This window comes from Lynx canadensis, chromosome E2 (genome assembly GCF_007474595.2).
Source record: "Lynx canadensis isolate LIC74 chromosome E2, mLynCan4.pri.v2, whole genome shotgun sequence".
Taxonomy (NCBI): domain Eukaryota; kingdom Metazoa; phylum Chordata; class Mammalia; order Carnivora; family Felidae; genus Lynx; species Lynx canadensis.
In genome coordinates this window covers 58590540-58653070 of record NC_044317.1, presented here as the reverse complement: position 1 = coordinate 58653070, position 62531 = coordinate 58590540, and the positions used below count along the sequence as shown (strand labels likewise).

At 55.0% G+C, this 62531-nt stretch overlaps 5 protein-coding genes and 1 long non-coding RNA gene across 6 annotated transcripts; 3 read left to right on the top strand and 3 right to left on the bottom strand.

Moving 5' to 3' along the window:
* Positions 1–9957: 9957 nt before the first annotated feature.
* ZNF784 (zinc finger protein 784) lies at positions 9958–12961 on the top strand. The gene is made up of 2 exons (XM_030297657.1): positions 9958–10048; positions 11277–12961. Exons 1-2 carry the CDS (start codon positions 9971–9973, stop codon positions 12165–12167), a joined length of 969 nt encoding a protein of 322 aa, XP_030153517.1. The 5' UTR covers positions 9958–9970; the 3' UTR covers positions 12168–12961.
* Positions 12962–15256: 2295 nt separating this feature from the next.
* On the bottom strand, positions 15257–25129 carry ZNF865 (zinc finger protein 865). The gene is given in 7 exon segments (XM_030297653.1): positions 15257–16221; positions 16223–16258; positions 16261–17007; positions 17009–18158; positions 18160–18301; positions 18304–18970; positions 24999–25129. Coding segments are annotated over 6 exon segments (3204 nt in total). The 5' UTR covers positions 18944–18970; positions 24999–25129; the 3' UTR covers positions 15257–15732.
* A 1266-nt stretch (positions 25130–26395) lies between these two features.
* ZNF524 (zinc finger protein 524) lies at positions 26396–29131 on the bottom strand. Its single transcript, XM_030297658.1, is given in 3 exon segments — positions 26396–27250; positions 27252–27458; positions 29046–29131. Coding segments are annotated over 2 exon segments (792 nt in total). The 5' UTR covers positions 27420–27458; positions 29046–29131; the 3' UTR covers positions 26396–26626.
* A 1339-nt stretch (positions 29132–30470) lies between these two features.
* On the top strand, positions 30471–35126 carry FIZ1 (FLT3 interacting zinc finger 1). Its single transcript, XM_030297656.1, is given in 8 exon segments — positions 30471–30895; positions 31517–31871; positions 32839–32979; positions 32982–33033; positions 33036–33145; positions 33147–33248; positions 33251–33430; positions 33432–35126. Coding segments are annotated over 8 exon segments (1689 nt in total). The 5' UTR covers positions 30471–30743; the 3' UTR covers positions 34029–35126.
* A 6977-nt stretch (positions 35127–42103) lies between these two features.
* On the top strand, positions 42104–45345 carry ZNF579 (zinc finger protein 579). The gene is made up of 2 exons (XM_030297654.1): positions 42104–42187; positions 43220–45345. The coding sequence occupies exon 2, from the start codon at positions 43222–43224 to the stop codon at positions 44914–44916; it is 1695 nt and encodes a 564-aa protein (XP_030153514.1). The 5' UTR covers positions 42104–42187; positions 43220–43221; the 3' UTR covers positions 44917–45345.
* A 420-nt stretch (positions 45346–45765) lies between these two features.
* LOC115502375 lies at positions 45766–56537 on the bottom strand. Its single transcript, XR_003965073.1, has 4 exons — positions 56391–56537; positions 54245–54382; positions 47771–47808; positions 45766–46600 (listed from the first exon to the last, which is right to left on the bottom strand). It is a non-coding gene; the product is annotated as an uncharacterized LOC115502375 (long non-coding RNA).
* Between the last annotated feature and the right edge of the window lie 5994 nt (positions 56538–62531).

Genomic DNA, 62531 nt, shown 5'->3' with positions numbered 1-62531 from the left:
CAGCATGGAGCCCGATGCGGGGCTCGAACTCACAAACCATGAGATCATGACCTGAGCTGAAGTCGGAAGGATGCCCAACCGACTGAGCCACCCAGGTGACCCTCTTCTTTTTTCTCTTTAACTGTCAATGGACATTTGTTTTGGCCTATCATGAATAAAGCTCCTAAGAATACACCCACTCCTGCACGTGTCGTTTGGTGGATATAAGGACTTGTTTCTTCTGGTGTGTATCTGGGATCAGAAGTGTTGGGACCTGGAGTAAATGTACGCTTAGCATCAGTAGGTATTAATAGTCTTCTAAGTGGCCGCAGCAACTTACATTCCTGTCGGCAGCGTACGTGGGTTCCAGCTGCCTCACACCCTCCCCAACACTTGATACCGAAAGTCCTTTTAACCTCAGCCTAAGGGGTGGGAAGAGTGTCACATTTCATACTTTCCTGATGCCAAATGATGCTGAGCACTTCTGCCTGTGTTTACTGGTCACTTTCATAGCTTCTTCTCTGAAATGTCTTTTGAAATATTTGGCCCATTTTAAGTTGAGGGATCTCTCTCGATGGCCAGGAAGGAGGCCCAGAGGGTTGAAGAAATCAAGGTCTGGAAAAGCTGAACAATTTGTTCGTGTGACACAACATTCCTAGTCCATCAGGCTGCCATCACAGAATACCAGACACCTGGTGGGAGAAATGTACTCACAGTCCTGGAGGTCAAGAACTGTGACCAAGATGCCACCAGATTCAGTGTCCGCGGAGGGGCTCCCTCCAGATTCACAGACAGCACCTTCACACATGGAAGGGGTGGGGAAGCACTCTGGAGTCTCTTTTATAAGATCACTAAACCCATTCATGAAGCCTCCACCCTCATGACCCAGTCAATTTCCAAAGGCCCCCTCTCCTAACACCATCGCATTGGGGATTAGGTTTCAATATGTTAAATGCGGACAGGGAGACACAAACATTCAGTCTATGGAAACAGTAAAGCAGGCACTTACACGCTAGGTCCTGAGTCTCTGATGGTCTCTGAATATGGCCAGATACTACCCCATCTAAGTGCTCCCCAACTGAATGCACTTACCAAGAATCTGGGAAGCAGATGTGCTCCAAAGGGCAAGAATGAAAAAGAAGCAGGACAGATGACAGTGGGTGCTTCCAGAGCACTTGGACTTGCGTAGTTCAAGTCCAAGTGGGAGGTGCTGCAGGACTTGAAGGAAAAGTGTTTGGTAAACCCAAAGACACTAGAGCTTGATGAGGATGTGGGGAAACTGGAACCCTCAGATGCTGCTCATGGGAATAAGAAGTGGTGTGTTTCCTCCAAAAGTTAAAGATGAAAGTTACCATATGACCCAGCAATTCCATTTGCAGATAAATCCTCAACAAAACTGAAAACACAGGGGGGCACCTGGCTGGCTCTGTCGGTAGAGCATACAACTCTTGATCTCGGGGTTGTTGCATTCGAGCCCGACTCTGAGTGTGGAGAGATTACTTAAAAATGAAATCTTTTTTTAAACATTTATTGATTTTGAGGGAGAGTATAAAAAAATCCTTAAAAACAAACAAAAAAAACTGAAAACACGTTCACACAAAAACTTAGGCATAAATGTTCAGAGCAACATTCTTCATAATAGCCAAAATGTGGGCAATATAAACAAATGTCCATCAACATCTGAGAAGTAGTTCAATCCTATGTAAGTATATCCTTTCCAAGGGATATTTATTATTCAGCCAGGGCTGAATAAGCCTAGAGAACTACCCATCTTCCAGAGTGACTAAGCATAATGTAGTAAGCCAGGTACAATGCTGGCTGGAGACATGAACAGTTACTAGCTTGAGGAACTTAGACGATGTGCTGCAACCATCACAGGAGGGTTTTGAGTGAGGCACTAGCATTGTGAGGGCTTTAGGATTTCTCTGAAACTAGTGTCCTGAGGTCAGCAAGAAAGAAGCTGGAATGAAGGTGGTGCTATCACTTGGCCTGGGAGCCGGAGGTAGGCAGGAGTCAGAGGATGCTTTCCGGAGGAAGTAAGTTGTGAGGGAAAAAAACCCACCGGGCTCCATCAGAAGGATTACCCCGAGTGGCAGTCACACATGGAGACCTAACACCTTGAGGAATGAAAGTGTGAGATTTCAATGGGGGGGGGGGGAGGGGTATGAAATGCTGTGTTTGACCAGGGCACAAAGTAGTAACAGGTGGGGCTAGAAGGCTTGGTGGGCACTACACTTCATAGAAGGGCTTTAAACGTGAAGCCAAGGAGCTGGGATTTTTGTCTTGACTCAGGAGAGCCATGCAAGGGGCTTGAGCTGAATGAGATCAGATCTGAGTTTCAGAAAGCTCTGCCAGACTGTGTTGGTGGGCTAGTGGAAACTGAGAGGCCAGAGAGGGGCCGATGCTGAAATCCAAACATGAGAAAGCATGAGGTCCGAGCTAGAGAAGGGGTGGTAGACATAGAGAGATTTCAAGAGCGATTACACGAGGAGCCCTAAATTCTCATTTTTCCGATTCCATTGGCTGATTTTAGAGACTCTTTTCTTAAGTTCACTTATTAATTGAGAGAGAGAGAGAGAATACGGATGAATCCCAGCCAGGCTCCGCGCTGTCAGGGCAGAGCCAATCTCATGAACCACGAGGTCATGACCTGAGCCAAAACCAAGAGTCGGACTGAGCCACCCAGGCTGATGTCAATGTCCTCAAGAACTTCAGAGCTGCAGAGAGGAACTCGTCACGCGAGAACAATAACGGCATTAGCCCCTGCGTGGCCCACCATGTCCGTGCAAAGGCATTACTTGGCGCTTTCATACCTGGTTCTACTTGATTACCCTGCGAGGTAACGCATGACCATTCCCGCTTTACAGGACAGGAAACTGAGGCTGAGAGAGGGAGTTCACTGCTCAAGCGCACACTGGTAGTGACCTTCCCCCCTCCGCTCCCCCCCCCCCCAATCCCTTAAGCCAAGGGTGTCCGTGGTTATAGCTTTGGTTCCGGCCTTCGGAGGCCGATCGCCTTCCCTCCACCACCGTGGCCCTTCCAGCCTCCGCCCGCCTCTCTATGGTGTTCCCCAGCCCTTCTGCACACACGTTTCCCTCCCACCCTGGCTGCTCTCTACCCGTCGCCACTCTCTCTGTGGTTCGCCCTCCCCGCAACGCTCCCCGTACCCACTTTCTCTAAATAACTCAATCCCGGCCGTCGGCTTCTAGCGCCCGTGGAAGACGAGCTGGGGCAGCCTCTCTGGTCCGGCCGGCGGGAAGCGGCGGCCACTGGGAGAGCGCCTGCAAGAAGGGCCCGGGGAAGGAGGGACCGTGACTTCCAGGGAGACAACCTGGGAAGCCTGCGCGCCGTTCAGGCCCTTTGCGAAAATGCTCCGGCTGGAAACACGAAGCACAGAGGAAGGATCCGCTTTCCGCTTGCCCAGCCCTGAGGAACTGGGTATCCCAAGAAAGATCCCTGTCTCCAGATGAACTTCCCGCCTCTTGTTTCATTTTTGTTCTGACGGCGCTGGAGACACGCAGGGAAATCGGGAAAATGCCCACCTCGTGACACAGACCAGGGAAAATGCGGCCAAGAATGGGGAAGGAAGTCGCTCAGACGTGGTCAGCCAGGACTCAAGTGGATCTCAAGCCCTTGCCCCTGAGTTTCCGGAATCTCTGTGGGTTTTCTCCCTTGAAATAGCTGAGGTAGAAAGTGACAGGAGGACTCCTAAAAGGGGCAGTGCAGGGCCCTCACGGTCAGGGTCCTGTCGGGTTCCCAGCCTCATCTACCAGGATTCTCCTTCACACATGGCAGAGCTGATTTCTTTTTCTCTTTCCTTTAAAAGTGGGTAAAAATCCGCCAAGTGGATTTACCGCAAAGCTAATGAAGCTGAGACTTGAAAGAAACTTGCTTATGATTTTCCCAAATTTGTCAACACAGCTAAAATAGTGATGAGTCTGCAATGAAGGTTTCTTAAGTTACCAATAATAAAATTTTGATCAACCACATCAAAGGAGAGATCAGAGGAGTGCCTGGGTGGCTCAGTTAAGCTCCTGACTCTTGACTTGGGCTCAGGTCATGATCTCCTGATTGGTGGGATAGAGCCCCACCTTGGGCTCTGCGCTGACAACACGGAGCCTGCTTGGGATTCTCTCTCTCCCTTTCTCTCTGCCTATCCCCCCTCTCGAAATAAATAAACATTTTAAAAAATGGATACAATATTTTTATGAATTTACTGTCTGACTCAGCTCTATAATCCTTTCCCCCTATATTCTTTGACTGGCTCTTTATATGACAACAACAGTTTTGTAATATTTTCTATCAACAGAACAGAAAGATAATCTGATCTCTCCTTTTTTGTTGTTGTTTATTTATTTATTTATTTATTTAGAGAGATCACAAGCAGGTGAGGGGCAGAGAGAAGAGACAAGTGCCCCATACCCACTTTTAAATTGGGGGGTTGTCTGTGGTCATTGTCACCTTTTAAGTTTGTAATTCGTTGGAACTTATTTTCTCATGCTAAAGAAATATTCACATGCATACCTTATTTCATATTTAAATTTTTGTATCCTCAGTTTGTGAGTCTCACACCCCACAAAACCTGGATCTGTCCCTGCTCTCACACTCGGTGAGCTCTCAATAAATACTAGTTATTATTGTCATGATTATTTTAATCTGGAGACCCAATAGGAAGGTGCAAGGATGATCTATTCTTGGGTGATTACAATTAGATTTAGACTTCAGATAGCCAGAATCACCAGCGACTTATTCATTCACATACTTATGTAATGACTCATTAATAAATGTTTTTTGAATACCTGTAACATCCCAGACACTAGTGTGGGTGCTGGAGATGCAGTGGGAAATGATACAGCCACGGTCTCTACCTTCAGAAAGCTTACAGTCTGATACATTGATGTGAAGTTTTCAAAAGTCAGAATTTACAAATCATCTACAGGGTGCATTGCTGGCTCACTGGGAAAATCATGCAACTCTTTTTTTTAATGTTTTCTTTTTTTATGTTTACTTATTTTAGAGAGAGAGAGAAAGAAAGGGGGAGAGGAGCAGAGAGAGAAGGGAACAGAGGATTCCAAGCGGGCTCTGTGCTGACAACAGTGAACCCGGTGTGGGGCTTGAATTTGTGAACCTCATGACCTCCGCTAAATTCAGACGCTTAACTGACTGAGCCACCCAGGTGCCCCAGGCATGCAACTCTTGATCTCGGGGTCATGAGTTCAAGCCCCACATTGGATGTAGCGATTAATTAACTAACAAATAAATGAAAATCATCTACAGGTTCCCCCAACCACACATTTTCTTGTGGAAATTTACAACCATAGAGAAAAGTTGGAAGAATTGCACATCCATATACCTACCATACAGGCTTATAAGTTTTAAATATCATCTACAGTTTGATCCTAAAATATCATGGTCAGCTAATTCTTTTTTTTAACAGCTCCATTGGGCCATAACTCACATACCATACAGTTTACCCATTTAATTGATGATTCGATGGTTTGGGGTATATTTACAGATAAGTGCAGCCATCAGCACAATTTTAGAGCATTTTCATCACCTCAGAATAAACTCTGTGCCCCCTAGCTATTGATCTTATATTCCCTCAACTCTACTCCAGCAATCCCCTGGCCCTAAGGAACCACACATCTAGTTTCTGTCTCTGTAAATTTTCCTGTTCCGGATAGTTTGTATGAATGGAACAATAGAATATGCGGGGTTTTGTGTCTGGTTTCTCTCACTAAGCATAATGTTTTCAAGGTTCATTAATGTTGTAGCATGTATCAGTACTTCATTCCTTTTTATGGGATAAAAATTAATATTCTATTGTGTTATATATATGTGGATATATATATATATCCATTCATGAATTGATAGACATTTGAGTTGTTTCCACTTTTGGCTATTATGAATAATGGTTCTGCAAAGCATGTACTTACAAGTTTTTATGTAGGCAAATATTTTCATTTCTTTTGGGTACATCCCTAGGAGTGGAATTGCTGGGTCATAGGGTAACCCTAACAGCCAATTCACTTAAAAAGCAAGGAGATTTTTTAAAAATTAAAAAAAAAGTGGGGGGGGGAGGGATGAGTGGCTCAGTCGGTTAAGCATCTGACTTTGGCTCGGGTCATGATCTCACAGTTCATGGGTTCGAGCCCCATGTTGAACTCTGTGCTGACAGCTCAGAGCCTAGAACCTGCTTCGGATTCTGTGTGTGTCTCTCTCTCTGCCCCCTCCCCTGCTCAGACTCTGTCTCTGTCTCTCTCAAAGATAAATAAATTGTTAAAAAAATTTTAAATTTTTAATAAGAAGCAAGGAGAAGTGATGTGCTCACAGTAGGGATAGGAAGAAGCGAGGCTAGACCCCACATCTTCTATTTCCAAGTTCAGGACTCTTTCTTCCATTCTATAGCCTTCTAGCATCAGACCATGCAATAGACTGTTGATGTAGTTCCAGGCTCTGATGGATTCAGAGGCACATAGGGGAAAAGGCAAGGAACCCACGTGTATTGAGCACCAGTTCATTCCAGGAATTACGCTAGACCCGTAGCATTCTCCACCTATGGTGTTCTCAATACAGTCCTGCCAAGTAGCAATATGCTGCCCACTTTGTAGATGACAGCTGGACCCTGAGAAGGGACATCATTTGCCCAAAGTTGCATAGCAAATGGATGCATGATATGAACCCAGGTTTGTCCAACTTGAGAGTTTATGTTCATCTCACTGAACTACTGTCTCCTCTCCAAACATTTAATTCTCTCAAGCTCTGATACATAAATTCTTCTATCTCCATTAATTTAGCTACTCATTCATTCATCTATTTGTTCATTCATTCACCAAACATTCACTGAGGCATGTATATGTCTTCTCTCTGAGGGTGCAGAGATGAAATGGACCCCACCCATGAGAAAGGACAACAGGGATGAGCTCTGTGTTAGACGCTGTATCAGTGAATTATCTCATTTAATAAAAGGAATTTCAATGAGAAACCATGTTACACCCATCAGATTGGCAAAAATTTAAGTTTGACTATCAAATAGTAGTAAAGATTTCAAGCAACATGAGCTCCCATTCATAGCTGGTGGAAGTGGAAGTCAGTAGTAATTATAGATAATACATAGTGCCTACTTTGTGTTGCAAGACACTTTACATATAATGACTCATTTGATCAGCAGAGCACCCAGCACTTAGCTGTTAAATAAGTACTACTATGTTATGTTTGCTTTACAAGCGAGAAAACAGAATGGACTGCCTTTCTCATTAGACACAGCAGGTACACACAGTGTCTAGGGCCCATGACACCTTTGGGTGCCCATGAAAAATATGTTAATGTTGAAATCAGAAATGCAATCCAGCCTGGCTTATGTTCATCTTTACACCAACCCAGTCACAAAATATCATTTTAAATATAGTTTTTGAAATGAAGGGGCCCACGGAGGCAGAAATGCCAGGGTTTGTGAAACCACACTGGAGAAAGCACTGGTTAAATGATCTAAAGAGCTCCCAGGTAGTTAGTGGTGGGGTGTTACAAAAGCAAGTGATTGATAGCAACCAAAGTGAGGAGAGTGGCCGAACGTGGTAACAGTTTTTGATCCAGAAATTCAACTCCCAGTTGCATAATATAGAGAAAGCTCTCTTTTGGGGGTCAAGGACACGTAAGCAAGAATGCACATGGTAGTACTGTTTATAATAATAAAAATTTGGAACCAGCCCAATGTCCACCAATAGGAGAACAAATAAATGTAACATGACATTGTCCTCAGTGGGATATCATACCAGCACTGATACCAGCAATAACTAGACTGCATGTATCAATGTATACAAATATAAAAAGGGGAGAAGGAAAAAAAAGAGGTTAGACTGAAAGTACAGAAATTAGAATCAATTAGAAAATTTTTATTTTTATTTTTTTTACTTAAAAAAATTTTGTTTGAGGTTTATTTATTTTGAGAGACAGAGAAATGGAGCGGGGGGAGGGACAGCGGTGGGGGGAGAGAGAGAATCCTTAGCAGTCTCTGCTCTGCCAGCACAGAGCCTGGGCGGAGCTCAATCCCACGAATGTCATGACCTGAGCCAAAATCAGGAGTCAGACGCGTACCCGACTGAGCCACCCAGGTACCCTTTGTTCCGAACACCTTTTATATAGAAATAGTTTATAATAAAATAAATGTAAAGAAAAGATCCCCTCGGGGCGCCTGGGTGGCGCAGTCGGTTAAGCATCCGACTTCAGCCAGGTCACGATCTCGTGGTCCGTGAGTTCGAGCCCCGCGTCGGGCTCTGGGCTGATGGCTCAGAGCCTGGAGCCTGTTTCCGATTCTGTGTCTCCCTCTCTCTCTGCCCCTCCCCCGTTCATGCTCTGTCTCTCTCTGTCCCAAAAATAAATAAACGTTGAAAAAAAATTAAAAAAAAAAAAGAAAAGATCCCCTCTGTGTAGGGAGACTAGGTTATGCTGTAGTAACAAGGGCAATGGCCCAGGTGCCTCACAAAATAAAACGTTTATTTTAAATGCTACATCTCCTGGGCGCCTGGGTGGCTCAGTCAATTAAGTGGCTCTTCTGCTCAGGTCATGCTCAGGTCTGCTAACGTTTGGTGGGTTCGAGCCCTACGTTGGGCTTTTTACTGACAGTGTGGAGCCTGCGTGGGGTTCTCTTTCTCCGCCCCCCTCTCTCTCTGTCCCTGCCCTGCTTGTTCTCCATCTCTCTCTCTCTCTCTCAAAATAAATAAAAATAAGCTTAAAAAAATAAAACTAGGGGCGCCTGAGTGGCTTAGTCGGCTAAGCGTCCGACTTTGGCTCAGGTCATGATCTCCTAGTTCACGAGTTCGAGCCCCGTGTGGGGCTCTGAGCTGACAGCTCGGAACGTAGAGCCTGCTTCGGATTCTGTGTCTCCCTCTCTCTGCCCCTCCCTCGCGCATGCTCCGTCTCTCTCTCAAAAATATATAAAACATTAAACATTAAAAAAAAAAAATAAAAATAACTGCTACATCCCCAAGGAAGCTCAGCGCCAGGTTCTGCTCATTGTCGACACTCTGGAACTCGGGCTAATGGAAACCATTTCAACCAGCCGATCCCTGGCCTGAAACGGCAGGATGGAAACTGGCCAAGGGCTCGATGGCTCTCCCGACCAACTGAGGTTGAAGCACATCGCTGTCCCTGACAGGCCATTGGCCAAAGAGAACCATAGGGCTACGTCTACCTTCAAAGGAAAGTGCAATCTTATCATGTACCCAGAAGGAGGAAAAACAGCAAATCCAGGAATTAATATGATGTTTAAGCATCACCTACTCTGCCCTCCCAAGGAAACTGCCTAAGGGGTGTTCAAAGGTGTTCCATATCTCTTTTTCTCTTTTCCTTTTTCCTCATCTCTTTTCCTCTTTTCCACAACACCTGCACAGTTTTATACATGACAAAATGTGCACATGGCCCAGAGAAGTGCAGTGACTTCTCCGCGGTCACACAGCCAGGCCAGGGAAGGAATCAAGACCCCAGTCCTGTCCTCGGTGCTGCCCAAACCCACCGTCGGTGGGCCCTTTCCTCCCGATATGCCTTTCCCAGGCGTCTCCACCGGTGTCGCTGTTTGCCGAACACCCTCTGTAAACCGACTTGGAAAAACCCTGACATTCGTAAACGTTGCCATGCTCTGTGACGAGGAGCCACGCGGAGGTGGCGACAAAAACATGCTGTAGGAAAACAATAGAAAACAACAAAGGTGACGTTCAGGCCAGAGTCGGCTGACTGCCAGAGCCTCCTAATGCTGGTTAGAAGGAGAAATTCCGCTTGGCCGGTCGCCACCCAGAGCCCCACCCGCGCGGGCCTCCCCGGCTGACAGGTGATTAGAAGGGACCCAGCGCTCCCTCCGGGTGGGCGGGGCTCGGCCTCCGTAGAGCTCCGCCCCCCCCCCGCCCGCTAGTGCGCCTGCGCAGCAGCTCTGACGCCGGCCCGAGCCCCGCCCCCTCCCGCCGCTACCACGGGCTTGGGGGCGGGGCCTGGGCACAAGATGGCTGCCGCGCGCCCGGAGCCCCCGAGTCCGAGCTCAGCGGCCCCGGAGCCGCGATCCCCGGAGACGCCGGACCTGGTGCGGGCGGGGAAGGGGCCTCGGCGGGGGACTCGAGGCGGGAAGAGGGCTCAGGGCAGGGGGCGGGGTCTGGGCGGGGCCTATGAGGGCTGGGCGGGGGACGTATTTAGGGCTCCGGGTCTGGGGGGGTGGGGCCTCTCGGGGTGGGCGAGGGGCGTGGCCGAACGCGGAGCCTATGAGGGTGCGGGGCGTGGCCTGTGTGGGTGTGGCCTAAGGAGGGGGTTGGGTGGAACATCTGGGCAGGAGATAGGTAAGGGGAGAGAAATCTCAGAGATTGAGTTTGTGTTGTTAAGGGGGCGGGGCCTCAGATATATTCTGGGGCTAGAGAACTTGGATGGATGATTGGGAAGGTGACCCTGAAAGACAAGGGTGGGTGGTTATGGTCGGGGCACCCGCGCTGGGGTGGAGTAGTGATTCTGCAAGGGTCCGAGTGATGTGTCTCCAATGCCTAAGGGGGGGCTTGGGGGGCAGGGGTAGAAATGACTGCTCCAGGTGACTTTGGAACTTTCCCCACTAGGGGCTGGAGAGTAACAGACACTCATTCATTCAACAAACATTTACTGAGCTCTTCCTGGGGCTCAGTGGGTAGAGAGGTGAACAAGACGGATAAGGACTGTATTCTCTTGGAGCTCCCAGCCCAGCGGGGGAGAGAGACAATAGAGGATATTTATTGTGATACACGCTATGAAGGAAATAAAGAGTGAGCTGTTAGAGTGGGGGGGAAGGGGAGCTACATGTAAATGAGAGAAGTCAGCTGCGTGCCGGCTTATATTTACACTGGGGTCAGAGACAAGCGGGAGGCGGATCACGATGGGTATTATGATGGCGGTTTGGGATGTTACGTGCAGTTGAAGCCATGGAAGAGTTTTGAGTGGGAAAATGACGACCTGATTTCCGTTTTCAAAAGGTCATTCAGGCTGCTTTGGGGAGTCAGCAGACATAAGAACAGAGGTTCTCTTCAGGAGGCTTTTTCGTTGTCAAGCCAAGAAATAATTGGCTTTTAACTGGGGTGGGGGAGAGAAATGGCTGGATCCGTGATGTATTTGGGACCGGAGGGGAAGTCTTGATAGGGATACTGCAGAATCCTAGAAGATGGAGAGCAGGATCTGGAAACTGAGGGGCCCAGCACGCTACATAGGAGATGGGCGTTTTAATAAGTGGGGGGCTTGTGGGTGAGGCCCTGAGGCAGGGTCCACAGGCTCCTGGTTTTTTCTCCCCCTCACCCCAGGTCCTGGTGCCAGATGATGGCCGGCCCGCCACACCCCCGAGTGACCTCATCGAGATCCAGGTGGTGAAGGTGACGGACACCACGCTGGTACCTGAGCCCCCGGAGCCAGGTTCCCTCCACTGTGCCTTGTGCCCAGCTGCCTTCCGGCTGGTGTCTGAGCTGCTGTTCCACGAACATGGCCACCTGGCGGGGGCTGAGGGCGGCGGGCAGGGTGGGGACCCCAGCCGGTGTCATGTGTGTGGCCACAGCTGTCCGGGCCCCGCCAGCCTCCGCGCGCACTACAGCCTGCACACGGGGGAGCGGCCCTACCGCTGCGCCCTCTGCCCCCGGGCCTTCAAGGCCCTGGCGCCTCTGCTGCGGCACCAGCACCGACACGGGGTGGAGCCGGGGACCTCTCGGAGGCCCCCGGAGGCGGCGGCGGCTCGGGAACAGAGGCCCGGGGTGCCCCAGGAGAGGTCGGAGGTGGTGATGGCGGCGGCGGCAGCGGGCGCGGCGGTGGGGAAGCCTTTCGCCTGCAGGTTCTGCGCCAAGCCGTTCCGCCGCTCGTCAGACATGCGCGACCACGAGCGGGTGCACACGGGCGAGCGGCCCTACCACTGCGGCATCTGCGGCAAGGGCTTCACCCAGTCCTCGGTGCTCAGCGGCCACGCGCGCATCCACACCGGGGAGCGCCCCTTCCGCTGCGCCCTGTGCGATCGCACTTTCAACAACTCCTCTAACTTCCGCAAACACCAGCGCACCCACTTCCACGGGCCAGGGCCAGGGGTGGGGGACTCTGGCAGCCAGCTGGCCTCCGGGGCCGAGGAGCCAGGGAGTGGCTGTGGGGCAGGAGACGGTCTGGAAGAAGGCCAAGGGGAGACGGCAAAGGTGAAGGTGGAGGTCGCCCAGTAGGCTGGGAGAGCAGGGACATGGGGGCATCAACGTGGGAAGTAGGAGGCACATTGCAAGGGAGGGGGTGGGTGGGAAAAGGAGGCAGGAGAGAGGAGATGGGGGTAGAGGTGAAAAGAGCTAACAGTGATGGCCATGAGCAGCTAGTACAGGAGAACAGGTTTCGGGACACCCACAAACCCATACAGCACCTCCATGAGACTCAGAAAGGCACAGACACAGACGTGTGGATGCCCAGGTATGTGTGAGGAACACAGGCTGGTTTTCACTGCCCAAGCTGCCTGCTCGTTCGGTTGTCCTCATGCAAGACACAGTTTGTCCCCACAGAGCCTGGGCACCATAGAGGGTGAGCCAGGGTCGAATGGAAGGGGCAGAACTGGGGTCAGTCCTTCATCTACAGAACCCTGGACTATCTTGGGGGCCTAGGGTGGACCAGGATGGAACCTTTTGCCTACCTCACTGGATTGCACTGAACCTGGGATGCCTACCCACCCTCAGGCAGAAGACACCTGCCAGGTCCTCCATGAAGAGACTCTGGGATCCCATCACCTCGAAGCCAGAGGGTCCCCAAGTCCTAGCTGAGAGCACTTGAGCCTCAAGGATGTAAGCATGACCCTAAGGATCTTGACTCTAAGAGTTGCTCCCTGCTCCCATGGTGGGCCCTCCTTAACCCACTGACTCTGAGGCAACAACATTACAACAGACAGCAAACAGCCACCTAATACCCCCATCATAGGCCTTTAGGTTCAGAGCCCATGGCCCCCAGGGCTACAGAGTAGCCTCGGTTTTCTCTGATCTCCTCCACTCCCTGTTTGAAGCAAACAGCTTACTGCCTGACCCAATGCTATCCCACGGAAGTGTTGGGGAAGGCAGCATGGTGGGCTGGCCTGTGTACGGCAGGTGTGGAATGAACTGAGTCACCGTGGCGGGGGCAAAAGGAGGACCTGGGAGCTGGAGGTGGGGAGCCTCCAGTTCTCCTATTAAAGGACTTTCTGAAGGGTCTATGTCAGCCTTGTGTTTCGGGGGTGGGAGTAGAGGGTCCACACTGTGGTCTTGCCGGGAGCAGTGAATTGCAGATCTCTCTCCAAATCTCTGTTTCCTCATCTTTACAATGGGGGTGGACAGTGTCTGGCTCTTCAGAGATGTTGTGTGCTTCACCTGTGGGAATGGGTATCAGGGGAAGTTTGACAAAATGAAGGGACTCCAGTGATCAGTATATTTATCAACGAGGGAGAGCCCCGGATTTGCCCACCTTCCTCTTTGCCCAGCATCTCCCCCAAGATAGCCCTTCGAGAGGTCAGAGCACCAACAGAACTCATTCTGTTTTCTCCAAAGAAACACCTGTGTTTCCTGCCACTGGCCTCACCACCCAAGCTAGAGACCTGGGCAGACTCTTTAAGTCGTCTTGATCCCTCATCCACTTATCTAATCCCTGCCTTCATCCTTTCCCCGCTGTTGAGCTGGTTAAGTATCTTTGGAATCTAAACACTTTCATTGTCACTACTCTTGTGGGCCAAGCCAACAATGATCCCACATTTGAAGAGCCACGTGGCAGCACGGGCTCCTCCAAAAACACAGATCCCCACCTTGTTACCAATCCACTACTCCTTGTAGCTTCAAGGTGGGATCGCAAGCCTGAATGCCTGTAGGCGCTGGGTGGCAATGTAAATGTATGAGGGAGGTGGCTGGGTGAGAAGGGAAAGTGCCAGCACCAGGGAGGGAAAATGGCAGAATTTGGTGGCAGATTAGAGAGAGGGCAATGGTTACTCAGCTCTGGGAGAGTGCAGACCGGGTTGCTAGATCTCCCCAATTTTTCAGAAGTTGCATTAGTTCATATTATGCAAAATCCTTTGATTTTCAAATGTCGGCAACTAAGTCAAACTTTATTATTAATTTTTTAATGCATGGGCTAAACAAAGCATGTCAGTGGCTTGCGTCCAACAGCTGCCAGCTTCCGGCCTCTGGCCTACAAGATCATCCAAGCTCTACTGTTTGGAATTCAAAGCCCTTCAGGATCCAGCCTCCCACACACCACCCCCCCCCCCAACCTCCCAGCCATACTCCTCACTGAAATTCTCTGTAACAGCTGGGTTCAGTTAAACACACTCAACCCTCCACCCAGAATTCTGTGCCCACTTTACCTGGCAAGCTTCTGTGGCTTGTTATTGTTCAGGCGTTACTTTCTCCTCCAGGGAGCTTGGCTACCCCCCAGTCTCACAAAGCGACTCCTCCATGCTCTCTGCCCTCAGGGATAATTCTGTGGACGTTTTGTGGTGTGGCTCTGGGTCCGTGGGACTTTTGGACCCTGGGGCCCTGGCACAAGGACTCTCTCAGTCCAGGTCTTCGGCATTGCCATAGGTTGGCCACACTAGGTTGCTGCCCCGGAGTGGGTCAAGCCGAACCTGCCCAGGCCATGCCCCCGAACCAGCTTTGTCTTCCAGTCCCGGCACTGAGCACCCTGGGCCTGCAGTCCCCATTCTACTGTGGATTTGCTGGGAGTCCCTGGAGCCTCTTTCTTCTCCAGGACCTCCGCCTCCTCTTCTGACAGATGGGATAACAACACAGAGAGCACATAGCTGGCTCACTGTTCCAACAACGGAAGTGAGCGCCGTGGAAGGGCTTTTGAAGCCCCTCCCAATTATCCTGGACAGATGGGTGCGATGGACGAGGAGTCTGTGCGACGTGGGAACACAGGGGTTCTCCTCCATTGAAGGCAAGGAGCGTGTCCAATTCATGTTTCCCCGGTGTCCAGCGAAGGACCCAGCAGACGTTGGGGGGTGGGGGAGGGCTTCTGGAAATGTGGGCCAGGCGAACAAACGCCAAAAACATCTCAAAGGGGGAAGGAGTCCAGGCACACTGTGAGTTTCCGAGAACAGAAACTTACCTGTCTTGTTCATCTCCCTTTGCCCAACGTGCAGACCGAAGCTTGCATACGGTAAATCCTCAGTAATTATCATTTGGATGAGGCAAAGCAGAAAGCCTGAGGGTGAGGCAGAGGGTGTCGGGGAATCGAAATCCCTGGGAAACAAAAGTTCTCAACTTTGTCAGCGCTTAATCCCCTCTCCCTGGGATACAAGAAAGGACTCCGGTGGCCCTGTTGATACGATTTATTATTCTCCGCTCTGTACAAGCCGCGTCTACCACCCCGCCCCCACCCCCACAATCCAAAAGAGCACCCAGTCCCCCTTGTGCCCCCCCCACTCCACGCATACTCGGTTCCAGCCAGATCCCAAAGGAATGGGGAAGGGCAGTTCAGACCCACATCCTCCACCAAAGCTTATCGGGGGACAGAATGCTGCTGGGGGAGGGGGCGCTGATGAAGGTTACAAAACGGAGTTGGACGGAGGGTCAAGTTCAGTGTCTGACGGGCTGAGGGGAGGGCCAGAGACGTCCGGGACCGGAGTCTGTGCGGCATGAGCCTGCAAGGAGGCTAGTCTGTCCGAAGTTCTGAAGGATGGCTGGGCAACAGCGAGGAGGGGTTAAGAGTCTGATCAGCAACTGGAGAGAAGGAGGGGAGGGGTTGAGAGGGGACATCTGATTGGAGTGGCGGATGGGAACCCCCTCCTGGTCAGGCATCTTTTCCGGCCAAGGCGCCCGCCCCTGCCCCAGGTCCCCCGAGGCCCTCGGCTTTGTGCGCCAGGCGGTGTTTCTTGAGGCCATAGGTGTTGGCGAAGCCCTCCCCACAGGAGGAGCAGCGGAAGGGCCGTCCGCCCTGGTGCGCCGCCAGGTGCTTACGGAAGTAGCCGGGGTCCTTGAAGGCCTTGAGGCAGGCAGGGCAGCGGAGCTCGGGCCGCGGCGGCTCGTGGGCGCGCTGGTGGCGCAGCACCGAGCTCAGGTAGAAGAAGCCCTTCCCGCAGTGCTCGCAACGGTAGGCGCGCTCCCCCAGGTGCAGCCGCTGGTGCTCCAGCAGGTTGGAGCGGTAGCGGAAGGTCTTGCCGCAGGCGCCGCAGCGCTGGGGCCGGGCCACGGCGTGCAGCCGCCGGTGCTCCGCCAGGCTGGACGACTGCGCGAAGCGCTTGGCGCACACGCCGCACTGAAGGCGCGCTCGACCGGTGTGCAACCACGCGGTGCTGCCGCAGGTACCAGGGAGGCAGAGGAAGCCTCGGCCACACACGCCGCACCGGTAGGGCCGCTGCTCCGTGTGGCAGCGCTGGTGGCGCATCAGCAGGGCCGCCTCCCAGAAGCGCTTGCCGCACACCGGGCAGCGGAAGCCCCGCTTCTGCCGGTGGCTGCGGCGGTGCAGGAGCAGGTCGTAGGCACCGGCGAAGCTCTGGCCGCAGAGGCCACAGCCTAGGGTCCGCCGCACCAGGTGCACGTACTTGTGAGTCACCAGGCCCAGGAAGTGTTTGAAGCTCTGGCCACACGTGGCGCAGCTGAAGCGCTCAGGGCCCGAGCTGGCACCCCCGCCGCTCCCCGCCACCGCCGTCCCGCTGGCGTCGTCACCCCCGGACACCCCCGCCAGGGCAGCCACGGCCGCCCCCACCTCTCCCGCCAGCCCGTTGTCCAGCACGCTGGCCGCGTCGGCGCTGCTGGAGCCATCCGGGGGTTGGGGACCCCCGGGTGTGGGCGGGAGCAGGCGCTCGGGGGCAGCCTGGTGGACCAGCTTGTGCCACATGAGATTCTCGATGAAGCCGAAGGTCTTGCCGCAGGCATCGCAGCCGTACGGCTTCTCCGCCATGTGGGCCTCCTTGTGGCTCATCACGTGGAAGAGATCCGGGAAGTGTTCGCCGCAGTCCGAGCAGGCATAGCTCAGGGCATCGGCGGCCCCGGCAGAGGCGGCCGAGGCGCCCGGACCACAGGCCCCCGGGCGAGCACCCTGCGTGGCCGGGAGGCCCGCAGCCCCCAGCCAGGGCGCAGGGCAGTTGGAGGCGGTGCACCTGGCGGTGGCGGGTGAGGCTCTGCGGGTAGCCGAAGACCTTGCCGCACAGCTCGCACTTGTAGGGCCGCTCGCGGGTGTGCACCACGTGGTGCTTGCTCAGGTGGAAGGACTCCCGGAAGCGCTTCCCGCACACGGGACACTGGTGGGGCTTCTCGCCGGTGTGGATGCGCTCGTGGCGCTTCAGAGTCTCGCGTCGCCCGAAGCCCCGCCCGCAGATGCCGCAGCAGAAAGTCTTTCCGGGGACGCTGGCGCCCGCGCCGCCCGCCGCGCTGGTGCCAGCCCCGCCGAGCAGCAGCGGGTGCGCCCCCAAGAGCGGGACGGGCACGGCGCCGTACACCACGGCCGCCGCGGCCGCCGCGGCCTTCTCGCTGTCCGTGGCCGGAGGGTCCGGGGGCAGGAGGTAGGGGCCCGCAGGGAAGGCTGGCGGGGGCTGCGCGACGGCGGCCGCCGCGTCCTTGGGCGCGTCCGGGGCGGTGGCGGGCGGGGCGTGCGCCGCCTTGTGGCGGAGCAGGCTCTGGGGCGCCGAGTACGACTTGCCACACAGGTCGCAGGGGTACACGGGCCGGGGTCCCGCCGCGCCCGCGCCCGCGTGGGCCGCCTGGTGCTTGAGCAGGTAGGCGGCGTCGCGGAAGGCCTTCCCGCAGACGCCGCACGGCAGGCGCAAGAGGTCGGCAGAGTGCGTCTTCACGTGCCGCTTGAGGCTCTCCCTGCGGTTGAAGCTCTTGCTGCACACGGAGCAGGAGAAGGGCTTCTCGCCGGTGTGGATAATCTGGTGCTGGTGGAGGTGGCTGGGCTTCTTGAAGACCTTCCAGCACAGCGGGCAGGCAAACGGGCCCTCGCCGCCCCCCGCCGCGGGAGGGGGCACGCCCACCCCGGCGGGGGCTCCGGCCGCCTCCGCCACGCCGGAGGCCACGGCGGCTCCGGCTCCGGCGGCGGCTGCGGCGGCGGCGGCTGGGGGCGGGGCGGGAGGGCCGGATAGGGCACGGGGGGGGGCGGCGGGTGGGGGCGCCGGCCGCGGGCCGCCGGCAGGCCCAGCGGCGGGAGGGGCGCCCGGGCTGCGGCGGGCCCCCGGAGCGGGCGGCACGTCCTTGTGGCAGCGGCGGTGGCGGATGAGCTGACACGTGGTTGTAGGTTCGGCCGCAGACGCCGCACTCGTAGGGCCGCTCGCCGGAGTGCACCAGCATGTGCTGCACCAGGTGCGAGGACTGCTTGAAGGACTTCTGGCACACGCCGCAGGGGAAGCGCCGCTCCATCGGTCCTTGAGCCTCCGGAAGTAGCCCTTGTCGTCCTTGGCCGGGTCGCAGGCCGCCGCCCCTGCGGCGGGCCCCGGAGGGGTCTGTGAGGGGGCGGGAAGCGGCCCCGGGGTCCCGGTGGGAGAGGCCAGCCCCGGGGTCACCCCCGGCCCGGTCGCGGGCCCTCCGCGTTTCAGGTTCCCAAAAAGGTGCTGGTGTCCAGACAGGTCGACGATGCCCCACTGCGGGGCGGGGAAGGCAGCATCAAATAGGGGGGGCGGAGGGGGCCCGAAGGCGGGCGGCAGGGGCGGGTCGGGCTTCTTGGCCTGCGAGGAGGACGACGACGAGGAGGACGACGACGAGGACGACGACGAGGAGGACGACGACGAGGACGGCGCCTCCGCCTTGGGTTTGAAGGTCGCCTGGGGCGGGTAGTCGTACTGGGGCGGAGGGGGCTGGGGCGGGGGCTGGGGCGGCGGCCCGGGGGCGCAGGGCAGGGCGGCCACCGCCTTGGCGTGCTCCCCGTACAGTTCCATGGGCTCGAAGCGCTGGTGGTTGAGGAACTCCAGAAAGTCGAAGGGGTAGCTCTGGAAGTGAACCCCGTCCTCGCCCCCTATGCCGCTGCCCCCACCGCCCCCGGCGGCACCGCCCGCTGCGTTTGCCTCCATCTCGGGCGGGGTGGGCGACGGCAGAGCCTGTGGAGAAGAGGAGAGGGCTGAGGAAAGGGCACCGGGCGCCGGAAGTCATGGCCATCCGCCGGAGCCACAGTCTGCCTCCCAGCCTTGCTCCTCTCGGCCCCCCGCCCCTCCAGCGCACAGGGCAGCCCCCCTCCTGGCTCCAGCGCACCACAGACGCCTGCTCAGCCGTCCACCCCTTGCTGGGGCCCCTTTGCTCCTGCCCTCCCATCCCTTCCACGTTCCCGTTGTTTCTGGGGTCTTCCCACATCCTTTCTCCCCATCCCCCAGGCCCTCAGCTCCGCACCCCCAATCATTCTCCCAGCACCCCTTGCCTCTGGTGGCAGTCCCCTTACAAACTCTTGGGTATCAGCACCGTGTCCTACCCCCCTCTCCAAAACACACACACACACACACACACACACACACACGCACGAGCCCCGTTCTCAATCCCCTCAGGTTTTGCCTCTAAAACGGTAAGAGGGTGGACTTCTAGAGCTCGAGTGCCAGATAGGAATCTGAGCCCCACCACATTCCAGCTGTGTGACCACAGACAAGTTCCTGAACCTCTCTGTGCCCGGATTTCCACATCTACGCACAGAGGTGACAAAGCACACCCCTCCTGCTCAGGGTCGATGTGAGGCTCCAGCAAGCAAATAGCAGGCCTCCGGGTGGAGGCTTCCTGGCACTTTGCAAGCATGCGGTAAGTGGTATTATATCGATACCCTCTCAGCACTGGCAGTAGATAAAGTCAAGACAGACCAAGAGAACTGGAATGAAATCAGTGTTGGGGAGGGCCGTGTTCTTTTACTACAAGGTGTTTGCCTGGAAGAAGCAAGTTACACCGGGAGGCCTGGCACTGAGAAGGCAGCCTGACGCAGCAGGAAACAGGTGGGCACTGCACCTGGGCAGACCTGGGTTCACATTCCCTCTCCTTCCCGAACCTCGCTTTCTCCATTTCTACGAGGAGGCGGTAACCCCTGGGCTGCAGGGGGAATTTAGGGAGCTCACTCTGCACGGAAGGAAACATTATGTGTACCTTCGTGACATCACACACCTGGGGGACCCCGACAGCAGATGCCCAGGGGGTGCAGGTCTCCGTCCTCGCCCCAGGTGGGGATTTCCCTGCTTCCTGTGCAATGGCAGTCAGTCTCTGGGCACCTCCTTTACAGTATTTGTCATCCCAGAAGGCAGGTGTCCATATCTGCGCCCCGGCCCCCACCAGAACCTCAGCTCCTACAATGGACTTTTGAACCTGAGCCACCCAGGGGGCCGGGGAAACACCTCCACCAAGTCCACGGACAGTCAGTGGGAGAAGAGCCCCCAAGGTGTAGCATGCTTCTTGTCCATAATCCCTGGCCCATGGGGGCCTGGCTCTGTGCCCACAACAGGGGTCAGCGATGCCTACCAAGGCCAGGGCCCATCTGCCCCCAGCCAGCCAGCTGGCTCTCTCCCCTCCACAGGTGAAAGGTGAGCGTCTCCTCCACTCCTCCGCCAAGAGGTCGGTATTTTTAGCCTCTAGCTCTGGGTGTCCTTGGACGAGACTCAACATCCCATGCCCTTCACACCCCCTCTGGTTAATTTGCTCTCCAGAAGGAACAAAGGCATGGCTGCAGTGGTGGTGGGAGCCTGTGGGGGAAACCTAAACCCAGGAGACCCGGAGAGTGGGCTGGGTGGGCAGAAAGCACATGGTAGAGGAGTGCAAGGGGCAGGGGAAGGAGGTGTCTTAGGGAAGAAACCACCGCCCTGGCTTGCCTCCATCAGGGTACATATTAATAACAGCTAATGTTGACTGGGCATTTCCTACAAGCCCAGTGTGCTCCCAGCACATTATATATATTAACTCAATCCCCCCAAAATCTATGAGACTATGACATAGGGACTATTATCCCCATTTGACAAAACAGAAGCACAGAGAAGTCAAGTAAATTGCCCAAGGTCACAGAGCAAGTCTGCGGCTCAGCCTCCCCACTTCCCCCACCAGGTTGTTTGTTTCCTAAGGTGGACAAAGGTGGGGTGGACTGTGGGGCCTGGAGCCTTACTGGGGGGTGTTACCTAGGTGATGGGAGTTTATGTAGGGGGCTGGGTGGGAGGGGAAGGGGGTGTCTGTCTTGAACGGATGGAGCAGTGATGTGGTAAGTCTATTCCTCAGATCTCAAGGTTCAGTCCTGTGCCTGCTTCAGGTCCCTGTTCAGATGTCCTCTCCATCCTACCCAATCCTCCCTAACCCCTCATCTTGCTGCATTTTCTCATCACTGTCACTGCCACCACTTGCTGTGTGTATTTCTTTGACTGTGTGTTTACTGTCTGGCATCCCCACCTAACAGAATAAGGATTTGGTCCGTCTTGTTTGCCGCTGTGCCCCCAGCACCGAGCACAGCACCCAGTATGGTGTGGTTGTTTGATAAGTATTTGCTGATATATGGGACTTAAACAGCACCCTCCTAAATCACCAGCAGACCCACCAAGAAACCACAAGAAACAAGGAACCCCGGATGAATAAATATGAAAACACAACGTACCAAAACTTAGAGAAGATGCAGCCAAAGTAGGGCTCAGAGGTAAACTGATAGCCTATACTGATAAGTGTTTGTTAAATGAGCAAAGGAACAAGACTGAGCTGACCAGAACCCCCTGAGGGAGGGAGGGGGACGTTTAGCAGAGATGGAGTTGACACGGGGTGGAGGTCCCCAGAAGAAGGAATTCAAGGGCGGTGATGCTGTAAGGAGGGACCCAAAGGCGAGTGGGAAGATGTGAAGGGCTACTGCTGTGAAGAGCAGGGAGGAGCCCTGGGGGATGGAAGTGATCAGGCTCCCAGTATTTCCACTGGGAAATAAGAGGCATTTCCTCTTTCAGGGGATCCCAGCCTTAAATCGGTGTCTTTCTAAGGGGAGACGCGTCCTATGGAGAGAAGCATGATGGGGGCATGTCCCAAGGGGACAGCAACTGCACTCGTAATCGTAACAGCTCATGTTTGTGTTTATTGTTCAACCAGTTTGAGGTGCAGCATCGTGAGGCCTCACGATGGTCCTGTACTGTTACCAGCTCCATTTTGTAAGTGGGAAAACTGAGAAAGGGGGGGTCATGTCCCCAAGGTCACATAGCCAGTCGAGGGGAAAGTAGGTGTTAGATTCCAAATCTCTCTGATACCAGGACCTGTGGGCCATTCTGCTACAACAGGTTCGACTTGGGATGAAGCTGTACTCTGTTAATAACGGTAACGTGGACACATGTACCGCGTAACGTGACGTGCTTTCTACCTGCCCAGCGCTCTTCTAAATCCTTCAACGAATCTTCCTACTGAGTCAAGAAGATGGTGACCACCATCAACTCTGTTTCACAGAGGAAGAGACTGAGGGCCGGAGACATAAATTCATCTCCTAATGTCATACCAGTAACACGCCGTGGCAGAGCCAGGAGTAGGAGGCAGGCAGCAGGGCTCCAGGGTGCGTGTGTTACCCACTACAGCATGCTGTCTTTCAACATTCTCTCTCCAAAATAAAGGAAGGCCCCCCACTCTGCCTTATACTAGAAATACACTTCGCCGCACCCACGTCCTTGATACCCGAGCCCAGAACCAGCCACCAGGATCTTCTGAACGCTAATAAGCACTGTACTACGTATCTTATGTGGTTTGTCTCCAACTTCATAACACACTCATCAGATAAGCATTACTATTATTCTCATTTAACAGACGGGAGGACTAAGGCCAAACCACGTCCCTCCTCTGTTCAAACCCTGCAATGACACCCATCCCACTTGAAGTCAAAGTCTCTATGATGACCTACATACCCTCCATGGCCACCTGGCTGCTCCTCCGACATGCCAGCATTCCTACCCCAGGGCCCTTGCACTGGCTGTTGCTTCTGTCTGGAATCCTCTGATTGCTATCTCTATACCTCTCTCTCCCTCACCTCTTTCACACCTCTGCCCAAAGGCTGTCTCCTCAGTGAGGCTCTCCATGGCCCCTGTAACCTGTCATCCACACCAACATTCCGGCTCTTCCCAGCCTGCTTTGTTTCTGTCCTTACCTGTCAGCATCACCCGATAAACCACATATTCTGCTTGTCTTGTTGTTGCTGGCCTCCCCCTCTAGAAGGTGGGCTCCATACAGGCAACGATTTTTACCTGTTTTGTTCACTGTTCTATCCCAGGACCTAGAACAGTGCCTGTCTCCAAAAATATTTATGAAATAAGTGAATGAATGAGGCTAGGAAAAGAGGGAGTGGTTTGCTCAGAGATATGAACACAGTGGAATCCTGGACTCATCCTCTTAACCACTTCACTCTTGGGGGCAGCTGCTAAGAGCAGCCCCCGGTTGGCCACAGTTGTCCAGGAGGGTCGGGATTTACACAGAGGTGTGTGTGTGGCTTTGGGGGGCGACAAGATGACAATGGGAATCTTTTGAAGAAGGCCTTTTTGCCACCCTCTTCTGTGACCATACCCTGATCCTGCTGTATTTTATACACACACACACACACACACACACATTTTGTTTTTTAATTGTCCCATCAGCTAGCATATGCGCTCCATGAGGGCAAGGGTTTTTGTCTGTTTGGTTCTCTGCTGCATCCCCCATGTGTAACAGGTCCTCATCAAACACTTGAACAAATGAACGAATGAACAAATGAAGAACAGTATGGGCTTGGTAGAGCTGACAAAGGCGAGAAAATTGATCACAGTGCCCTTATCCCCAATGCCCTAAGACATCAAACCCTCTCCCTCTTGTTCTCTTCCTCTGCTCCAACCTCACTGGCTTCCCTGATACTCCTCCACTCACCATGATCACGGCCACCTCAGGACCTTTGCGCTTGCTATTCTCGCTGCCTGAAACCGTCCACCCAGATCTCTACATGGCTAAGTCACCTCTGCTAATTCAGTTTTCACCTCTGAGGTAAACCATCGGGCTCTGGGAGAACCCAGAAAACAGGATTTATCTTATTCGTTCACTTGTGTTTGAACTCTCTCAAGTAGACTGTAAAACCCACAAAATGAAAGACCATGTGTATCTCTCTCCTTCACCACTGTATGCCCTGTACCTAGAACAGTGAATGAATGAATGAATGAATGAACACACGCCTGGGGAAAAAAAGAGGTCAGGCCATAGTAAAGATGGGGGTCTTCTCTAGGGCGTCCAGGAGGATGAAATGAAGCTGGGTGCGAAGCGGGAGAGGTTAACGCCACAGAAAGAGGTGGTCTGAGAGGGAGAGGCTCACTGTGGGGCACTGCTCTGTGGGAGGACTGGGGACAGGACTGGGGACCTGGCTTGGGGAGAGGAGGGAGGTACAGCAGAAGTGTTTCATTGGAGCCTGGAGCTAAACAGGCAGCTGTTTCCACCTGAATGGGGAGAGGATGTGGGTGTGAGAGCAGAACTCTAGAGGGAGCTAGCTGTTCTATGGGGGGGGGGGGAGGAGGTGGGGGGGAGGGTTGAAAGGGGTATTCTCAACCACTACGGTACCGGGTGGGGGGGGGGGTGGCAGGAGAAAAAAAAAGGTATTTTTTGCTGCAGACCAGAATGGAAAGTATTTTTACATCGGGAGGAGGTGGGGGGGGGGGGGGGGTGGGGAGTGGAAATGTGGGAGATTTGGGGGCTGTTGTGTGTGGACAGAGATAAGAGGGGCAGTTCTGCAGCGAAGCACTAATGCAACACTCTTTGGAGGCAGCCTATAGGGAATACTAACGGAGGGTTCACGGGCAGCTGCCCTCCATGAAGGAAGGCAGCGCTGGTGGCATTTGGGGGGCTGTCCTGGAGGCAGCAATGACGAGGGTTACGCAGAAGCGATCCTATGAGAAAGCATTCATGGGGGCCCTGGCAGCAGTTTAAGGGATCGCCACAAATAAGGACGCTTTGGCAGCCGTCCTGCATGGGGGCGTTAATGGGGCAGATGTCTGGAAGGGTCTTATGGGGGAGCAGTGACTGGGGGGACCCCTGGCGAGGGCCCGGCGGGAGAGGCACTGACGGGGACGTTCTGGGGACCAGAGCGGGCCAGGGCGGGACCCCCCGCCCCCGTTGCCCCCGGGTCCCCGGGCCACGCGCCCCGTCACTCACCGGCGCAGGGGTCTCCGCCGGGAGGAGGCCGAGGAGGCGGAGGAGGCGCCGCCGCTCCGGGGAGACCCGAGGGCCCGACCGGAAGTGCCGCCCCCTCCCCCTCCCCGGCAGCCCCGCGCCGCCCGCCTGCCCGCCCGCCCGGAAGCGGAAGTCGCGCCCGTCTCCGAGGCGCCGGCGTGGAGGAGCGGAAAGAGGAGGCGGTGGCGGCGACCGGGAAAGAGAAGTGCGCCTGCGCACTGGCTCGGGGACGCGGACGGGGAGAGCCTAGGCCGCTTCCGGTAGGCGAGCTAAGCAACGTGCGCCTGCGCCCTGAGCCCCCGCCTCCTAGGGCACAGCCCACACGCTCCGGACATCCGGTTAAGCCACGCCCCTCGCGTAAATCTGGCGTGTAAGCCCCGCCCCCATTCTGAACCACGCCCGTTTTGTAACTTAATTATTTAAGCCCCGCCCACTGCCTTAAAATCTATCCTCCTCGCCAAGCACCCACGATTTTTCTCCTGTTCTTACCCACCTCCAAGTCCCCAAGAACTCCACCTATCTCCCCTCAGCCCCGCCCACAGCCCAACACTTTCTTCTAAGCAGTGCCCCCCAGAGGTTTTTAGGCTGCACCAAGCCCCCTGTGTTAGCCCAGCCCCTTCCTACTAAGCGCCCTTCGTCTCAGGCACTTCCCTTCCTTAGGTCTTATTTAGGTACCCCCTCTGTCACCTGTGCCTGAATAACAGTCATGCCCCCCTCACAGCACCTTCTCTTCACAGTTACATCCCGTCTGTCCCAACACCTCGCTCTCCTGCAGTTCCCCCTTGAAACGTCTCCTCTCAGATAAACCCTATTCATATGGCCTCTAAATCGTTTCCACCTTCTGCCTGCCAACCCTTAAACCAAGTCAAGCCCCACCCTTGTTCTCAACACCTGCCCCCTAAACCCCGCCCACAACGCTCATCAGCCTCACCCCTTAGCCCCAACCCCGCCCCCTGTTTCCCTAGCCCCGCCCCTCCTGGCCACACCTCTTATCTACGTAAGCCTTACCAAAGTTGTCAATTCTGCTCACAACCCTCAACTCGGTTTTTCCTTAGTGTCAGGACAAAGTGATGGAGCAAAGTAGTGGGGGCAGAATTTCCAAGAATACGGCTGGGATGGGGGATGGGGACCTAGATCACATTTGCACAGAGGTTCAATGTTTTACTTAGAGTGGATATTTACAGGGAGCACTTTGGGGTCTGCTGGACCTGGGAGAGGGGGCAAAGCCTTCCTCCAAGCCAGCCCATAGTGGCAAGCTAACAAGGCACATGACATGGGGTTCTCCCAAATTCGATGCACTCCTATCAGGGTGGCATAGCGACCAGAGGACATTTGAAGGGAGGGCCAGCCCTGGTACCATCACTGAATACACACAGGAAGCCAGTAGGCAGATATTTATTTCCAAGGCCCCTGCCTCCAGGGGCCTGTCAGTCCGGGGGAGGGTGGCGGAAGGCAGCAGGACCCAGGAGTTTAGGTCCTCACCCTCAACCCCCTCCCACAACGGGAAGACCACCAGGTATGAGGGCGTCCCAGCTTTCCTGCCCAGGCTCAGCACCAGCTGAACTCCCAGCTCTAAACCTGGCCTGGGGACAGGTGGCCCAGGGTGTGGGTCAAGCCAGCTCTTTGCCCTCCGGCTCCTCCACCCCCTCTTCAGCCCCTGCCGTAGCCGGAATGCCCTCGTCGTCCCACGGTGGTTCGGGCCCTGGGTCCGGGGAACACAGGGGTGCCCCCATGGCCTCGGGGTGCTTGCGTTTGGCATGGCGCCGGAGCGTGTTGGCCTCCGTGAAGCGCAGCCGGCAGACAGGGCACTGGTAGGGGCGCTCCCCGGAGTGGACACGATGGTGGTGGGCCAGCTCACCCGCCTCGCGGAAGCGACGAGGGCAGAGTGGGCAGCGGAAGGGCCGCAGGCCGGCATGGATGTTGCAGTGCCGCCGTAGGTGGCTGGACCGCTTGAAGGTCTTGCCGCAATCCTTGCACTCGTGCGGCTTCAGCTCTGAGTGCGAGATGCTGTGGCGTTCCAGGTCGGAGAGGTAGGGGAAGGCCCGCAGGCACACCGGGCAGAAGTGCGGGGCCTTCTTGGGGCCGGAGCCCTCAGGCAAACCAGCCGCTGACCCCTCAGAGACTGTATAGGGCACACCCTGATCATCGATCAACAGGAGGTCGCTGCCACCGCCGCTGCCCACAGGGGCTGTCACCCCCTGTGCCAGCGGGGGCTCCTGCCCTGACTTGGGGGGGGCGGCCCCGCTTGCGAGGGAGGGCGGCCTTGAGCGTCCGATTCGAGGAGGTGGCCCCCCCAGGGCGCCGGCCTCGGCGGCCCCGGGGAACAGGAGGAGGTAAGGCCAGAGGTTTCTCTTCCTCCCCGGGCAAAGGCGAAGGCAACGGGTCTGGGCTGGGGGTGTCCATTGAGCAGTGGGGGGCTTGGGTCTGGGCACTGGAGCCGGGCTAAGAGGAGAGAGGGGGCAGCCGTCAGTGCAGGGAGGGTCTGAGTCATCCCTTGTCCCCCAACACCTCGCCCATCCCTTGGTCTGAGTCTCTCGACCTGGGCATGGCCAACATTCACCTGGACAGTTATAGCTACACTGGTGGGTAAAATAGCAAGATAATTCCAACCATTGGTAAAAAGACACTACCTTTAGCCACACAGGTGTCTCCTAAGCCTCCCTCACCCCCTTCCTAGAAGTTCAGAGTCATCTTGAATCAAATTAAAGGAAAATCTTCATAGGAGGATAGGATAGAGTCCAACTAAGGGTATGGGCCAGTATTGCGATCCTCAAAACAAAGAGCCCATCAAACCTGAGCCATGGAGGCCCAGAAATGTTTTGTCCCGCTTCTGTTTGGCAAAGTAGGAGGAGTGTGGGAGTTCAGGACTGGGAGAAGACAGGGACTGGTGGTCCCAGGTGATGTTTGGCCCCAAGTCGTGGGTGAAGAAATATATGGGAACTGTTAAGGCTCCCAACTCACAGGGTCTGGGTTCAACTCCTGAGTCTGTCACTCACTCTCTGTGTGGTCTGGGGCAATTATTTCTCTGAGCCTCCGTTAAGCCTTTTGCAAAATAGGACGAATAGGTCATCTTACTCGCACAGACATGGCATGAGGATAATACACATAAAGTGCTCAGTGCACAGAAGTGCCTAGAAGATATCAGCTAGGCACTCACTGACAGCTAAGCCCCACGCCAACTTAATGAATAATGGTACATCACCCCCATTTTGCAGCTGGGGAAACAGAGGCACAGGAAAGCCTGGTCAGTTGCCCAAGCCCTCTCTGCAAACAAGAGCGGGATCAGGACTCGAACTAGATCTCCAGGACCCCAAAGGCGCAGCGAGTGAGAAGAAATGCACCCAAGGAGACAAGGGGATACCATAGGGTTCCTTACACCTGGGTTAGATCCAGCTCTGCCATTAATTAACAAATGACTTTGCTTTTCTGGGCCAGTTTCCACCTCTGTAAAATGGCTATAGCAAGTTGTCAGTCGGTAATAGTAAGCACTCAGTAAACTACCATCACCACCATGACCTCCATCGACAGAGCATGGGACCATGAGACTAGGGTGTAATTAAGGCGAGAGTGAGGAAGGAAGAGGTGCAGTTAACAGCTGGGGCTGCAGGTGCCACTGGAACAGGCACATACACTGAAGGCCAGAGAGGGGCCACCACTTTTCCACGATCACATGGTTCGCTCCGGTAGGAAGGCCTGGACTAGAACCGGGGTCTCCGGAACAGGGGCCTCGCCCCTTGCCCCTCTGCCACCCCCGTGCAGGCACGCGCCCGGCGGCCAGAGCGCGCGGGGCGGGCCCTGCGGGGGCGGCGGCCAATGAGCGGCGCGCGGGCCGCGGACGGCGAGGGCCTCCAGGAAGGGGGTCTGCGCGCGCGCGCCCGGGCCGACTCCGCGGGGCGCGAGGTCGGCGCGCGCGCTGCGGCGGGCGCGGGCGCAGAAGCAGGTGTGGGGGCGCGCTCCAGGAGCGCGCGGCCCCGGGCCTCCCCTCCCTCCGCTCCCCTCTCCCCGCCCGGACCCCCGCCTCTCGGGTACCTCATTTGCATGTCGCCTGGGCTCGCGAGTGTGCGCGCGCGGGGGCGACGGGGCCGGCGCGTGGGAAGGGGCGGGGGCCAGGGGGCCCTGCCCCTCGGCGGCGCGCTTGGGGACGGCCCCGCCCTCTCCCTCCCCCACTCCCTCTCAGTCGGGCCCGCGCCCGCGGGGAACAAAGAGGACGCGCCGGGTCCTAAGGACCGGTCACGTCCTTGCAGCCAAAACGCGCCTGCGCGCCCGTCGCCTTCGCTGGCCCCGAGCGGGAAATAACCCCAGCAACACATTCTGGACCACACAGAAATGTCTTTCCTCCCACAAAGTACCCAGCAGGGTGACCCAATCAAAGGCAGGTACCACAAGGATGAGGAGCGGGAAAATGGCTGTTTGTTCCCGTAATTAACATGGCGCCTCATAGGCTTCAAAGCCCCCTGGAGGGCTGACAACAACATGGGACCTGCTCTTTCCTCCTAACTCTACCACAGTCGCCGAACTTTGATTTTTCTTTTCTCCGGACTCAAAGCTACATCCTACACAGGAGGAGTCTAAGGCTGTGAAAAGGGAATCACATCTGCCCTCATCAACGTGAACTCCCGCCAGCACAGACACCGAGGGCGGGAGGCCGCGGCGGGAGCCTGTTGCCCTCAGTCTGTATGGCGCCGGGAGTTCCCCCCCCTTAGCTCCGCCCCACTCTGCCCTCACCAAAGATGGCGCCACCCTGGCTTCCCCAACTTCCAGTGCTGGGGAAGGGACGGGAAACAGGGATAAGGGCGGGCGGTGGGGAGGGGGAAGCCAAGGGGGCGGGAGAAAGGAGTGTGGGGGAGCAGGGAGTCGAGGCGGAAGTCGAGGGGCCCCCGGGTGGAAGTGACGCTGCCCCCGCTGCCCAAAATGTCGGCGCCCAGAGGGAGGTGTAAGTAATTAAAGAGAAAAGCCGACTGACTTTCCCGGCCTCCTGGGGCCGCCCCAGGGCTCCAAAACCCCCGCTCCGTGCGAGCGAGGTGGACTCGCCCGGCTGCGGGTCGCGCCTGACCTGCTCCCACCCCGGGCGCCCCGGGCCGCACCTCTTAGGGACAGGGGGGAGGGGCACAAAAGGCCGGTACTCAGGGCCTCGGTCCCAGAGCCGACAAGGGAGGGGGGGGGGGGCCAGTCCTGCAGGCGACTGGGTGGGAAGGAGGCGGGGCTTAGCGGCGACAGGGGCGGAGCAGCTGCGGGGAGGAGCTTCCAGAGGGGCGTGGCTTAGAATGGAAATAGGTTGGGCTTAGTGGAAGAAACGGGACTATGGGTAGAAAATGGGTGGGGCTTAGCAATGGGTGGGGCTTGATAAGGGGCGTGGCCAAGGAGTGCTAGGAGGGTCCCAGGTTGAAGGGTGGAAGGGACTTACCTGGGCTGAGTCGGGGGGGGGGGGGGGGGGGGGGGGGGGGGGAAGCGGGAATGGGACTCAGGGCACAGGTGGGCGGAGCTTAGAGTAGAAGGGGAATAGTTTGTGCAGGAGTGGGCGCAGTGAGGTGATGGGATTTAGGCGTGTAATGAGTCTTAGTGGAAATAACAAGTCTTCATAACGTAAGTGCAATGATTTGGAGGGCTGGGAAGGGGCTCCCCCCGGAAGGCTGAGTGGAGGGTCTTGGAAAGGACGGGCCCCCCTACAGGCTAGGTGGAGACGACAACCTGTGTGGCGTTCTGGAGGCGCACCTTAGCGGAGAAGAGATGGTAGGATTTAGAGAGCAATCTCAGAGGAACTTGGCGGGCAGTAGTAATCAGAACAGCTTGCCTGTTGAGCCTTTGCTGGGCCCCTGCCTGAGTCAGGGCGCGGCACGCACTGCCACAGTTTTGCTTACGCCTCACCTCCACTGCATGAGGTAGGTACCCCTGTTACTCCCACTGTGCAGATGGGCAGACTTTCTGCAGATGGACAGTTGGTTTCTTCAGAGGTTCCAGGACCGTTCCTGGTCGCCCTGGAAGGTTGAACCAAGTGCACTTGGCCCCAAATCTTTGTCCCGCCCATTTGCTAGGAATGTGAATCTTCCCCCCCCCCCCCCCCCGAAGATGACTTTCACTCTCGAAGAAGACTGGGAGGGACTTTCAGAGAGGAAGGGACTTGTCAGAGAATTCAAGAGGCAACTGGAACTTGAGGAGGAGTGGGTGGGACCTGATTCAGAGTGGCTGGGGGCTAACAGAGTGGGCGGGGCTTAGGGAGAAGGGGGGGGTCCAAGTAGAGAAGAGGCTTAAAAACACTCAGGAGTGTATTAGCCACTTGGCACTGATTAGGAAGATTGGCAGATGAGTGAGAGGAGGGTTTGTAGGAGAAGGGGAGGCTTAACGGTGGGTGGTCGTGGCTTGGAGGTTGAGTGTAGCTTGGAGGGAAGTGGGAAGCGTTCCCAGGGGACAGACAGCGGGTCCTGAGTCCAAGGAGACTGATAGGAGAGGGCTGATGGGGAGCTGACTGCTTCACCTGCCCTCCATGTCTCCCCTCGCTCCAGAGAGAGCCTCCACTCGCCACTGCCCTCCCACCACGCCACCATGGATGATGCCCCGCTGCCAGTGCCCCCGGTCCCCGCCCCGGCCCCGGCCCCAGCACCTCCCGCTGCTGCTGCTCTCCGGGTCCCATTTCACTGCAGTGAGTGTGGCAAGAGCTTCCGCTACCGCTCGGACCTTCGGCGCCACTTCGCCCGGCACACTGCACTCAAACCCCACGCGTGTCCGCGCTGCGGCAAGGGCTTCAAACACAGCTTCAACCTGGCCAACCACCTGCGTTCGCACACCGGCGAGCGGCCCTACCGCTGCTCTGCCTGCCCTAAAGGGTTCCGAGACTCCACCGGCCTGCTGCACCACCAGGTGAGTCCCGCAGGCTGGGCTCAGGCCGGCCTCCCTGGTCTGGACACACCCCTGGAGCCACAGGGCCCCACTTTGGGCAGCAGACAGCGCTGTGCTTTCTCATTTAGCTTTACAGTTCAACAGGCAGGCACTACCAATCAAAAGGACTGGACGCTCAAAATCTGTCTCTAGTACTCCCAGACTTTTAAATAAACCGCAAGGGCCACTATCAGTAAGGCACAGTCTTGTGTAACACACTGGCCACATTTCGCGTGCTCAAAAGCCAGGTGTCGCTGGTGGCTGCCATATTGGTCAGTGAAGATACACAACACCTCCATCGGTGCAGAAAGCTCTGTTGGACAGTTCTTGCTCTAGAAGGTTGGACATTTACCTTGAAAAACCACCTCCCATCCCAGGGGATTATGAAAGATCCTCTCCACCTCTTCCCGATATCCACCCCCTTAGAGGACATCCATAGGAGGGCGGAACGTTTATCAATAATAATTACAATTTCTAGGAATTGAGTAGCTATTTAGTGATGATTTTATCCTATACTCACAACGACCCTGTGAGATGGCACATCTTGTGCCCGTGTCACAGAGGAGAAAAGCAGAGCCTCAGAGATGATGTTACTTGTCTAGTTTTCACTGCAAGTAGAAGGCAGAGGGGGGACCTGAACCCAGGTTTGTTAGTGCTCAGAGCCCTAGTACCTAGCCATTCTCCCAGGGAGTCCCAGTTTCCTAGGTGGGCTTGGTGAAAATGAGTAAGAGTTAGTCTGGACGAATGGGAGGAAGAGTTCTCCAGCCTAAAGGAACAGCACGTGCAAAGGTCCTGCGAGGGAAGGGGCAGAAAGAATCCCAACATGACCCAAATCAGAGAAGAAGAGGGAGAAGGTCGAAGCTAGGCAAGGCCAGTCGGGAGGGCAGGAATCTGCCCTGCAGACTGGACCCTCTGCTCTGATGCCACGCTCTCCCTCTCTCCCTCCCAGGTCGTCCACACTGGTGAGAAACCCTACTGCTGCCTGGTATGCGAGCTGCGCTTCTCCTCACGCTCCAGCTTGGGCCGCCACCTCAAGCGCCAGCACCGTGGGGTGCTCCCGTCTCCACTGCAGCCCGGCCCAGGCCTGCCCTTCCCTGAGCGCGGCCCTGCTCCGTCTGCTGCAACGTGTGCCCCTTGCTCGTTTGCGTGGTGCGGGAGCTGCTGGCGGAGAGGGCCCAGAGGCGGCGGGCGCGGGCCCGGCAGCTGGGGGCTGGCGGAGGCCGCGGCCACGCGCCTCCGCCTCACTGCCCCCGTTCCGCCTGCGGAGCCTGTGCGCGCGCTTCGACCAAGGGCCGCGAGCTGGCGGCCCACTGGGCGGCGCACACTGATGTGAAGCCCTTCAAGTGCCCGCGCTGCGAGCGCGGACCTTCAACGCCCCTGCGCTGCTAGAGCGGCACAAGCTGCGCACGACCTCAGAGGCCCGGGCCGCGCCCCCTGCGCAGGCCTGGGCCGCGGGTGCGGCCGACGGCGGCGGAGGCGGCGTCCTGCGGAGGCAGCAGCACCCCAGCCGCCTGTACGGCGGGCTGCTCCTGGCCACGGCCGGGGTGCGGCGTGCCTGAGCTCCGGGGGCTGCTCCCCGAGGGTGGCGGGGAGGCCCCAGCGCCCGCGGCCGTGGCCGAGGCGCCGGAAGACACCCTGTACCAGTGCGACTGCGGGACCTTCTTCGCTTCAGCTGCCGCGCTGGCCAGCCACCTGGAGGCCCACTCGGGGCCCGCCACCTACGGCTGCGGCCACTGCGGGGCCCTGTACGCGGCCCTGGCGGCCCTAGAAGAGCACCGGCGGGCCAGCCACGGCGAGGGTGGAGGGGCGGAGGCGACGCCCGCGGCCCCGGAGGGGGAGCCGGCGGCCGGGGAGGCCGCGTCCGGCTCGGGCCGGGGCAAGAAGATCTTCGGCTGCTCCGAGTGCGAGAAGCTGTTCCGCTCGCCGCGCGACCTGGAGAGGCACGTGCTGGTGCACACGGGCGAGAAGCCGTTCCCGTGCCTCGAGTGCGGCAAGTTCTTCCGCCACGAGTGCTACCTCAAGCGCCACCGGCTGCTGCACGGCACCGAGCGGCCCTTTCCCTGCCACATTTGCGGCAAGGGCTTCATCACGCTCAGCAACCTCTCTCGGCACCTGAAGCTGCACCGGGGCATGGACTGACGGCCAGGCCGCGCCTCCGCCCAACCGCCCCTCCCCGGGGCGGGGCTGGACTTGGGCCCGGCCCGGCCTGGGTCCAGATCCACGGGCCCTGAAGCAAGGGGACCCTGGCTGGAGAGACAGGGCCACCAGACGCCCACACAGGGCCCTGAGCTGGAGGGCAGCAAATAAACGGAGAGATTCCTCAGCTCCGGGGTCCAGGGTCCATGAAGAGACCCCTGAGTGTGAGACCCCTGGAATATACGCTGGGCACCCCCAAGTCAATAGGCAGCCTCCAAGCTGTGGGGACCTAGCAGTGAGAAATGGGTCTCCCAAGTACTTCTCATCTTGAGGGCCCTAATAATGACAGATGGGCACCTTCCCCGCCCCCCCCCCCCCCCAAGGGAAGGCTGCCCCTCTCCCTGAGAGCCATCATTCCCAACGACCTTGATCTGGAGAATGTGGGGAGATCATGACCCCGAATTTCCCTAGATCCCCTCCAAATGCTACCCACCAGTCACTGGTGTCCCCCCCCCCCAAAAATGGATATAGCCGGAATCTGCCTTCCCCCGCTCCCACCCCATTTCATTCCTTATGCTGAAAGAGGACCAGGGTAGATGTCCCCTGCCCTCAGCCCCCACTCCCCAATTAGGTCTCCCTCTCCTACTGCAGAATGGATCAACCCTAATGATCTTCCCCACCCCCAACCACTAGAATAGGCTGGTTTGAAATCCCTCCTGCCCAGTAGAATGAACTGATTCAGATACACACCCCTGTCCACTGGAATGGGCTGGTCCAGACTGTGGCCTGCCCCCCCCACCCTCCTTAGGTGAATACGGCAGACACTCCTCCCTCGCTCTCGAGTGTGGGCCAGTCCACGTCATTCCCCATCCTGTGAACTCATCTGAATGGGAGGTGGTGGACATTGGGGTTTTCCTCCCACTCTGCTGTAGCACCTGTCAGTCTTTCCATCTCTGTTGGTTTGTCTGTCTCTGTGTTCCCCTCAACCCCAAGGGGGAAGGGGGTTTGGCTAGGGGGTTCCCCCCTGTGAGCCTCGACCTTGCCCCCTCATCCCACTCCCTAATGTCTCCAGGACCCCAATAAACCTTGTCCTGTCAGTCACTGATGTCTCATTTTCTGATCCTTGGCTCCAGAGAGGTGGGAGTTTCTCCCTCCCTGGTTTAGGACAGGCCCCCTAAATAAAGATCTTTCCTCCCTCCCTCCTGACAAGTTTTGAGTCGAGAGTGCACGACCATTAAAATCAGAAAGGGTTTAAGTCTCACCAAAAGGGAACCCAGTCCCTTAAATACAACATCCGTCTCCAATGGGCTAAACATGCCCTTTAGAAACCATCAATCCCATAAGACTTGCCCCCTAAAAACCAAACTATCTCCTTAAAGAAAAGTTGTACCCCTAAGCAGAGACCCTATCTCTTAGACTCCGCCTCCAGGTGTCCAAATTTGTACCTTGAACGCTTACATCCAATTCCTAGGATAGGATTCGCCCATCAGGGAAGGGGTCAGCCATTCGTATTGTCTTCTGTGCACTAGATTACATTCCTGTATACTGAGTGCCTATTCTGTGCCAGGCATTGTAATCCTCTCTGGGGATCCAACAGCAAAGAAAATAACTCCTCATGGGGTTTATATGTTTAGTGTGGGGGCGATAGGGTGGAGAAAAGAGTAATCAAAGAAAGGAGAGTGATTTCCAGATGGTTTTGAGCATCTGAAGGAGATGAGGAGAGGGTGTTAAGAAAGTGACTCTGCCATCCCAGTTCGGGTGTCCCGTGGGCTTCTCTACAGAGGTGGCATGTGATCTGGAACCTGAAGGGTGGTGAGAGACCAGCGAGGAGGATGCCTGGATGGGCACGGAGAAGAGGGAAGAACTGAGGTCGAGGGGTCAGGTCACGCAGAGGCTGGTGGGCCTTCCAGGTCATCGAAAGCAAGATTTTAACGTGGAGGGATGGGATCACTCTTGCACTTTACAAAGTTCCCTCTGGCTGCTGAGTGGAGAAGGAACTGGAGGGGTACAGTGGAAGCAGAAGACTATGGCAGTCCAGCAGGAGAGATGGGGGGGGGTGGCTAGACCTTAGTGGTGGAGAGAAATGGGTGGGTTCGAGATGAATTCTGTAAGTAGAATGTGAGTGTGTGTGTGTGTGTGTGTGTGTGTGTGTGTGTGTGTGTAACTGAAAGGGAGGAATCAAGAGGGTCTGGTTGAGTGGTGGCACTTTGAATTAAGAACAGAAAAGGGGAAGAACACATATGGGTAGGAGTTTAGGTGAATCAAGAATTCCATTTTGAGCTTCTTAAATATAAGATGCCTGGGAGATTGGCATGCTCTAATAAGGCTGAAGATGTGCATATCTCGCGATGCAGCAATCCCACTGCTAGCCACAAGCCCCAGAGAAATCCCTTCACCTGCACTGGGAGACACACAGAAAAACACTCCCAGCAGCACATATGGTCAGCCTCAAACTCTGAACAACTGGAACATCACTGTGAGGGTCTGAATGTTTGTGTCCCCATCAAAATTGATATGTTGAAATCCTAAAGCCCAGTGTGACAGTATTTGGAGATGGAGCTATTGGGAGGTGCTTAAATCATGAGGGTGGAGTCCTCATGCATGCGATTAGTGATCACATTCCAAAGGCTCCAGAGTGATCCCTAGTCCTCTCCACCATGTGAGGATGCAGCAAGAAGTCAGTGGCCATGAGGGCCTAGAAGAGGGCCTTCCCCAGAAGGCAAGCATGCTGGTGCCTTGATCTTGGACCTCTGGCTTCCAGGACTGTGAGCAATAAATTTCTGTTGTTTACAAGCCACCCAGTCTGCGGTATTTTGTTACGGCAGCCAGAACAGAATAAGACATCCATCAACAGTATAGCAGGTCAATAAACAGTGCTATATTATGCTGTGGAATACTATACAGCAATGAAATGAAGGGAGTGCAGAAACCCACATTTGCATGGATGAAAGTTACAAAGAAACCCAATGCAAGAAGGCAAGAAGAAGCCCATGGAGTATGATTCCATTTATATAACATTCATAAAGCCAGCAAAACTATAATACTGTTCAGGATGTATTGTGGGTCGTGAACCATCTAGAAAAGCGAGGAAAACATTTGCCCATAAAAACTCAGAACGGTGGGGTTGGATGCATCACGTCCAATCTGTGGAGTCTGGGGTGGGAGCTAACATTCCATGTCTTAATCTGGTGAGCCATTGATCATTCTTTGCTAACTGTGCATTTGTATCGTGCTCTTTTAGTCTATGAGTCTCGCATCTCACAAGAAAAAAAATGTAGAGGCAACCCGGGATCCAGGAACCAGACTCATCCCCTGGGGCAAAAAAAAAAAAAAAAAAAAAAGAAAAAGAAAAAAAAAGAAAAAAAAGAGAATCTGTCTTGGAGAAACAAGACCCGCCCCCTTAGATTCAGGCACCGCCCCAGGGACAAGACCCGCCCACTTGGAGACCTGCTCGGTGTCGAGCACAGAGGGTCTGGAAAGGAGCCAGGGTTGTCATGGAGATGGCCTCCAGCTAAGGATTAATGAAGAGGGACCTGTGGAGGCTCCACTCCTCCCACCTCACCTCCAATCCAATCCTTTCTCTTCTGAGACAATAGCGAAAGGGATTCACCCATTTCCCCCATCCCCCCACCCCAGGGCCTCCCAAGGGCCCAAGGCTGGACCCTGTACCTAACTCCTCTCACTGTGGCCCCATTTCATAGGTGTGCTAACTGAGGCTCCGAAGGAACGAGGGAGGATTTTGCTCTCCAGAGAGCCGATTATTGGGCTGACGCTGACGACTCGCTCGCAGCTGATCCGTCCAGGCGGCCACCTGGACGCTCACCCGAGCTCCTCGTCTCCCCACCCCGCCTCAGTCTTCTCCCTTCAGGGGGTCCCCCTCTCCTGAAGCCCCAGCCTCGTCCCCTCTTCACTCCTCATCCACATTTCTGTGCGCGGCTTGGTGCTGAGGGGTGAGCATTTCAGCATTTCAGCAAAGCCTGCCCTCAGGGAATTATTTCTACTCCTGCGGAGGGGGAGATGGGCCATCAGTGGGTAATCCACAAGTAGCCTAATGCTACTTTGCTGTAAGTACAGGTTGGAAATTGAGGCAGAGTAAGGACCAGAGGGTGACAGGAGGGATCTTTTAGCTAAGGCGGACAGGAGAGGTGTCTCCGAGGACATCTGAAAGAAATGATGGGAGTAAGGGAAACTTCGTGGAAATCTAGGGGAAGGGCATTCCGGAGAGGGAGAACAGCACGTTGAAAGGCCCTGGGGTCCACAGAGAGCAAAGAGGACGGTGTGGCTGGAGCAGAGAGTGAAGCAGGGAGAGAGAGGTGGCAGTCAGCTGAGGGAGGCTCCAGGGGCCAGACCCGTCCAGCCTTACAGGGAGGGGTGAGGAACTCGGGAGGAAGGGATGGGGAGCACGAGAGGTTGTTCAGCGCTAGAGTGACAGCCTGTGATTTCTGGGTGCGGGAGACTGGCCGGGAGGTAGGGGGGGCTGGAAGCAGGAGAGCCAATGAGGAGGCAGTTGCAGTGGGACTGGCCCCCCCGGAGTGCAGCCCGGAGCCAATCAGAGCCAGGTCCCGCCCCCTGCCCGAGAGGCCGGCCCTGCCCAGGCCCCCCTCTCTCACCTGGGCCCGCGCCCCGCCTCCTCCCTGCTCCCAGACTGGGTCTCCCCTGCATCCGGCCGGGCCTCCACGCGGGTCCCACAGGAATTTCTCTAAAACACTAATCGGATCATGTGACTCTCCAGCTTAAAACCTTTTCAATGGCTTCTCAGTGCGCTAGGAATGCGTCCAGCATTCAGCTTGGACTAAGAGGCTGAACACAGTGGCTCGTGCAGGTCCCGGCCTCTCTCCACCACACTGCCGGCTCTGATGTCCCAATCCAAGGCCCTCAGTCTCCCCCAAGACAAGACCCCCCTCCCCTCCCCACCCCACCCCATACATGCTGTTCTCTCTGCTTGACACTTTATTTCTCACCTCTCCATTCCTGAATTTTCCTTCCTTCCTTTTTTTTTGGGGGGGGGGGGTAAGGAAAAAAACGTTAAGCCTGTAAAATGTAGATAATGAAGGTGAAATAGCCACACATACCCCCTCGATATAGACTCGGAAGAATTGAAAGCGGCCATTCAAGCGAAAATATATTCTTGAACGTTCATAACAGCACTATTCACAAGAGCAAACAAAAGGTAGAAATAACCCAATGTCCATGAACAAATGGGCAGACCAACACAATGCAGTCTACCCATACAGTGGAATATTATTCAACCATAAAGAGGAAGGGCATACGGATACATGCCGCAACATAGATGAATCTGGAAAACATGCTAAGTGAAAGAAACAAGTCATAAAAGATCACGTATTGTATGACTCAGTCGATATGAAATGTCCACAGTAGGCCAAGCCATAGAGAGACAAAGCTGAACGTTGGTTGCCAGGAGCTGGGAGGAGAAAGGGCATGGAGAGTGACAGCTTCATGGATCTAGATTCCTGTTTGGGAAGATGAAAAATTCTGATACTAGATGGTAGGCACGGTTGACATCTCGATGGTGACATCGAGAATGTATTTAATGCCACTGACATTAATGCCACACCCACCCCTATATACTACCAGCTTTGGGACATTAGAGACATACCTCACTCTCCATAGGTGCCTCTAGGATCTGATTGCTTCTCCCTGCTATAAAATACCCCCTACCTGGGGTGCCTGGGTGGCTCAGTCAGTTAAGCGTCTGACTTTGGCTCAGATCACAATCTCGAGGTTTGTGAATTTGAGCCCCGAGTCAGCCCATTTCAGATTCTCTGTCTCTCTGCCCCTCCCCTGTTCGTTCTCTCTCTCTCTCAAATATAAAAAATAAAACATAGAAGGCACCCCCTTGCCCATATTTGGTAGTTATTATCTCCATGGTATTTTTAGACTTTCACTCATACATATATATCCTTTAGAAAGTAGTATTATTGACCAGATGCTTTTAAAAGTCAAGCTGTAGGCCTCTGTCGTCTCCCCCATCTCTTTCTGAGATGCAAAGACTCCTGGAGACTCGCTTAGCTTTGAAATGTTTTAGTGCCTTGCTTTACCATTCTTTAAAATGGGAGAATAACATGACCCACTCCATATGGCAAGGAGACACAACTGGGTTTGTATTTGTAAGGCGCTTACAAGGCTACACTATTATTAATTTTCATTTTATTTATTTTTCATTACCCTCCCCCTTCCATCTATTTCTTGTACCTTTACTTTCTTGAGTATGGAACACATTCACATGGTTTCAAATTCAAAAAGTACAAAAGGATAGAGTGTAGCAAGTTTCAGTTCTGAGAGTTAGACAAAGTTGCGAGTTTCCTGTCTCCTCGACCAGTTCTTCCAGATGCAAACCACTGATGAGCAGATAGTTAGAACGGGTCACAGACTGTTTTCCAGCTGCCTTCCCCCCCCTTCCCTTCACATTATCACTTGGAGCCTTTCATATTTTTACCCAGTAAGTTTCTTCATTCTGTTGTTGTTGTTGTTGTTATAATTATATTCATCTTTTTTATTAATCTGATGATGATGATGATGATGATGATGATGACACACAGCATTCCACCGGGCAGATCAGTCGTGACTTCTCGCTCAAATCCCCTACCGATGGGCATTTAGCTCATTTCCAGTCTTCTGCAGTGATGTGTAGTACTACACTCATTCCTGATACAGATTTCATTTTGCATGTTTCCAAACAGGTCTGACAGAAAAGATCCTGGAATTGTTCGCTTGTTAAGGTTGTTCCAAACTTCACTCGCCTCAGGGCGCCTGGGTGGCTCAGTAGTCGGTTAGGCATCCAACTTTGGCTCAGGTCATGATCTCATGGTTTGTGGGTTCGAGCCCCGCGTCGGGCTCCGTGCTGACAGTTCAGAGCCGGGAGCCTGCTTCAGAATCTGTATCTCCCTCTCTCTCTCTCTCTCTCTCTCTCTCTCTCTCTCTCTGCCCCTCCCCCACTCGTGCTCTATCTGTCTCTCTCTCTCAAAAACAAATAAACGTCAAATTCCATTCGCCCCAGCCGTGTACAAGAGGTTCCAGTTCCCACACTCTCGCCAACAATGTTGAGCATGTATTTCACCTTAAACCAACGGTGACTAGCTGCAGGCATACCTCCACCACGTGCCTTTTCTGCTCAGCATCAGGTATTTGAGGTGTCGTGTGGAGGCACATGTCTCTACCCTTTCCATTCGCTCATCATTCTCATCCCTAACGGTTGACTTTCCTCATGCAAGTTTCCGCTGAAACAGTGTTGCCTCCTGCAAGACCTTGAGGGTTGCTCTCACCCCTGTGTGGGATCAGCTCAGTGCCGCCTCTGTTCTCTGTGTTCCCACCAAACCCTCTTTCCTGCGACAGAGCACATTTTTCCAGGAGGGCAATTGGATCTGTGTCTGACTGCGTCCTCCTTGAGATTCCTGCAGACAGGGTCCAATGGCCTGTGTCTTTGCCACTGAAGCTCCAGCACCAAGGACAGAGCTAGCCCATAGTAGGTGCTCAGCGGATCTCGGTAGTTTAGGATGGAGTGAGTATGTGTGGCAAGGAATATGCAGAACGGACTTGGAGTAGGTGCTCAGTAAATACTGGTGTCTTGGGAGCGAACGATTATGCACAGGGCTTATCATGGAGGGGTACACTGAGGCCAGGAGAAGGGGAAGTCGCTTGCTCAGGCAGCCAAGTGATGGCTGGAATCGGGTTCTAGTCCAGAGCGCCCCCACTTTCCCTGAGGCCTCTGCCACCGCCTCATTCATCGCGGTCCCCTGGCACCCCCCTCGCCCGACACAGTGCCTGGCACAGACAGGACCTGATAAATGTGTATTTGTTGAAGCCATGAATGAATATGTGTGTCTGTTGGGGTGGGGAGGGGAGCTGGACCCGGCCTCCCAGGCCCGCAGCCCCCTCCCCGTGCAGGACCCAGGAATCCAAGCCGCCCTCCCTCCCCGCCCCCTGGGTCCCCTCGTCCTCCCGCTTCCGGCTTCCCAGCCAGTCTTTCCTCTTCGGGGCTCCGTGGAAACACCGGGTTTCCGGGGGGAAGGCTTAGGCGGTGACACCGAGCCCAGCCTCCTCCACCCCCCACCACGCTCGGGCCCTCCCTCCCTCCCTCCCCGCCACCACCGTCCGCGTTTGGCCGGCCGCAGGGAAGGAAGAAAGGAGCGAAGGAGGCGGAGGTAAGAACCCTGCGCCCAGCGATCAGGGCCGAGCCCCAGGCCCTGGGCCCAGAAATCTGTGAGGCCTCGAACTGCGGCCCCAATTCTGCTGATCAGGCCTGCTGGGGAACCGCAGGCTGGGCCCAGTGGGGAGATCGCCCCCCCCACCTCCTTGGGCACCTAGGGCTCAGGACCCCAGCAGCCTTGGTGGGGGGCAGGCGTCCAGGGGCCTGGCCCCCAGCAGCCTCCTCCCTGGAGCATTCCGGCAGTGGAGCCCCCAGTCCCCTCCTCTCCCTTGTCTTAGGAGCCCAGCCCCCTCCCTCAATCCTCTCTGCCCCTGGGACCCAGGAATCCATACCGCTTCCCACACAGGAGTGGATCCCAGCCACCTCCCGAACCTGGGGTCCCAGGCCCCGGCGCCCACCTCCCTCAGTCCCAGGAGTGTGGCCGCCCAGCCTTCTCCCGGGCTGAGAGGCTGAGGCAGCCCTCCTACTCCTGGCCTCTCCCAGACCCCGGTCTGGGTACCCACATTCCATTTCCGGGGCCTCCCAGTGTTGAATTCCACCCCCTCCACTCGGGCACCACAGGCTGGTTCCCAGCCCCTCCCAAAGCGCTCCAGCCCGGCCCCTGAGGAAGAGCGCTTGGCTCACTGTCTCCCTGTCTCCTCTCCTGTCCTCGTCTCTGGCTTGTTCCCTCTCGCTGTCTCGCCGTCTCTCCCCACCTCCACCCTGCTGAGGTTCTTCTGGTCTCTGTGTTTGCACCCTCTCTCCCCAAACCTCTTTGTTTTCTCCCCATCTCTGTCTCTGCTGGGAGTCCTCACCTCTCTCTCCTGCTGTCTCCCACCATCCTGTCTGACCGCTTCTCCTGCTGTCGGTCGTTCTGTCCCCACGTCTCTGTGTCTCTTCTGTCTTGCTGGCTCTCTCCTTTGCCTGGCTAAACAGCTGACCATCTCTGCCTCTCCGTCTGGCTCTCTGTCTCTGCTTCCCTGCCCACATCTCCCTCGATCCAACACCCTCCCCACAATGTCTCCTTGTCTCCCCTTTCTCCTTACAGGCATGGACCCGCAGCCCCCTCCACCCGCCCAGGGCAGCCCGCCTCACCGTGGCCGGGGCCGGGGCCGCGGCCGGGGCCGGGGCCGCGGCCGCGGCCGTGGCAGGGGGGGCGCTGGAGCCCCTCGGGCCCCCCTGCCCTGCCCCACCTGCGGCCGCCTCTTCCGCTTCCCCTACTACCTCTCCCGGCACCGGCTGAGCCACTCGGGCCTCCGACCCCACGCCTGCCCCCTGTGCCCCAAGGCCTTCCGCCGGCCTGCCCACCTCTCCCGCCACCTGCGTGGCCACGGGCCCCAACCCCCGCTGCGCTGCGCCGCCTGCCCCCGCACCTTCCCTGAGCCCGCCCAGCTCAGGCGCCACCTGGCCCAGGAGCACGCGGGCGGCGAGGTCGAGCTGGCCATCGAGAGGGCGGCCAAGGAGGCCGCGGAGACCAGCTGGGGCCCGCAGGACGCCAGCGCCGAGCAGCCGAGCACCGCGGCGGCGGGGGCCGCCGAGGAGGAGGAGGCCGCGTGGCCCGAGACGTGGCCGGCGGGGGAGCCGGCCACGCTGGCGGCCCCCGCGAGCTCGGAGCCCCGCGAGTCGGAGGAGGAGGAGGCCGAGGCCGGGGCGGCCGAGCTGAGGGCCGAGCTGGCGCTGGCGGCCGGGCGCCAGGAGGAGAAGCAGGTCCTGCTCCAGGCCGACTGGACGCTGCTGTGCCTCCGCTGTCGCGAAGCCTTCGCCACGAAGGGCGAGCTCAAAGCGCACCCGTGTCTGCGCCCCGAGGGCGAGCAGGAGGGGGAAGGGGGCCCGCCGCCCCGCCCCAAGCGCCACCAGTGCTCCATCTGCCTCAAGGCCTTCGCCAGGCCCTGGTCGCTGTCCCGCCACCGGCTGGTCCACTCCACCGACCGCCCCTTCGTGTGCCCGGACTGCGGCCTGGCCTTCCGCCTCGCCTCCTACCTCCGCCAGCACCGCCGCGTCCACGGCGCGCTCAGCCTCCTGGCCCCGCTGCCCCCGGCGGGCAGGAAGGACGACAAGGCCTCGGGCGGCCGGAACTCAGGGAAGGGGCCCGAGGGGGGCGAGGGGGCCGAGTGCGGGAGCGCCTCGGAGGGGGGAGAAGGCGGGCAGAACGGAGGCGACGCCGCCCCGGCCCGGCCCCCCGCCGGGGAGCCCCGCTTCTGGTGCCCCGAGTGCGGCAAGGGCTTCCGGCGCCGGGCGCACCTGCGACAGCACGGGGTGACCCACTCGGGGGCGCGCCCGTTCCAGTGCGTGCGCTGCCAGCGGGAGTTCAAGCGCCTGGCGGACCTGGCCCGCCACGCGCAGGTGCACGCGGGGGGCCCGGCCCCGCACCCCTGCCCGCGCTGCCCGCGCCGCTTCTCGCGCGCCTACAGCCTCCTGCGCCACCAACGCTGCCACCGCGCTGAGCTGGAGAGGGCCGCCGCCTTGCAGGCGCTCCAGGCCCAGGCCCCGCCGTCGCCCCCGCCGCCCCCGCCGCCGCCGCCGCCAGCCGGGCAGGAGGACGAGGAAGGGCTCCCGCTGCCCGTCGCACACATCAAGGAAGAGCCGCCCTCCCCGGGGTCCCCACCCCAGTCGCCGCCACCGGCTCCCCCTGTCTTCCTCAGCGCCTCCTGTTTCGACAGCCAGGACCATTCGGCCTTCCAGATGGAGGAGGAAGAGCTCGACAGCAAGGCTCACCTGCGCGGGTCGGGCGGCCTGGCCTCCTGACCTTCACACCCACTCTCGGCCGCTCCATTTGGCTCCCGGTTTGCCAGACGGAGGAGGGAAGTCCAAGAGCAGGCGCCTCCTCCGTCTCCCCACCCGTCCCCTTCCAGCCCTCAACACTAAGGAGGGTGGGCCCTGGACCGCCCCTCCCTCCCCATCGCCCACCCCCAGGCCCCCCCGACCCTGGTTAGGAACTGCTTGCGCCAGCAGGCCTCTGAAGGCAGGACTGCTCGGAAAAAAGGAGGCGGAGAATATTGGCCAGAGATATGGAGACTGGGGGTGGGGGGGGATCCCCTGCCTGGCTGTCCCCCATGATACACACTGGACACCGTCACCTCTTCGGAACTGCCGACGCTGGGGGTCCCCAGTGAGCAAAGGTCCACCCCTGTCCCTTTGTCTGTCTGTGAATAAATGTGAGTTCGTGAAACAGGAGAGAGTGAGGCTGTCTGTGGTGGGGGGGGGGGCTGCAGGGGGGGCGCCTAGGGTGAGCTGGGATTCCTCCAGCAGACCCTGAGCTTGGGTTCCAAGCAGGAAGGATCCAGATACTCACATCAGGGACTGGGAGGGAGGGGCTCAGCCAGCAAGAGACTCAGGAGGAGAAACGGGAGTGAGACAACCCAGGTTACCATCCGTCCAGGCATCTTTGGGGAGCCCCAGGCACCCCCCCCCCGCCTTGTGTAATCTCTGCATGTATTCCTTTTTTATTTTATTTTATTTACTTATTTTGAGAGTGACGGAGACAGCACTGGGGGGGGGGAGGGGCAGAGAGAAAGAGGGAGAGAGAGAATCCCAAGCAGTCTCCACACTGCCAGCACAGAGCCCAACAGGGACGCAAACTCAGAAACCGTGAGATCACGACCTGAGCGGAAACCGAGAGTCAGACGTCTAACCGACTGAGCCACCCAGGCACCCCCTCTTCGTGCGTTCCTTCAGCAAACATCTGGCAGACACAACGATGGGCCCCTGGGGGTGCTGGAGAGGAGAAAACCAGTGCCCCCACTATGAGGAGCTGGGATTCTAGATCTGCACCACCCAATAGAGTTTAGCCACCAGCCACACGTGGCTGTTTCTATTTAGATTTAGAACAAGTAAATACATTTGAAATAAAACAGTTAAGAACGGATACAAGTTCAGTTCCTCGGTGTTCAGGAGCCCCGTGTGGCGGGCGGCTGGGTCTGCCCTGTTGGACAGCACAGATCTAGAACATTCTATCATTGCAAGAAGTTGTCTCGGGACAGAGCTGGTCCAGATAATTAACCGATCTGCTGTAGAGCACCAGATATCAGTAAGGGTTTCTGAGAAAACCACGTGGCGCTGTGATGAGTGAGCATCTCACCCTCTGGTGAGATGACCTTTGACCTGAATGAAGAACCCGGTGGAGGGAACAGCAGGGACAAATGCTGTGAGGTGGGTTGGTGCTGCATGTTTGAGAAACCACAAGGAATTGGGGGTGGGGGGGGAAGTGTCATTTTCTGCAAACTTTCTAATGTTTCCCCCCCCCCCACACACACACACATACCCATTTGTTTGGGTCTTAAGGAGTAGAGGGGGAAGGGTGTGTCCAAGCCAGTCTTCTTTAAACCCCTTCCCTTTCCTTCTGTTGACATCCTGCCTTCCTCCAGCACCTTCAGTGGCTCTCTCTTGCCCTTTGCAAACAATGACATCGACCACTTAGGCATCTTTATGCCTGTAAGGCCAGGAAAAGAGGGGTGAGATCATCCTGGTTTTCCAGGGCAACAAACGGAGGCTTTGGGAGGGAAGGTCATGCCCTGGTGTGATGGAAACACCAGGCAGGAGCAGGCAGGAGGGAGGGAAGCCAGAAGGATGGAGGGTGAGGGTCTAGGAAGGGAGATAACTGACTCAGAGCTGTGCAGAATTCCCCCCTTGTGAAAGATTTAACACAGCTTGGCTGAGCCCTTGGAACAGTGCCTGGCACATAGTAGGCATTCAACAAAGGTCATCTGTTTGATTGTCACTGCACCACCCAGGCCTGGATGCTAGGAGCAGAGTGATGAGTGAGACCACCTGGGCACCAGCCTCATGGAACTGAAGACCAGCAGACGACGTGGACAATAATGAAATATTGGCACAAATAAATTAGGGTTTCCAAAGGAGACAGTTCTCCAACACACTAGATCCTGCAACTAAGCCTCAGGTGTGAACATCTGGGGAGCTGGGGTGTGTGTTCATGACATCGAAGCTACTTCCCTCCCCAGGAACCTTCAGCGACTCCCTATTACCGCATCCAAACAGGGGCTACCATTTAGCGAGCACCTACAAGGGCTAGACACCTTTTCAGCACAACCCCACTGATACAGCTCATTGACGGAGGGGGTTACATAGCCCACTTTACAGAAGAGGCAAACAGGATTAAAGTGAAGTCATTTGTCCTACTTTGGAAATCACCACCATGAATTGAGTCCTTTGTATTCAACGGGGTACTTTGTGGAAAAGGCTGAAAAACAGCGGTTGCCACCAGGGAGGGAAGTCATTGCTGTCGTTGCTTTGTTATTTTCCCAGGCTGCTATAGACACGATCTCAGGGAATCCTCACCACTCCATTGGGAATTAGGAAACATCCTTACCCTTTTCTAGGGGCAAAACAACATTCAGAGAGGGGAGTCCCTCGTCCAAAATCTCATAGCTAGGAAATAGCGGGCACGGAATTTGAACCCAGGCTGGACCAGCTCTACACCCTGAACACCCTTAACCAGGCCGACATAACCCTTAGGATCAGCGCCCAGGCACACGATCCCCTCCTTACATGCTTCCCGGTCTCCAGGCCCCAAGGCATCATACCCCCACCCCTCCATGGGTTTGCCCACCACCCTCCTCCTCTCCCCCCCATCCCCACTTACTCTGCCTTGAGGATCTGCTGTATTGGAGAGAAACATTCCTAGAAGAAAATACAGAATTTAGGGTGAGAAAAGTTCCCTAAAGCTGAAGCCCAGGCCTCCCACTTTGCAGACGAGAAAACTGATATGTGGGACACGCACAGAAAATGATACAACACGCGCATGGTTACTGTTCTTGGGGGGTGATACTACTGCTGTTCATGAATCAAACCCTGCAGGCTACTCGTTCCTTGCGCTGAGCAGTTTGCACACGTGACCTCAATCACGTGTGTTCATAATCATACAAACACATTTCTTGGGTATTTACCCTACGTCTCATTTAATCTTTAACACCATCAATAGGTACACACTGTTATGGGCTCCAATTTTTTTCTTTTTAATTTTTTAAATGTTTATTTTTGAGAGAGAGAGAGAGAGAGAGAGAGAGAGAGACAGAGGGCGAGCAGGGGAGGGGCAGAGAGAGAGGGAGACAACAGAATCCGAAGCAGGTTCCAGGCTCTGAGCCATCAGCACAGAGCCCTACGCAGGGCTCAAACCCAGGAACTGAGAGATCACGACCTGAGCCGAAGCCAGACGCTCTCCAATTTTTTTTTTCTTAAACAGCTTTATTGAGATATCTTCCCCCCCTCCCCCACCGCATAGAATTTGCTCATTTTAAGTGCACAACTCAACGACTTTTCGTAAGTTTAGAGGATTGTGCAACTATCACCAAAATCAAATGATAGAGCATATCCAGCATCCCCAAAAGATCTCCTGTGCCCGGTAACAGGCACTTCCCAGCCCCACTCCCAGCCCCAGGCAACCACGAATCTACTTTCTGTCTTAACAGATTCGCCTTTCCTGGGCAGTTCCGATCAATGGATCATACAATAGGTGGCCTCCCATGTCTGCCTTCTTTCACTCAGCATACTGTCTTTACGGTTCGTCCACACTCCACATTTTACCAGTACTTCATTCTCTTTATGGCTGAGTAACGTCCCCTTGCAGGGCATATCGCATTGTGTTCGGCCATTCATCTGCTGATGGACACCCGGGTCGTGTCTGCTCTTCGCCTGTTATGAATAGTCCCACTGAGAACACATGGGACGACCCTTCCTGCGGACATGGGTTTTGTTCTCTTGGGCACGCTCCCAGGAGCAGAATTGTTAGGCTGTGTGAAAAGCTCATGATACACTTTTTAAGAAACTGTCAGAACTGTTTCCCAAAGCGGCCACACCACTTACATCCCATCAGGGAGATATGAGGGTTCCCCATGGGGGCTCCATTATCCGGAGAAGGAAGCTCCGTGAACTGACACGCCCGGGGTCTCTTGGCTGGTAAGAGCAGATCTGGGTACATCCCCAAGCATTGCAATGACAAGGCCTGGGCTCTTAGCCCTTATACAAAGATTCATTCTTACCCTGCTCATTCGTTCATTCATTCATTCATCCTAAAACTCTTTTTTAAATATTTATTTATTCTGGGGGAAGAGAGAGAGGGCGGGGAGGGGCAGAGAGAGAGAGAGAGAGAGAGGGATATGGAGAATCTGAAGCAAACTCATGCTGTCAGCGCAGAGCCTGACGCGGGGATAGAACCCTTGAACGGAGGGATCATGACCTGAGCAAAGTCGGATACTTAACCGACTGGGCCACCCAGGTGCCCCCATCTTAACACTCTTGGCTCTGTGCAAAGTACCGGGGTCTAGGTGGGGAAAACATCAGACAAGGTTACGTTTTGGCCAGAAGCACAGATTGACCAATACACGTAGGTCACGGATTCAGCGGGTATTTACCGAGCCCCCACTATGTGCTGGGCACTGTCCTAGGTGCTGATCACTCCCTGGTTAATGAAACCGACCCAAATCCCTTCCCACATGGGGCTTCCATGGTAGTGGCAGGAGACAGACACAAAGCCAAACAAAGAAGGTAAACTATACAAAACATCTTAGTGGGCACCTGGGTGGCTCTGTCGGTGAAGAATCCAACTATGGGTTTCAGCTCAGGTCATGATCTGGCAGCTCATGAGATCAAGCCCCACGTCAGGCTCTGTCCTGACTGTGCAGGACCTGCTTGGGATTCCCTTCCTCCCTCTCTCGGGCGCTCTCCCTCTCTCTCTCAAAATAAATATAGAAGCTTTTTTAAAATTAAAAAAAAAAAACATCTTAGGAGGCGACACATGGTGTGGAGCAAGGTGTGGGACGGGGGAGGCATTGGAGCAGGGACTGAAGGAGATAAGTCCCAGGAAGGGGCACAGCTGGTGCAAAGGCTCTAGGCAGGAAGGTGACTGATGTGTTCAGGGAGCACAGAGGCCACCAGGAAGGAGAGAGAAGGAGGGAGACAGGGGGAAGAAATCAGGGAGAATCGGGGGGTCCAGATCTGGTAGAGAAACCATGAAGAGTCTGATTTCTACTCCACGTGACATGGAAAGAGAACCCTGGGGAGTGGGGATCATGTGGAGGCTGGCACAAGTTAATATTGGGAAAAAAATTTTAATTTTTTTTAATGTTTATTTATTTATTTTTTATTTTTTTCAACGTTTTATTTTATTTTTGGGACAGAGAGACAGAGCATGAACGGGGGAGGGGCAGAGAGAGAGGGAGACACAGAATCGGAAACAGGCTCCAGGCTCCGAGCCATCAGCCCAGAGCCCGACACGGGGCTCGAACTCACGGACCGCGAGATCGTGACCTGGCTGAAGTCGGACGCTTAACCGACTGCGCCACCCAGGCGCCCCAATGTTTATTTATTTTTGAGAGGGAGACAGAGAGAGAGAGCATGAGAAGGGAGGGGCAGAGAGAGACACACACACACACACACAAACACAGAATCCGAAGGAGGCTCCAGGCTCTGAGCTGTCAGCACTAGAGCCTGATGTGAGGCTTCAACTGGTGAACCGTGAGATCATGATCTGAGCTGAAGTTGGATGCTTAACTGACTGAGCCACTCAGGCGCCCTTGAAAAAAAATTTTGTTTTAAACTAAACTCTATGCCTATATAGAGCTCAAACTCAGGACCCTGTTATTAAGTGTCAGATGCTTCACCGACAGCCAGCCAGGTGCTCCAACATTTGAAAATCTTAAAACACATAGAAAATGGAAAAAATTGGGTGCTTGAGGGGCGCCTGGGTGGCGCAGTCGGTTAAGCGTCCGACTTCAGCCAGGTCACGATCTCGCGGTCCGTGAGTTCGAGCCCCGCGTCGGGCTCTGGGCTGATGGCTCAGAGCCTGGAGCCTGTTTCCGATTCTGTGTCTCCCTCTCTCTCTGCCCCTCCCCCGTTCATGCTCTGTCTCTCTCTGTCCCAAAAATAAATAAACGTTGAAAGAAAAAAAAATTAAAAAAAAAAATTGGGTGCTTGGGCGGCTCAGTCGGTGGAGAGTCTGATTTTTGATTTTGGCTCAGGTCATGATCCCAGGGTCATGGGATCAAGCCCTGCACTGGATTCTGTGCTGAGTACGGAGTCTGCTTAGGATTCTCTCTCCCCCTGCCCCTCTCCCCTGCTTGCTCACACTGTCTCTAAAATAAATAAAATGAAAAAAAAAAGTGGAAAGAATTAGAAAGTAAATACATACACTAACCCAAGAGAGTCTACAATGAGCATTTTGCTCTATTTGCTTCATGTCCTATCCATCTATCCTTTTCATTTGTCCGTCCAGCAATCTATCCAACATTCATCTTTTTAAAATTTAATACACTTTCCTTTGGTGAGCAGTTTTACGTTTCCAGAAAAATTGAGCGGAAATTACAGACAGATCCCATATATCTGCCTTAAAAAAAAATCATTTCAAAGCAATTTGCAAATATTAGTTCATATCACCCCCTAAACACTGCCGCGGGCATGCATATTGTAACAAGATATCAAATATTTGTTTAAGCTTCTTGTCCTTGGTAAAAATTTTTTTTCAACTTTTTTTTTAATTTATTTTTGGGACAGAGAGAGACAGAGCATGAACGGGCGAGGGGCAGAGAGAGAGGGAGACACAGAATCAGAAACAGGCTCCAGGCTCTGAGCCATCAGCCCAGAGCCCGACGCGGGGCTCGAACTCACGGACCGCGAGAATCGTGACCTGGCTGAAGTCGGACGCTTAACCGACTGCGCCACCCAGGCGCCCCAGTCCTTGGTAAAATTTAAATACGGTGAAATGCATGCATTTTCCGTGTTACCATTTGATAAATGTTGGGGAATACGTACCCCCTGAACGGCACAGACTCCTCTCCTGATTTAACAGATTCCCTCTGGCTTCTGTTTGGAGAATTAACTAGTGAAGAGGGGGGCAAAGGTTCTCTTAAGCCCACCTGATTTGCGTTTTAAATAAGCTTTCCTTGGGGCACCTGGGTGGCTCAGTCCGTTAAGCTTCCGACTTCGGCTCAGGTCATGATCTCACGGTTTGTGGGTTCGAGCCCCACGTCAGGCTCTGTGCTGACAGCTCGGAGCCTGGCGCCTGCTTCGGATTCTGTGTCTCCCTCTCTGTCTGCCCCTCCCCTGCTCATGTTCTGTCTCCCATCACTCTTTCTCAAAAATAAATAAATAACATTAAAAATAAATAACCTTTTCTTTTTAGAACAGTTTTCGGTTTACAGAGAATTTGCAGTGACAGTCCGGGGACTTTTCATGTGTCCCCGAGTCAGGGCCCCCTCGCGCTACCCTCTCCCGTTACCACAGCGCATCTCTCAAAACCCAGGAACCAAAGCCACTAGACTGCTGTCAACCAAACGCGAGGCGTTACTCAGATTTAGCTCATTTTCCCTTGATGCCCCTTTTCTGTTCCAGGACCCCACCCGGGGTACCGCCCGGCCTCTGTCATGCCTTCTCAAGTCTCCGCTGGTCTGTGATCATTTCCCAAACTTGCCTTGGGTTTTGAGGACTTTGACCGCTTTGGGGCGACCTGGGGAGAAACCCGAAGCCAGCCGGCGAAGTGCTTTTCTGAGCACGTCCTCTCAGAGGGGGCGGTGTGGGGGGAGGGGGAGCACGTGGATCCACTTGACTGACCACGGATGGTGCCGCCCTGGTCACCTGGCAGACAGGGACGTGTGCTGATTGCCAGGTGTCTTCACTGTAAAGCGACCCCTCCCCCTTTCACTCCGCACAGGTCATGGAGCACAGCCCACATGGAGGGGAGGGGAGGGGAGGGGAGGGAGAAGCGTCCAGATACAGTTTTGAAGACTGTTCTGTCTCCTTCCCCTATTTATGTATTTACTTACTTATTTGTATCCATATGCACTCAGGGACGTTTATGCTTACACTCCCATACAATGTTATTTATTTCATATAAATGTATATTATGGTCCCACACAACATTGAGATCCACCTGTATCAGTGCCATCGAGAGAGAGTAAAGCAGGGCCGCCTGGAGGGGCTCAGTCGGTTGAGCTTCCGACTTGGGCTCAGGTCATGATCTCATGGCTCGTGGGTTCGGGCCCCGCGTCTGGTTCCGTGCTGACGGCTCAGAGCCCGGAGCCTGCTTCCGATTCTGTGTCTCCCTCTCTCTCTCAGAAATAAACAAACATTTAAAAGAGAGAGAGAAAGAATAAGGCGGTGCTGCTGGAGAAGCAGGGGCTTCTGGCTCAAGCTGTGACTTTGGCTCGGTGGTCCTGGAGGGCTTCCGAGGAGGGGCACTTTGAGATGTGGGCCATAGGAGCCAGGGGACCCAGCACATGAGTCGGAGCAGGGACGCCCTCCCCTTGCAGAGGGGCTCTGAGGCTCCCAGGCTCCAAGCCGCCGACCCACAGGCATCCAGGACCGTGGAGGCTCTGCCTTCCTCCGGGCACCAAGCCCACGGTGGGCGGTTTCCATTGCCTGCTCCCGGCCTCCTGGGGGGCGGTTTGGAATTCAGCCCCAGAGGCCAAGTCCGGGCTCTTCCTGGGCCCCTTATCTCACCACGCTCAGCACTGTGCCTGGCACAGACCTGCGCCACATACAAATTTGCTGCCACTCGCCCAGCTTCCCGAGCCCCGGCCGCCCTCCTTTCCCACCGCTGGGGCTGTGCCCAACTTGTGCCCTCCTCCCGACTCAGCTCTGTTGTCTCAAGGAGGTGGGGGGGGGCGGGGGGAAGAGAGGCGTTGCCGGCACCAGACGTGGAGCCAGGGAGAGAGAAGTGACCCACCCAAGGTCACCGGGGGGGGGGGGGGTGCCAGAGAGAGAAAGCGAGTCCTCCCAGACTGGCTGCCTCCAGACTTCTAGTATCAGAGTAACAATTGTAGCTACTATTTACTATCACGCCCATTCTCCAGTGCACTGGCTGCTTTTTTCCCCGGAACAGCTCTGCAGGCTCGCGGCCCCTGCCAGCCTTCCCATCTCACGGCCTCGGATGGACACTTCTCTTTGCCTGGGATGACTCCCTTGTCTTTCCCTTTATGCTTCCCCTAGGAGGCCCTCCCTACCTCCTCCCATCTCCACCGATCCTATCCCTCGTTGTAGGGCAGAATTCTCAGATGGCTCCCAAGATTCCTGCTCCCCGCCCCCCCCCCACCCCGGGGCACACACGCCTCCTCCCCAAGCTCACATAGGTCCTGCTGTGAAGGGGACACTGCACGTGGCGTTAAGATTCCAAATCAGACAACGTGAATGCACCTGGAGGGCGTTATGCTCCGTGAAATAAGTCAGGCAGAGCAAGACAGGTGATGGCACTCATACGTGGGACCTAAAAAAACAAAACAGAACAGAACAGAAACAGACTCATGAATACAGAGAAGAAACCGCTGGCTGCCAGGGGGCAGGGCGGCGGAGGGACGGGAGAAATAGATAAAAGGAATAAGAGGTACAAACAGATAAAAGTCACAAGGATGAACGGGGCACCTGGGTGGCTCAGTCAGTTAAGCGTCTGACTTCAGCTCAGGTCATGATCTCATGGTTCATGGGTTTGAGCCCTGCATCAGGGTGCAGAGGCTGCTTGGGATTCTCTCCCTTCTCTGTGCCCCTCCCCCACTTGCTCTCTCTCTCCTTCAAAATAAATAAACTTAAAAAAGAAAGAAAGCTAGGGAGATGATCTTTGGTGGGCCTGGCCTAATCAGCCGACCCCATAAAACGGATGGAGAAAAGATTCAGAGCGTGAGGGGGAATTCAACAAGAGGGAGATGCTCCGTTCCTAGCTTTGAGGGAGGAGGGGATGCCACCCCAGGGAATGCAAGCATCCTCCGAGAACTGAGAGTGGATTCTGCCCAACAAGCAGCAAGGAAATGAGACTCTCACAGTTTTCCCTGAGCAGAGAACCTAGTCATTGGTGCCTCAGCTTCCTTTTTTTAAAAAATTTTAAAAAGATTTATTTACTTCTGAGAGAGTCGGAGAGCCACCAGGTGAGGTGCAGAGAGAGAGGGAAACATAGAACTTAAAGCAGGCTCCAGGCTCTGAGCGGTCAGCACAGAGCCCAATGCAGGGCTCGAACCCACTAACCACAAGATCATGACCTGAGCCACCCAGGCGCCCCCTGGTGCCTCGGCTTCTGACTCACAGGCGCTGGGAGCTGATAGGGAGGGGGTTGGTTCTTTGAAACTGCTACGTTTGTGGTCATTTGCTACACAGCAGAGCCAACAAATGTGATCTGTTTTGTTCCCTTGATGGTACTCACTGTCTAAAGTCGGTGGGTTTAATTGTTTAATTGTTTCAAATACGTCCATCTGGCTGTAGTAGTTTGCCGGAGCCGCTGCAACAAAGCATCGCAAGCCAGGTGGCTTCAAACGACAGAAATGTATCCTCTCTCACCGTTGCGGAAGTTAGAAGTCCAAGAGGGAGCAAGGCTGAGTTCCCTCTGAAACCCGCAGGGAGATCCTTCCTCGCCTCTGCCTGGCTCCTGGTGGCTTGCCAGCCATCTGTGGCTTGTAGACTCATCACTTTTGTACCCCACCTGCAGCTCCACGTGCCGGTGGCCTCACATGACCGTCTTCCCACCGTGTTCTGGGGGGAAATCGTGGAGGAAACCGCCCGACTCCCTTATGACCTCCCCTTAACGAACTGCACCCTTGGTGATCCTATTTGCAAATGTGGTCACTTTCCAAGGTACTGGGGGCTCAACCACGTGTTTTTGTTTTGTTTTGTTTTGTTTTGTTTTGTTTTGGTGGGGGGCACAATTTGATCCCCAGCGCCAGCCCTGTCCGCATGTGCAGTCTACCAGCGTGCAGCTCTTGGCTGCGTATCACTGGCTTTCTAGAGCCTAGGGTATCGCCTGGCGCAAAGCAGGTGCTTAAGTTTATTGTTGTTCTTTGGTACATCATCTGACGAACTATTTCTCAGCGACTCTCTCCACATCTTTTGGGTGAGGATAAGGCCACCACCCTCACTGTTTTCTCCTCATTTACTAATTCGTTTGGTTTACAAATTGGCCACCCACCACCCCTCGCTAGAATGTAAAGGTGCCCGTGTGGCTCATCACTGGGTCCCCGGCACCCAGCACAGTGCCTGACACACAGTAGATACACAGCAAATAGCTGTTCGACAAATGACCTGAGGCTGTAACTCACCTCACCCCCACTTTGCAGAGGGGGAAACTGAGGCTTAGAAAGGGGACGTGAGTTGCTCAAGGTCACTGTCACTGCCAAACTGGCGGCAGACCTTACTGTCACCTGCCCCCTACCTTCCAATCACCTTCCACCAGTGATGCTTCCCGTTGGCTGAGCCTGAGCAGAAGCCCACCTGGTCCGGTCAGAAGGGCTCACCTGGACAGAGAGGAGACAGGTGGACGGAGGGCAGGTAGCCGGCACACGCGATCGCCTTCTGTGGGAGAATCTGTCAGGAACGATACACCCGCAGGAGGAGTCCTCAGGCGTGGGGCTCCCACGTTCACTCAGGTCTTTCACCCCACTGGCCGGAAGGGCGAGCTACACGCCCAGCAGCTGAGCCCGGGGGTTGGGGGGGGCCTGTTTCCCCACATCCTCAACCACTTCCTGTTTTCTGCCTGCCGAGTGGGATCTCCCCTCAGTGGTGGGCCATCGGGGCAGCAGCGGGAGGCGCCCGCCCTGGATGCAGGCAATCAGGGCGCGTCGGATATAAAACCACGGATAAAACTGGGGCGCCTGGGTGGCTCAGTCTGTTAAACGTCCGACTTCAGCTCAGGTCATGATCTCACAGTTCGTGAATTCGAGCCCCCTGTTGGGCTCTGTGCTGACAGCTCAGAGCCTGGAGCCTGCTTCGGATTCCGTGTCTCCTTCTCTTTATGCCCCTCCCCTACTCACACTCTGTGTCTCTCTCTCTCTCTCAAAAATAAATAAACATTAAAAAAATTTTTTTAAAAACAAGAATAAAACCAAACTAAACATTGGGTCCATGTTTCACTTAGGTCATGCCCCAGCAGTGGTAAACAGTGTCCGGGATAGAGACCTCTCTGTGCAAAACATCTTTTATCGGTCTAAGTTCTGAACCTTTGCTGCTGATGTTACCATGATGTTTTAGATATAATATATATTAAATATATATGTACATGTATATAGATACAGAATACATATAGAAATATATATATACTACGTGTATATATTCATAGATATAATTAGCATGTTTTATTTTTTTTAATGTTTATTTTTTTTATTTTTTATTTTTTATTTATTTTTGGGACAGAAAGAGACAGAGCGTGAACGGGGGAGGGGCAGAGAGAGAGGGAGACACAGAATCGGAAACAGGCTCCAGGCTCTGAGCCATCAGCCCAGAGCCCGACGCGGGGCTCGAACTCCCGGACCGCGAGATCGTGACCTGGCTGATGTCGGACGCTTAACCGACTGCGCCACCCAGGCGCCCCAATGTTTATTTATTTTTAAGCGAGAAAGAGAGACAGAGCTTGGGCAGGGGAGGGGCAGAGAGAGAGGGAGACACAGAACTCAAAGCAGGCTCCAGGCTCTGAAGCGTCAGCACAGAGCCCGATGTGGGGCTTGAACTCACAAACCGTGAGATCATGACCTGAGCCGAAGTCAGAAGCTCAACCGACTGAGCCACCCGGGCGCCCTGCACGTTTTATTTTTCTATTCCCTATCCTTTAATAAAGCGCTGTATTGCATGTGGAAGTTAATGCAGAGAATTCCGGTTTACAGCCGGCATCGATGCATGCCGACTCCACTACATGTGTTCATTTTGATAGTAAGTTCCTGAGGACCAGATAGTCCAAGGTCACTTCAGATGCAGTCCGCATCTGTGCAGCTATGTGGTCCTGCTATATTTAAAATGGCAGTCTGGGGGCGCTGGCGGGGGTGGGGGCGCTCGGTTGGTTAAGTGTCCAACTCTTGGTTTCGGCTCGGGATCCTCTCTCTCTCTCTCTCAAAACAGATAAACAAACAAACAAACAAAAAACAATAATAAAGGCAAAGAACTAGAACCTGAATAACCGGGGATCTGACCTTCTCTGTCACCCTTGCATCTGGTATCTGCATATCCAGTTCCAAACCGAGAGGCAGAGCGCCGGCCGTGTGATGTAATATTTTTTATTGAAGTGCACCTTTGAGCTCATACCCTGACATGACGTGCTCGGCTTGAACCGACATCTCTAAAACTACAACGTGTCTTTCTTTTCCATGTCTGATTGTTTTCAACTGAAAAAAATATATGTAGCAAGAAAAAAAAATGACAAATGATGGTTCCTAAAAACAGTTGTGTTGTATTTAAGAGAGACACGCCCAGCAATCACGCTCCTTAGTGTCCCCTGGAATGAGTAAAAAAAGTTACATGCACCCAATAACCCCTACACGGATGTGTGCGGCAGCTGTATTCAATGTTGCCGTTGGCAAGAATCGGAGAGACGCTTCAGTAGGTGAAGGGGCAAACAGGGACCCTCCGGACAACGGGATGTTATCCGGTGCTAAAAACAAATGAGCGATCAAGTCACAAAAAGGAGGAACCTTAAATGCACAGTTCCGAGGGGGAGAAGCCAAGCTGAAAAGGCTTCCTACATACAGGACGGGTCCAACTGGAGGTCGTTCTGGAAAAGGCAAAACTGGAGACAGTGAAAAGATCAGGGGAGGCCGGGGGGGGGGGGGGGGGGGGAGCACAGAGGGCTTTTAGGGCAGTGAAATTACTCCGTGTTGTACTGTAATGTACGTATCAGGACGTGTGTCCAAACCCTACAACGTCCAACCCTAAGAACAAACCCTGAACTGTAGACTTCCCATGATTATGACCAGTCAACGAAGGCCATCAACTGTGACAAATGTACCCCCTGGTGGGGGATTTGCTAATGGGAGGCGGGGTGCATGAGTGGAGGCAGGAGGGCGACGGGAAGTCTCTGTATCTTCCTCTCATTTTGCTGTGAACCTAAAACGGCTCTAAAAACTAAAGTCAATTAATTAAAAAAAAAAAAAGGAATTAAAAAACCCCACAAATCAAGAAAACGAAGCTGATGGTTATTCTGTGATTATTGCTGAAAATAGGTGTGCTGTGTACAGGAGGAGGGGAAGCTCAACTGAGCTGGGTGTCCACTCTGCCCAGTTCACTGGGGCCTCGCTGGGACACGTGCTCCGCCAGAGCATGGGCTTTGTTCGATTCCCTTATCGAGATATTATTCTCATACCACACATTTCATCTACTGAGAGAGAGAGCAGGAGAGGGGCAGAGAGAGAGGGAGACACAGAATCAGAAGCAGGCTCCGGGCTCTGAGCTGTCAGCACAGAGCCCGACGCGGGGCTCGAACTCACAGACCGTGAGACCATGACCTGAGCCGGTCAGATTCTCAACCGACTGAGCCACCCAGGCACCCCACTATGATCAATTTTAGAACACTCCTGTCCCCCCACCCCCCACCCCCACCAAAAGACCCCCTTGAAGCGTTGCCTCACCCCGTCCCCTCCAAGCCTTGGGCAACCACTCATCCGATTCCAGTCTCTGGATTTGCCTTTGAGGACAAGGATTGTTGCTCCTATCGCTCTCGGCTGTACCCCCAGAACCTGCAATTCTGCCTGATACATCATACCGGGTAGACACTCCCCAGTCATCCAACTCATCTGTTTGTCTTAATTTGTTTTGTTTTCTTTTATTTTTTTTATTTAAAAATTTTTTTAATGTTTATTTATCTTTGAGACAGAGAGAGACAGAGCATGAACGGGGGAGGGGCAGAGAGAGAGGGAGACACAGAATCGGAAGCAGGCTCCAGGCTCTGAGCCGTCAGCCCAGAGCCCGATGCGGGGCTCGAACTCACGGACCGCGAGATCGTGACCTGAGCTGAAGTCGGACGCTTAACCGACTGAGCCACCCAGGCGCCCCTGTTTTGTTTTCTTTTAAAGTAGGCTCCACGCCGACGTGAGGCTTGAACTCTCCACCCTGAGATCAAGAGTCGCACGCTCTACACGGACTGAGCCAGCCAGGCACTGCTGTCTTTTAAAAAAATTTTTTTAGGGGCGCCTGGGTGGCGCAGTCGGTTGGGCGTCCGACTTCAGCCAGGTCACGATCTCGCGGTCCGTGAGTTCGAGCCCCGCGTCGGGCTCTGGGCTGATGGCTCAGAGCCTGGAGCCTGTTTCCGATTCTGTGTCTCCCTCTCTCTCTGCCCCTCCCCCATTCATGCTCTGTCTCTCGCTGTCCCAAAAATAAATAAACGTTGAAAAAAAAAAAACTTAAAAAAATTTTTTTAAACGTTTATTTATTATTGAGAAAGCGTGAACAGGGGAGGGTCAGAGAGAGGGAGACACAGAATCCGAAGCAGCTCCAGGCTCTGAGCTGTCAGCCCAGAGCCCGACGCGGGGCTCGGCTCGAACTCGGTGACGGCGAGATCATGACCTGAGCCGAAGGCAGACGCCCAACCGACTGAGCCACCCAGGCGCCCCTGTCTTAATTGGAATCCCAGATAGGACGGGCCTCTGCTCAGAGGCCTCCTTCTCCCCAACCCGTTGTCCCATCAGGACTTTTCAGAATCACCTCTGGGCCCCACTCTGTCACCTCCATGAGAACAGATAACACCTTGTTTCATGATTGCTTACATCCGTGTCCAGGCCACTTTCTAGACTCCTCCCCCGCACCCCCCCCCCCCCCCCCCGCCGGGACAGAACCCATCTGCTGGGTTTTGCTCCAGCTCAGTCCCCGGGAAACGCGTGTTGAATTTGAGTGGAAATGAGAACTCAGCAACCTTGACGTGCATCGGTCCCTAGCTCCTGGCCTGCAAACATCTGTACACCCCAGAGCGGCCGGGGGAGGGGGTGGGGGTGACAGGTGGAGTCCAACTGTGCCGTTGACCCCGAGCGAGCGGGACACAGAGCAAGAGATTTAATCTCTGTGAGAGTCTCCCTTCCCTCAACTATAAAACGGAGCTAATAATAGGGCCTACCTTTCCCGACTGCTGTGAGGATTAGCACAGGGGCTGGTAATACACAGAGTTCAGTAAATGCTGCTATAATTATCGTTAATCACGCGGGATTTACGAAGCCATTACAAGTGCACCCCGGCCATCCGTCAGTCTCATTCCACGCACATTTCCTGAGGACAGGGCGAGAGAATCCAGCAGGCTCCCGGGGACCGTAAGTGCAACTCTGGTGTCGGGTGCGATAGGGCGGGGCGGCAGATAAGATGCAAATTCCAACTCCAGAAGGGCTCAGAGGCCAGGCTGGGGAGCTTGGACTTGATCCCAAGGGTAATAGGGAGCCATGGGAGGCTAACGAGAAGGAGAGGGACAGTCTCTGGGTATCAGATGTGTTTGGGGTGGTGGGTGAGACCTCCAGGGGGGAGAGACAGGAGGCCAGGAGGAAGGTGGTCCATATATGGTCCACATAAGTGAGGGACCTTGGCCTGAAGCCCCGTAGACATGGAGAAAGCAATGATTTTTATAACCCATGGTCTCTAGACTTCTAGAGAGATCCAGCAGGGTCAGTAATCCTGGATGCTGTCTGCCAAATTGTGCCTCCATTCTTCCAATAGTAAAAGAAGAAACAAGGCAAAAATAATTTTGATGTTTTATTTCATTTAATTTAGTGTCTCTTCGTTACTGGAATTACTTGATACAGTTGATTCTCCGTATTCGTGCCGGTTATGGTCTATAAAGTGAATGCTGAATTAGTGAATATGGAACCATTGCCCCCCGGGGTGGGGATACGGGATTAGGTTCCTGGGAGCCCAAGTCATAGTATTTTCGTTAACGGATCAACACGCAAGCTTGTTTTACATGTGTTCTGTGTAAAGACGCCTCACTTCCGATATATTGTTGATTCGCTAACATTTAAATCCCAGCCACCAGCCCAGGGAACTCGTGCCCCCGAACGAAGCTTACCTAACACAGATATTTCTCTGAAAGGCACATCACAGCCTCCTCGAGCTCAGGAGCACCAGACAGCACTACAGCGTTGTGTTTGGGGGCCAGTTTAAACCGCAAAATCAGCCACGAAAGGCACCAGACTGCGGACAATGTGGCACTAACCAGGCTGCAGAAAGGACACTTGTTAACAGGGCGAGAGGTGAGGCAAGAAGGCAGAGGGTCTCCGTGCACCGCCACAGCTGGAAACGTGGGTGTCGGTGGCTCAGATCTTTCGCGGCCCCGCACACGCCCATCAGGGTGCCGGGACTTGATATGAGGGCTACAGAAAATTTTTAGGGAGTAGGCGAGTTTGCAAACACGAAATCCACGATTGGCGCAATCGACCGTACATCCCAAACATTATCAGGTCATCATGCAATTAATATGAAAACCATCAGGGAGATCGTTTACATTCTCTTTTTGGTGCTAAGTCTTTGAAATCCAAGGTGAATTTGACACTCACAGGAGTTGTCAATTTGGACCAGCCACGTTTCAAGTGCTTAAGAGCCACACGTGGCTGGTGGCTTCTGTGTTGGGCAGTGCAAGTCTCTATGTCTTTCTTCAGATTCTCAAAGGGGCCTGTGAACTCAAAAAAATAACAAAAGGC

Excerpts from the sequence above, each read along its gene's own strand:
- ZNF579 (XM_030297654.1), top strand. The coding sequence starts at position 43,222 with ATGGACCCGCAGCCCCCTCCACCCGCCCAGGGCAGCCCGCCTCACCGT.
- ZNF784 (XM_030297657.1), top strand. The coding sequence starts at position 9,971 with ATGGCTGCCGCGCGCCCGGAGCCCCCGAGTCCGAGCTCAGCGGCCCCG. Across the intron at positions 10,049-11,276 it reads CCCCGGAGACGCCGGACCTG|GTCCTGGTGCCAGATGATGG; the intron begins GTGCGGGCGGGG and ends CCCTCACCCCAG.